The sequence below is a fragment of the Nyctibius grandis genome, chromosome 5, assembly GCF_013368605.1.
Source record: "Nyctibius grandis isolate bNycGra1 chromosome 5, bNycGra1.pri, whole genome shotgun sequence".
Classification (NCBI taxonomy): domain Eukaryota; kingdom Metazoa; phylum Chordata; class Aves; order Nyctibiiformes; family Nyctibiidae; genus Nyctibius; species Nyctibius grandis.
The window spans coordinates 52,711,437-52,783,525 of NC_090662.1; the positions used below are offsets into that span (position 1 = coordinate 52,711,437).

Sequence of the window (72,089 nt, forward strand, 5' to 3'; positions counted from 1 at the left end):
GACTTATTTGTCACAGTTTTCATCCTTGTGTCTGTTAATGTGTACTTGCAGGCAGCACCCAGAAGTAGAGGCTGGTTCCCAGACTGGTATAAAGGAGGGTCTGCTCAGTTAGCACAGACCCAGGGCATCCCCACTCAGTATATTAGTCTTCTTCCACTTCTCCTTGAAGCAAAAACACCAGAAAATTTTAGGCTTATGAACTCAACAGGATTGCCAGCTGGTACAGGAACAGTAGCTTCCAGGTCACAGGGTGTATGGTGAGATCCTGGGGAGTTGGCGGCTTCTGTTTGTGCATGCAGCTGCAGTGGGCAGCAGCTGCTGAGACAGTGTGCCCTACGAGACCTCAGAGGGAGTGGGAACTGCTGCCTCCTGCAAAGCTAGTTTATTGCATCATGCTTCTCCACGAGACACTGTCTCCCAGTGAGTTCCTATCACTGCAACCCTTTGCCTAAAGTAATACAGCAGTACAGTGCTATATGGTTTAGTTTCATGTAGTCCTGCTAGGAGCAGGGAGTTGGACTCCGTGATCCTTATGGATCCCTTCCAACTCGAAATATTCTATAATTCTATGATTCTATGTAGAAAGCAGCGGTCTGGTGTTCAGTCACATGCCCCTTAGCTTTGAACACGATGTCCAGGCAACCAGCACATAGTATTTGGCTTTCTTGATGCGACTCTTTACTGGAACATTTCCACTTGGTGATAAATTGTCTTTGCCATGAAGATGGGACAGTTTGGGAGCCACTTGATGTGCAGTTTTTTAAAGTACTGCTCACTTTCATTTTTAGAATGAAACACCTTGGAAAAATCTACTGCTACTACAGAAGACCCTGTTATCCACCAAGTTTACAACCTCATGAGCAAGTAAAGGCTTACTAAATAATATCTATTATATAGTCAGTTCTCTATTAGTATATATTCTGACATTAGTTGACACTTGATTCATTACCAACTGAATGCTGTATCAGATTTTTACATTATTTTTCCTGGGACTGATGGCAGGTTAATAGCCTTGAGGTATAGTATGTACCTATTTGTAGTCCATGAACAGTAACAACACATTGGTGTTCTGGTATTCCCAGGCTCATGAAAATGGACTGTAAATGAACCAAAGATCTCTTACATGGCTTCTTAAGACACTGAAGTTCCAATTATTATGACAACCCAATTTAAAACTATTTGTCACTAACAAATATTATTTAGTTTTTTCCCTTTAGAAAGACCATGGTAGTCCTCATACAATAAAAGTACATCAGTCTGATGAAAGTACATCAGTCTACTCCTCTCCAAATGCAGAGAAACAATGTTTACTGATTTTTTTTTTACATATTTAGTTTCTACCCATTGTCTTGTGTCTGTTTAGTTGTGGTTCTATAAAATTACTAGAATTTATTTTCCTCGTCATAAACTTCAGCTTCTTCCAACTATCTTCAGCCATACTATCTGTGGATCTGTCAGTAATATCTTCAGTGCAACTCAGTTTTATTTTTGCCTTATTACTAATATGTACAGAAACATTATTATATATATTTTATATTTCCTTATTCTTTGTGTCTCATACTTTTTTTTTCACTTCTAATTGCATTTCACTTTTCGTCTGAAACAAGCAAGCTTGTGGCTAAAATTGGCCTTCTTTGGTTGTAAAATCAGGGGAGAAAAGGTATTTAAGGACAATCTCCTAAATTCTTTTTAAGTATTTTTCTTCTAATTTTTCCTCCCAGACAGATTTGCTCATCCTTTTCCTGTTTGGGGACATTGAGCTCCTCTGAAATACTGGCTGGAAATATGCTTTTTGACCAGACTAAATGGTCAGCTTTGGCAACCACCAGATTCCAATCTAGTGATGAACTTGTCTTTATTCATCATAAGGACGTCCAGAGTGGATTTACCTCATGTTGTATGCAGTACCTTTTGTCTTAGGAATTGTGCAGTGTTGAGAAAATCTGCTAATGATTTATTATGGGCTGCCTGGCACTGCTAGCATCATCTCACAAAACAAAATTTCCCATTGGAAAAGCTATTTATTTCATAAGTTACTCCATCTTATATCTCGTTAAGATTACCTCCACTTCTCTGTGAGATGCAGGACCGCTTTTTTTTATAATGGTCTCACATACTGTATCTCACACTTTGGTCCTGAGAGACAGCAAACATAGGTGTCTACATGTGTGCTAGCAGCCCAAGCACTCCTCATGGTCAATGGGGATCTAGTAAACAGAGTCATGGACCCTAGGGAGTGATTCAGCTCTCTAACACAGATACCATAACAGTATTCAGTTACATAAATGTAGGCATCTAGTATCATTTTAGATGCTCTAAGGTATCCAGCTTATCTGTATAGGTTATGAGAAAGGACTTAAAGGCCTGTCCACTTTTCAAGTGGCAGCTGGTGTCAAAGCACAGTACTCCACAGTGCCTAATAACAAGGCATCTGCATTTAGGCAACTGCTTGTTGCCAAGGGGCTTCAGTCAGCTGGTGATGCAAATGCATCTACTGCTGTCTGACATGCCCTGGACTGTACAGTACATCCAAGTGGGGCTGGATGCTACAACTCAGGCTCTCAAGGAGACCTCTCCTGTCCTGAAGCAGTGGCAGGAGGCCAGGCACATCTAAGCAATCTAGAATTACATTAGACACTTATGTTTTGGTACCTGAATTGTGCCCTTGGAGCTCCAGTCTCCTAAGTAGGCAATATCCTCACTTTGTGTAAAATGTCTGAACGATATTTTCTCCAACAATTTTCTCTGTAGACTTCTCTTAGCCGAGTGTTCAGCACAATGTCTGCAAAGAAATGTCACAGAAATAGAGCCAAGCAAAATGAGGTGTACAAGCCTGGAGACAGTAATGATCTATTCCCCCACAGGTATTTTTCGTTTTCTTACCACCTCTAAAAACATAATAATAAAAAAGCAAAATAGGGAATTTTTTGAAAGGTCAAATAGAAATTTAGAAGACAGTTCTCTGCTTCCATTAGATCATCACCTGAGTCCTCAGTGAACAGTTTTCTTCTATTTTAGTCAAGCAAAGCTTTTCAATAGATTTCATACCTAATTGTATAAGTTATAGATATTGGAAAGGATAGAAACAATTTAACAGAGTTTGCATCACAAGCTTTCATAGGCTTATTTTGAATTAACACAGGAGTGCTTAAGGTCTAATTTGCTCACCATCCAACCGAAGAAGGGACAAGCTGCACCAACATTTCCCTCATCCTGTGTTGATTAAGGAGAATACACCACTTACCAAGTATTCCTGTTCTCCTTACATAGATTTTAGACCTCTGTCTACTTAGTCTGACTCTTTTTTCTTTACCTCTGTATTTTTTGGACCTCAGTAAGCACTTACCGATTGTATTTGGATAATTATGTATCTCTGTATACACATGTACGTCTGTTTGCTAAACAGCAAACTGATTTGGACCAAAAACTGGAATCAACATCTATCCCTTTAGCTTCCCAGTAGTCTTTTTCATGTTTTCTTAATACATAAAATTACTTTTGCTTATATAGATATGTTATACTACAAAACAGAATATAATTTTCAAAGATGCTGCACCTTTTTGGAATAGCGATATGAAGCCTAGAGGGAATTTCTTTCCTTCTCTCTTCAAATGCTGGGCTGTAATTTCTTTTGGATTGTAGGTATGGAAAGTAAAACATTGCAATCAAATATTGTAATGCCTCCAAACTCTCAGTCGGATCAGAACTCCATGTTATCAGCCGTTCAAACATATAAAAAGACAGACATAAATTTCTCCATGAAGGGCTGAAGAAAGTGTTACAACTGACTGAGAAGAAAAAATAGGAAAACATTCAGAGAGCAAGCAGGTAAAAGCATTGCCAATATTTGGGTAGATCAATGCAAAATATTAATGTCACCACACTTAAAATTATTGTATATAAGCAAATGGATGACTTACTTCCCCTTTAGGCTCTACCTATGCTAGTAAATCACATAGTGGCTTTTGGCACTGGAAAGTCATTTTTTATCATATTAATTTGTTAGAATAGGCTTTTCCATGACTCTAGCCTGAGTTGAACAATTCCTAGTCATGGTTTGGGACATACCACTCTCAACAGAGATTTTAAATGAAGCCACCCTGTTTCATGGTGTAAGATAGCCTTACAGTAGGGATGGGGCTAAGTCATGCTAGTTGGTCCAGAGCTGGAAAATGTCCTGATTTCACTTAATGGTATAGATGCAGATTTAGAATCTGGAATATAACCTGGGCCATCAATAAGAAAAGAGACATTCAGATCCTAAGTTCTGCTGATGTTAGCTGATCAACAATGTGATTTTTATCAAATTATAATATCATTATTTTCACCATTTTCTCAAAATGTGTGTGTGTTTGCATGTGTGTGTGTGTGCATATGTCACTCTTGCTTTACACTGAAGTTTTGAAGAAGATACATGGATTATTTTTAGTTTTCAAAAGAGAAACATATATGTTTCAGAAATAAGATCTGATTCCAAGCTTTAGCAGAGTAATAATTTTTAAGTGGAAAAGCTTGTCTCACATAGAACTGCTGACACAAACTTAGCTACAGCAGTACCAGTGAGCCACACTATAATTTAGGTCATGTTCCTATCCTTTAGATAACTTCGATAATATGGCTAGCCACTTGCGGTATAGCAAAATCCATTGCTCCTATGCCGATCTCATGAAAGCAGAATGAGACTTTCTTGTTTCCAGAGCTGAGCGTCACACATTTGTAATAACTTTGCTCATGAATGGAAGAGTTCTATACTGTGTTTTAGCGGTTTAATTGTGTGTATTATGGAACTTTTAGCACAACAATAATTGAATAACCCTGAGAGTACCTGGTGTCAGAAAACAATATAAACAGGGTAATCACATTAGAAAGACCCACACCTTCTGTATAAGAGTTTTGGTGAGGCTTTCCTGCTTTTCTTCTATCCTGCTGAGGTTTACTCTTCTCACTTTCTGGGACTTAGTAAAAGGGTTTTGTGAGGCATGCAAGTGTTGATGGATAAGCAAGGCTGGTTCTGAGCACATGTGTGAGCCTGCATCCTCGTGTCCCCTGTGTCCAGACCCATCAGAGATTTGTGTTGTCTGACTGGTGACTTTTCTAGGGAACCACCCACGTGACAGTGATTCTTTCAAGCAAGTGGGAAATAGATATGCAGGTAATAGCCCCCAACATTTTGATTCAAAGCACGGTGAAGGGAAGAAGGTGTTTTCATTACCAATAAGCATGATATCCTTCTCCTGAAAGCCACTACTAATGACTTCTCACATATTCACATATCAAAACATTTTCAGAAATGTGCCTTCCAAGGTCTTGGAAAAGTGTTTGGGCTCCTAATTCACTCAGGTGATGCTGACCACTTTACTCCATGCCTATGTGTCTGTCTAGTAAAGGTCATCTTGTCTATATCTGAATTGCCTGTTAAGCTTGGAGTCGGGAGTGTCTTCAGAAAAGAACTCATTTATTTCCTGCCTTTCAAGCTTGCAAACAAGGCTGTTGGAATGACTGGGGACTTGCAAGCTCTATACGCGACAACACACCGCGTTCCAGGCCCTGAGCACACCAGAAGGCTCAGATTGCCCTGACCAGCCTCATCCAGGTTCTCGAGCCATACTGCCTCTACCCATTGGGCCAGCAACTGTATTTAAGCTGAAGCCCCAGCCCTAGCTGTGTTGCAGGTATGCTGTGCCTAGTTTTATACCTGGCGTTATCTTATTGACTTGATATCTGAGCTTTACCTTGGACCTGCCTCCTCAATAGAGATCTGTCGCTGGGTGGTTGGGCAGCTGTGGTGACAGCTACCAAACCAGCTCTACTCTTTTTCATTAGGTGCTGTGGGACTGTGCACCTTGCTCATGAGGTTGCTGCCCTACCTTGTGTAACCGCTGGCTCCCAGCTTGCCTTCCTTTGCACAGCTGCCCTCTCTTGTCGAACCCCGACAATAAGCTCAGGGACAGGCCAAGGACCTGAACTTAAATGTAACTAACTCCTAGGACAATGAATGGTAGATGTCTAGGTAGGCAGAGGCTCTAGAAGAGTACAGTCATGGCAACAAGAGCATTCTGGTGTACTCAGGACTCTGGTACTGCATATGGAATCACAGAATGGTTTTTGTTGGAAGAGACCTTTAAAGATCATCTAGTCCAATTCCCCTGCCATAAGCAGAGACATATTTCACTAGATGAGGTTACTCAGAGTCCCATCCAGCCTAGTCTTGAACATTTCCAATGGTGGGGAATCTGCAACTTCTCTGATCAACCTGTTCCAGTGTCTCACCACCCTTAACGTAACAAATGCCTTCCTTATATCCAACCTAAATCTACCCTCTTTCAGTTTAAAACTGTTGCCCCTTGTCCTGCCACTACAGGCCCTGGTAAAAAGTGTCTTTCTGTCTTTCTTATAAGCCTCCTTTATATATTGAAAGGCCAGAATAAGGTGTCCCCAGAGCCCGTTCTTCTCCAGATTGAACAACCCCAATTCTCAGCCTTTCTTCATAGGAGAGGTGTCCCAGCCCTCTGACCATTCTCGTGGCTCTCCTCTGGACCTGCTCTAACAGGTCCATGTCTTTCTTGTGCTGGGGACCCCAGAACTGGATGCATAACTCCAGGTGGGGGTCTCATGAGAGCCCAGTAGAGGGGAAGAATCACTGCCCTTGACCTGCTGGCCATGCTTCTTTTTATGCAGCCCAGGATATGATTGACTTTCTGGGCTGCAAGCACACATTGCCAGCTCATACACAATTTTTTATCCACCAGTATCCCCAAGTCCTTCTCTGCAGGGCTGCTCTCAATCCATTCATCACCTAGTCTGTACTGTTACTGAGATTGCCTCGACCTTCGTGAGGTTCAGATATGTTCATGTACTACACACATGCTCTCATACCAGTCCAGAAGGTGTCCATGAGGTAGCCAAGTGGTTAGAAAGCTCTTTTATCTCCTGTCTCTCACTTGAACCAGAAGGTGGGGTGGAGGGGTGTGGGAGGCATCCTGATCTTTCTCCTCTGTAGGGTAGAGCTTTGGTAAATGGGACATGTCTTCTCCAATCCCTATTCCTGCTGTCTTGTTCCTTTTCAGCTCTGCAGAATAATCTAAAATCATTGTGCAGTTGTATTTTTCCACAGTGTGAGCACATTCCCGCTGCCTAAGATGTAGGGAACACAACAATCCTGTGGGTCAGAATTCTGACAAGGAAGTTCAAAGGAAGTATTACCATTTCACGGTAATTTAGTCCTTTGACAGCAGTAAGGAGCCTAACTACTTAACTTTTTCCATAACAATCCAATTACCTGCATCTCTTGAACAGAAATTCACACAATATCTTCTCTATCTCCCCTTAACCTACATATGCAGTGGCTCCTACTATATATCAAAAATTATTGGCATGTCTTTAAAGAACTTGGTGTTGGAAATGAGCAGCAAGGGACAGAAGAGAAAAAAAAATACCCAAAAGGTTAATCTTTTTGTTTAATTTTGGTGATGGCTTGATGAAATACTAAACCACCTGGGGTTTAGGATCTCTCAATCGCTCTCCATTAGCCGACATTTCAAAGACAGTACTTTGTTTCAAGACTTCATTGCGATATATTCACTTTCTCCTTCCACATGAGAATGATATGTATGGACAAACCTCTGAAGGATTGTTCTCAGAAGTGAATAAGTCTTTTGAAGCATTTCAGTTGTCTAGAGTTTCTAACATAGCCAAGCAATATTTAGAGTGATTCTTTCATGACAAGATTATTTTATGCATTTTTAAATTCCTTTTTTTTCTGCACTCTGGAATTTGGTTTATTCTTTATAATCTTTTGATTCCTGCAAAGATTCAATACCTTGAAATTAAAAGATGAAAGGATTAATCAGCAGAATACTACAATATTAGCTTAATTGGTTCTGAGTTTTCCTGTTGAAAGGATTTTCTAACATGCATTTAGTAGCAGACACATGGTCTCTATTTTCCATGCCTTTATATTGGGATTTGAACACTTTCAAAAAGTTGCTCTGTGGAAAAGCACTAGCCTAATTCATCTCAATTAAAGTCTTCATCTGGAAGCAATAATGTAACTTGTCCAAACCTGAAGTTTGCAAAAATAGTAGCAAAATCCTTAAGGCTTTTTCATTCAAATATAATATGTAGTTTAATATATTATTTTAAAATGAATAAAAGGTGTTAGCACGATTTATCATAAATTATATACTTCAATGCTCTTGAGTCAATAACACAAAGAGCTTGGAAAAAAACCTGGAATTTTGCTTGACTTCACGTTAGATATGAAAATAGAAAGTTTTGTATATTGTAACCATTTATACAGAACAGAGCAGTACATATTCTACTGTCAATTCTGCCAAATGCTAAAAGCAATAAAAACTACTGATTACTATTTATATATATAAGCAATATATCATGCAATGGCAATATATCACCAGAAATTATTATCTGCAAGTATTCATCTTCTCTTCATTTGGGTGTGAGTCAAAGACAGTACCTGGGACAATTCTTTGGATGAAACTTTTCTGGATGGAAGTGGTTTAGATAGATAGTTTATTGTTTGTTTGCTTAAAAACTGCCTTTTGTATTTAGACAGTGGATGGCATCTTTTGTTTAATTTCCCTTCAAAATTGAGTGCCCATCATCTATAACGTTCAGTTCCTCTGACTGAAAACATTGGAGCTATTCATGTGGGTAAATGTTTGCAGATGCAAGGCCTACAATGTTTATTATTTTCCAAAAACTTCACTGTGTTGCTTGTTGCAGTCATACATGTGGATTCAGAAACATGACTATCACTGCTTCTCATCACACTGCAGATTCTCTGATTTTGTTATTAGTTCCCTTTATTTCTGATTTTTTTAATATTATTTTACAATCTAAAAAATGTGTGCATATATATATACGATTAAAGCAATACCATTTTTTCATAGTTTTGTCCATTCTTTCTCACACAAATGTAAGTTAATTTAAGCCCCAGTTTAAGCAGGCAGTAACAGAGCATTAACATTCTTCTGGTCTGCTGACTTAAAACACCCACATAGAGGTAATCTCTCAAGCTTTCAAGCCGCGTAATGTACACACTGAGTGAGAGAACAGCCTGACAAAGCAGTTTTGAAGAAACCACAGCTTTGTATTTCAGAAAGGAAAGCATGGAGTTTAACAGGCAGGGTAAGCATCCAGACTGATCCTCAGGCTACACTAACAGCCCTGAACTTCCAGAGCAGGAAGGAGGGCAGGAGACCAAAGGCTGGTTTATGTCACGTTAAATGTATCCATTGATGAGTCTAGCTGATTGAGTATTTGTGTTGAGTTTAATTCAAACACTAAAACAGCTTTTGTGCCTTTTCAGGAGATGCACAGATACTTTGATCTATTGCAGCTGGAGCTGCTGGAGCACTGTTAGGGTAATGTTTTATGCTAAAATTTATCAACTATTTTTAGTTCCACAATTTCAGTTCGAAGTCGATGCACTTACTATCGAACATCTCACAGCTCATGTTTCCCCTTCGGTGCTGTGCAAACTTGTCACTAACATGATCCTTAATTTCTTTTTCTTTTTATTGAATAAACTGCTTCCAACGAAATCAGCACTGGTTAAAGACCTTTTGTGATTCAGAATTTGGGATGGAAAAAACCCAACCACCTAGCAATAGCTTGGTAATGACTGTGGAAAATAAGGCCACTTCTTTTGAAAAAAAATACGGAGACTTAGGCAAAACTGACTTCAGAGCAACGTGTACATTCAGAGAGGATGAGCAAAAACACATCCATGTTCAAAGTAAGAATATTTGACCGTGGACATACAAAAAGGCTATTGATTCCACAGCTATGCACTCCGATTTTTTTAGAAAAAGGCAAAACAGCGAAGTATATGAATTTGTGTAGCCTCTTTGCATAAAGCCTCATGAAGATCTTTCCACCTGGTTTTCACGATTAGTGAACAGTAACTTTGTTACTGTCCCTCAGTGACACTAGATGGCACTTCAGAGTAGTGGTGGGATCAGAAAGTCTTTTGTAATCTTTTTTAGTTATTTTGCATATGATATTACAGAGGCATGAAAATAATGGCAGCATTGAACAAAAGTAATTTCTCAACTTTCTGCTAATTTGACTAATTTGGCTAATATGGCTAATTTGACTAATTTGACTAATTTGGCTAATATGACTCTGAAGTAGATAATACTGCCTATTTAAAAGAAGTTGCAAACATATACACAAAGAAATTATAACAAAGTGGTTCACTGGTAAGTCAAAAAAGCCAGATCATGGGCCAAAGAACTGTTTTTAGAAGATTTGAGAAGCAGTCTGAAGAGGGAACTGAAAAAAATCTATAAGCTTGGAAATCAGAGTAACACATTGTTGCCAGAGACTTAAGAGATGATCCTTTCCTGGAAATGAAATTAGATTTGATGTCATTTATATATCACCAATCAGGTATATGATGACTGTTTTGCTAACAAAAAAGTGTGTATGTACTTTTGGAAAGCCTAAACTTGAGGGATATCACATTAATAAAAAAAAAATAAAAATGGGAAGGATACTAGAAAAACAAAAGAATAAGTTTACAGTATTGCCATCAAACTGCAGTAAGAACTTAAAGAAGCATCACTTCTCCAAGACATCATTTTCATTTCCAACTTATTTATTCAATTCAGCAGAAGAGAGAAGGGACTATTTTCTTTACCTAAAAACCTCTTACAGGGATTTCAGTTAACACTCTAATAAGATTCATGAATAGGGGAAAAATGATACATTTAGATATCAAAAAAACAGCAGAAAATATTGGCCATAATTCTGAAAAGGTCTTTAAATAAGAAAAAGGGAAGTACAAACATTTACTCCGGCATGTTCCTAAGTAGTGTGAATCATAGGCATTATTAATTTAAGATGGCAGAAAATACATTGTTGTATCTAATTTTATTATTCTGTCTTTACCACAAAAAGATAGAATTTTAAAAATATTAGAAAATTGGTTTTAAAAGCAAAGGCAAGCAAGTGCTATTATTTTAGTTCAGATTTTTTATAATTTTATATTCGATGGAAGAAATAAGAAACTTCTGTATGTCAGTTAAATTCTTCCATCATTCTTGCAGCTGAGGATCTGTCACTACACCTTTTTATTCTCATATCTCTTGTTTCCACCAGCTTGAATTTCCCAATTATTGGGATATGTTTTGTTTCAGGCTCCCTAGGAGGGTCTAGCTCCATGCAGCTCTACAGGCTGGGGGAAGAGTTGTTAGAAAGCGGCCCGGTGGAAAGAGACCTGGGGGTGCTGATCGACAGCCGGCTAAACATGAGCCAGAAGTGTGCCCAGGTGGCCAAGAAGGCCAATGGCATCCTGGCCTCTATTAGGAATAGTGTAGCCAGCCGGTCTAGGGAAGTCATCGTCCCTCTGTACTCGGCACTGGTGAGGCCGCACCTTGAATACTGTGTCCAGTTCTGGGCCCCACACTTCAAGAAAGATGTTGAGGTGTTGGAGCGAGTCCAGAGGAGGGTGACCAAGCTGGTGAAGGGTCTGTAGGGTCTGACCTACGAGGAACGGCTGAGGGAGCTGGGGTTGTTTAGCCTGGAGAAGAGGAGGCTCAGAGGTGACCTTATTGCAGTCTACAACTACCTGAAGGGAGGTTGTAGTGAAGTGGGAGTTGGCCTCTTCTCCCGGGCAACTAGCGATAGGACAAGAGGACACAGCCTCAAGCTTCGCCAGCGGAGGTTCAGATTGGACATTAGGAAGAATTTCTTTACAGAAAGGGTTATTAGACATTGGAATGGGCTGCCCAGGGAGGTGGTGGAGTCACCATCTCTAGATGTGTTTAAGAAAAGACTGGACATGGCACTTAGTGCCATGGTCTAGTTGACAGGGTGGTGTCAGGGCAACGGTTGGACTCGATGATCCCTGAGGTCTCTTCCAACCTGGTTGATTCTGTGATTCTGTGATTCTGTGATTCTGTGTCTATTCTCACACCCAAGAGATGGTCACACCCTTGCCTGCAGTGACGCCTCTGTGGCCCAGGGATGGAGGAAGGGATAAGATGACTTAGGCTGCACCAGGAAACAAGGTTTTATTCCTTTATGTGATTGAGTCCTACAGGTTATTTTGTGACTGTTTACCATCTTCATACCTTAAGGAGGGATCGGAGATGCACTGTTGGGCCTAATGGCTTTCTACTTTAGCTCTATTATTTCTTTCCGCCCAACTGTTTATAGTTTGTTTGGGTTTGTTCTTTTTTTTCTCTCTTTCCTTTCTTTGTTTTGTTTTTAAGTGGAAGAGTCATCTGTTCTGTATTTATATGAAAAGCCATTTTAAAAGTATTGGGCTTCCCGCTGCTTTAAAGTCTTTGCAGATGCTGTGCGTGGATAGGGTCCCGTCAGTCAGACACTGTAGGTATGGCTGCACAATTTATGGAAAACCAAAAGCGTGTTCAACTTCTGAATTTGTCATGATCTTGCTGAGGTCTTGTGTTATAGGATTTGCTTATTCTGTTTTATTATGCAGGACTGGGAATCAGGAAAGTCCTGTTATCTTTGCAGCTCTTGGTTGTTAGTGGGGAATGTATTTTATGAGGAATAGCTTGTGCTTTAGCACAGAGGGCAGCAAGCTTGGTATGGGACATACCATGGTATTACAGAGGAGGACCAGGCTCAGATATTTTCTTCAGGACTTAAAATTGCCTCTGGTTTGAAAGAAAAGCCTTAGTATGAAGCTATTTTAAAACCACGGAGCGAGAAATTGGAAGTTTGTCTATATGTTTATATGAATTTTTTATGTAATAGAATCATAGAATGGTTTCGGTTGGAAGGGACCTTAAAGATCATCTAGTTCCAACCCCCCTGCCAGGGGCACGGACACCTTCCACTAGACCAGGTTGCTCAAAGACGCATCCAACCTGGCCTTAAACACTGCCAGGGAGGGGACATCCACAACTTCTCTGTGCAACCTGTTCCAGTGTCTCACCAACCTCACAGTAAAGAATTTCTTCCTAATATCTAATTTAAATCTACCCTCTTTCGGTTTAAAACCATTCCTCCTCGTCCTGTCACTACATGCACTTGTAAAAAGCCCCTCTCCTGCTTTCCTGTAGGCCCCCTTCAGGTACTGGAAGGCTGCTAGAAGGTCTCCCCGGAGCCTTCTCTTCTCCAGGCTGAACAGCCCTAATTCTCTCAGCCTATCTTCATAGGAGAGGTGCTCCAGCCCTCTGATCATCTTTGTGGCCCTCCTCTGGACTCTTTCCAACAGCTCCATGTTATTATTTATTGTGTGAATCTCTTCCTGTAAGTGGTATCTGTATCTGCTAATATGCACCATGTACATACAAACCCTGTGGAGTTGCTCAAGCTAAGACAATGCCTTTATCCTCTATTGAAATGCCAGTGCTTAGCGTTCTGCAGGAAGTCTCTCTCTGAATAATAGCAGATATCCAACCAAGAACCAAAATGAAAAAATCTAACTGCTGATTTTCTGGAGCATTTTCCCTCCAGTGACAGAAGGATACCATGTACTGTTAGTTTTATTTATAAATAACACTCAGAAATTGTGAAACCCAGAAGAAAAAACAGATGCAAATGGGGGAAATCATCGGCTACTATATGAAGAAAATAGCTAACAAGTGCAAATACACTTTTTCTCTGTAACGGTTTTAGTGATTCATAATAGTTTCCAATTATTTACTACCTGAATAAATGACAGCTATAAAGAGAATATATTCATTTTCTAGAAAAAATACCTATGAGTGTTAGGCATGAAAAAGTTGTTTGAGGCAAGAAAATTGCACACAACTTGCTCTTACTTCAGCTATCACCATGCCAAAGATGTTCGGTTTTCAAGACTTTTAATCAAAATTAAAGTTCTGACACACTATGGTATGCTATCAAAACAGAAAATAAAGACAAACACTTTGGAGTTTGCCTGTATTACATTATTCTTTAATATAAATGACATATAAGTTTTACAAATTAGAGAGATCGACCTTGGAGTATTAAGAGGCTGCAGAAGATTCTTTTAAGGTGACATTTTTATTGAGTATATGTTTAACTTTGTAGATTGACAGTAGAAATGTGCAGCCTACCTTTGATGTGCTTGCTACCCACTGGTATGGGTTGAAGAATCCCAGTTTGCAGAGGGCTTCAAATCACTCTAAGAAGACATACTTCTACAAATGATGTCCCAGCAATGTCCAGCTAGGCCTTGAAGTTATTTCACTTCATATTTTACTATATTTATGATTTTGCTTATAACCTAAATTCCACATATTCATCGGATGAGGAACCTGCATATCTCTACTTGACAATTAAAAACATTGTTTAAAAAACAAAAACAGTAAAGGATGCTGACAAACGTACAATGCAGAACAAGTGAACAGCGAACTGTATTATTTTTGGTTTAGATACATACATGGATTTATACCAATGACTGAACCCTAATACCATACTCTGCAAGGCAGTCTCACTGAAGTCATTAAAACTGCTCTTGTAACTAAGGTGAAAGGAATTTGCCCTAGAGAAATTTAGTCATTAAGCTCCAGACATAGATTACAGGTTTTGTACTGCAGACTACTCATTATTTTGTTCAATAGGATTATGTTAGGCTAATCCAGAATAGCATTGCTCTAGACGAATGGCAAACTTTAAAGAACTATGTGTACAATATGAATTTATTATATTTTTCCCAAAATAACGACATTAGCAACAACTTTATTTGCCTCTGCTAAATAGATACATTCAGAATTAGCTTAGTGTTATAGTGGATATTTTTAAACCTCCAGGGCTTGAAATAAATTTAAAGGACGTAACTCTCACCTTCTAAAGTCTCAGGATGATTCGAGAGTCTTTTTTCCCCTCTACTATTTTTTTTTTTGTGTGGCTATAAAAATAACCTCAATCACTATCTTTTTTTTTTTGTTTTTTATATCATAGTTTGACAAATATTTACTCTGAATCTCATATACAGTGGAATCTGAAAACCTGTAGCATTCAGCAAACTGAAAAATACCACAGAAAGCATGCTGGAAAAGAAGGCTGAAATAAGTCAGTTTAAAGCACAGTTGGCAATTCTTTTTGATGGTATGCTTGATCTTGTACACCTGTAATGATTCATTTATTCTACATCAATGGATCATCTCCACTTTAAAGTGAAGTTTCTGGTATTTGGCATTGTTAGCAACAATTTTTTGAACAGGCCTATTACAACAGGTACTTTAGCTGAAACACAACCGAACCCCATCTTCAGACATCTATTTGTAATTTCCAATCTGTACTGCAGAGCGTTCATGGATACATCGGAAAGCAGAGGGCTGGATTTCCCAGTACTGCACGGGGTTGCTGAAGAGACTCACACCAGAATAGCTAGCCTTTTTGGTGTTGTAGCCAAGAGGGCAAAAGTCGTTGATACCAATTGAAGCAATTTTGTTGTTATGAAGATAGACAACCTGGAAAGAATAGAAGTACAGAAGTGAGAAACAGAGCTACCGTGGCAAATAAGGTAAATGATTTGATGTCAAATACTTGGTATGTATTGTGCAATGTTATATGGAGTAACAATATATCCTTTTTTCCAAACAAGTGCTTGATTCTGCTTACCTTTTGAAATATCTAGAGTATACCCATTTAGAAATAATTTCTACAGAAAGAGCAGAAACTTTGCAAGTCAATCTAATAAAATTACTGTCATTTGATTGTAGTGTAACCAAAAAAGGAGTCAAAGATGTGGAATTATTAATACAGTGCTGTGGTTCAGAAGCATGTGCTGTATATAAAGAATGTATTTGGTGCTAACTGGTTTCTCTCCAGCTCTAATGCTTTCACTCTCAGGACTGCAACTGTACAGGACTCAGAGCCAAAGTAATAATTAATGATGATTTAAAACAGCTGATGAATATTACTTTGCTCCAGAGTCACTATTTCTGATTAACTTTCCCAAGCTACATGCAAGTGGTGATTTACATTTGGGAGTCTTCATTCTTTTGGAGCTTTATTTCCTGTAAAAACTTAGCCCAAGTGAAGGTAGATTTTAACTGGTTCCAAGAAGCCATATTTCTAGCTCTCCAGACACACAGACCTCAAAAATACTGCTGATGTGAAATGCATATTATGTTTCTTTACCTTCCTGAAGGTATAGCTTTGTGAGATATCAAAGGGAAAATGTCACTGAATAGAACTGAAAAAAAATCAATAGAAGAAATGTTCTTTGAAAGCATTTTTTGAGTAAAGAGGAAATCAAAGTACACAAATAATCCCATATTTGTTGCATCCCCTCAGACACACAGAGATATGAATGCACACCTCCAGATCTATACACCTCCATAGCCACACCCACACAAAAATCAGAATGAACCTTCCTGTTGTTTGCAACTTTTCCATGCCTATTCAACAGTTTAAGAAACTTACATCAAGTTACCTTTTGCACAAATACTGTGTATGTTTCTGTTCAAAACTGAATAACCACACAAATACCACTCAGAATCTTTCAACTATTGCTCTCTGAGGTAGTATGATAAACTTTACCTGGATATATTTGTGTTCACCCAGCCCACCAGGTACTCTGGGAAGTTCATTGTTGTTCAAATGGAGCTCTCTCAGGTGAGGTACATTGTTAAGAGAACCATTTTCAACTGAAGAAATAGTGTTGAAGCTGAGACCCAATCTGAAAACAAACAAACAAACAAACAAACAAAAATATGTTAAACTTGCTCACTTAACCATCTTTCTTGAGTTGATTACTTCTATACACTACAGTTGTAGAACAGACCAGCCTAATTTTCAGAATTATGCATGAGGTACAGAGTCACCATGGAGAACAGGTTTAGATAAACATATTTAAGTAAGTTTGACATCTGATGTGAACTATCATAATTATCATGATATCATTCAACTTGTGCCCATGGTACTGCATACTTTCATGAGCTATATGACTAATCGCACTGTAAATACATACTGTGTACCTCCATAGGCACCAACCTCTGTTTGAAAGCTGAGTAAGAGTTTCTTGCGTGACTTTAGGAGCACCGTCTGTAACATTCTTTGTCAAACTACGTAACCCAGGGTGACCAGAACTGTTTAGTTTAAATCTTCACCACATCCTTCTAATGTACTTATGTAGTTAGAGCCATGTTACAGACTGGAAACAGGACCTGAGTCATACGTAATGACCTGCTCAGCAGGACACAGAAATGGGACATACACATTTTTCCTAAGTTCCAGTCCAGAGCTTTCACCACTAAACCATGCTTCCTGCTTTATACATCCATATTCTTGGTTTACTAGCACAATTTATGTCCAATTTAGAAAATCTGGTCCTATCTGTGTATTTCTGTGTTAATACTATTTCAGTTTGCAATTACCAAACTACAGAATTTTTTCAAGAGACTCTCATAAGTTACAATGCTCTGTGTTGCAGTAAGGAATTCAGTGGTAATTCTGCAGGAGTTGTCATCATCAGGAGTGTTGTCCTTGAAGAAAATTATTTCTATAAAGGCTAAATTTACTTCATCTAGTTTGCTTTATCTATTCTCTTTAAGTATTTTTTTTAATTTTGAGGGAAAAATGCTCCAAGAGTTATTAACAACTGAATCAATTAAAGAATTTTCTATAGGTAACCAGAATCCTTGTGATAAAATAATTTGCTGTGGATGGGTACTTGTAAAGAAAGTCCGATTCACAGTAATCTACTACCTGTAATTCTTTGTGGCTTGTGCCAGCTTCAAGAGCCAGCATCTGGACCTAGTATAAAATCACAGAACTAAAAATTCTTGTTTGATTTTTATGGCAGAGATGGTTCCAGAAATAATGCTGTCAAAGAATGGAAATGCATTTTATAATTTTCCTTTTAAAAATAAGCAGTCAAAGAAAGATCTTGCTAACTAGTATTATCTATAATACAAATAGTCACAATCATACCAATTTAAACATTGCGATGTTGTCAAACTATGAAATGACAAAGGAGAGCTTAATGAGATCTCCCACTGACATCAGTAGGGATTTATTTCATTCAGAAATCAGTTCACTATATCCCATATCTTTGCTAGAATTTTGTCAGGAAGAATTTTCATTTAAAAGTTATTAGAACAAAATTCCTTTTGAGTAGAGTACATCAAGATTTAGTAAATCTTGGGGGATTTGATCCTACAGAGCAATTAGGTCTGAAGTTCTACAGAATGTCTACTAAGGACTTCAGTAATGGGTCCTTATAGTGAATGCCTTTAAAAGGATTGGGAAAAGAAATAAAAACATTTTGGCAGAAGGCTATAAACTCTTGGTTGACACATATCTAAATACATGCACGTTATATAAGCAGATGTGTCACACCTAGGGAGACCAGCATGAATAAAGCAGGTCTGACTTTCATATTGTCTGTTCAAGCAAAAGTAACCCCTTTATGCACCATAAGGATGGACAAGATCCAACTCAGGATTAGCTCATGAAGGGAAACTCTTTTAGGGAAAGAGCAAATTTAGAGGAGTCTGTAGAAAAGTGGATCTAACTCCCACAAGCAGTGAAATTATAGGTAATTACATCTCATCTAAATGTGTTACAAACTCTCAGTCACTTGAGGCTGTGTTTATAAATAAAATAAGAAAATATTAGTGTGTAAAATACAGGGTGATTAAGAGTGTTAGGAAACAATAAGGTCTTCATCTCCTTTTTCCTAGGGGAACAAAAAGGGAAGAATTTGAAAAATCACTCTTGTTTACTATATTGGCATACTATTTCCTTCAATATTAGTGAGTAGGTAACATATTTCAGTGTTTTAGCTGATCTAGTCACAGTGTTCTAAATCATTGAAGAGCATCATCAAAAACATATCTAAAAACTTAAGAAATTCTCAAATGTTTTTTCACCTTCTTTTGCCTCCAACATCTCTGCTTGCCCATTCGCACTTTTTTTGTTATATGCGCTTAGCAAACTTCATGCTGCTCAACATCATCGTTACTCAGGGCTCAATGCAACCTCCACTGTATGGGGATAGACCTTTTCAGTAAGCTTTAATAGGCTCTAGACTTTAGTAACATCAGCTGTGTAATATGTATATCCTCCGTGGAGCTCATTCCTGCACAAACCCAGTAAAGTCTTTGTTGGGTTTACATTAATGAGATTTTTTTTTCCACTGCAGCACTATATGAAGACTTTGGAAGACTTAAGAGTAATTTTTCAAGGAAAATAAACAAACAAAAAGGACAAATATTGGCAGTCTGCTAGAACTCAAGAATTTAAAAGAGAATGAGCAGTAGGTCTACACTGAGCTCTTTTACAATTCGAAACACCTTAACACAGTCAGAAAAACTACCTGTTTCTTAAAGCCTAACTGTGCTCTAGGGCAACTATTAGACTGTTGAGCATGTGTTGACATGATCCAGGAGGAGAGTGGTTTGACCTCATACTGATGTTCCTGAAGTCTTAGATGTGTAAATAAAAGCTACTTTTCAGTGGCTTGTTTCTGTGGCATAAGGGGTATGCTGCCCCTTAGATTTATCCCATATGCCATCCTGGAGCTCTCCTGTAGCTCCCTCCTTTCTTCATGTTTGCTCTGTTATGTTCAATGCCTTCCTTTTTCACCAAATATGTATTCTGCCTTATTTTTCAACTTTGCAAAAGAGGATTTCTGACTATGCTTGGGTTGCCTGCTTAAGTATGGGCCAGAGAGCAGTTTAAAACTTGGTGCCTGCCCTGAGCAGCTCCGCATTTCCACACCACCATCAACAGAGTATCTTGTTTCTCCATACAGTACAGCCACAATGGAAGCAGCCCAAGGTTAGATATTTTTAGTATTCCATCAGCATTTGCTGTATAAAACTTTATGACTTAAGAAGGACTTCCAACAATATTGTCCATGTGATGTTGCCCATATTCTCCAAGTGTGAATGCGAAAAAGCAGAAAAATTGGGTCATCTGCAGTACAACTGACTCACCCACACTTTTCTCTTCCAGTAAAGTAAATTACTCTCTACCTGAGTAGTTATGATCTTATTTTGGTTTTGGAAGTTTCCTTTATCATTTCTGTGGAGGATGTTACATTTTATACTAAGCCTCTATCATTAACAATAACATTAACTGCTTCATAGTCCCCTAACCCATAATTATGGTATTTATATTTTTTCACTAAAATCCAGGAGCAGGATTTTATTGAGCAGGGATAAATCTGTGATCAACTATGAACATCAGATGTGAGTTGAAATGCCTTATTTTACAAGCTCTAGAAAGCTGTTCTAAGCCTTATCACCTGGAATTGCCAGATTCGAAATACGTGTTAAGTTACTATAAACTTAATTGCAGTGAATTGCTGTCCAAGCTACTATAAACAGTGGTAAATTTAACTCCTGTTGCTCAGTAATCTTTCTTTGATTTCTGTTGTCTGCCTTCCTTATGACAAGCAGAATGATTAAGATGAAGATCCAGGAATTAGATCCAGTAATCTGACTAACAGTCTTTTAGATCAATTACACTTCTATTTTCACAAAAAAGTCTTAAAGTATCATAGTATGAAAATACCTTGTATTAAAGGTCCATTTTATTATTTTAGCATGTTATCTAATGTGAACTACTTCACAAAGGATTCTGTATATCTATAACTGCTCTTTGGGCATTCTCCTTACTTTTTCCTACAGTTAGAGAAACTTAACAATATATTCACAGATTAGCAAGGTACAATCACCATGAAAAAATGACACTTTTTCCTTTATGTTGTATGATTTTTTTTTTTGTCACTTTCTTGGACTCACTGCAGACTTGCCCTTCTTGAGAAACAGAGGAAACACTGTAACAAGCAGTTTTGGTTCCCATGTGCTTTTTTCTTCAGGTTCCAGAGGAAATTGCATAAGTAATGCAGTGTCCCAAGAAAACTGCATAAACCAAAGATGGAAATACAAGGAAAGCAACATGACAGTACTAAAAAATCTAATTATTGCTCTCTTTATCTTGAGTCCTTTTTTTTTTTTTTTTTAATCAAAGAAAGAGTTGTCCTGGGCATACATCACTCATAATTAAAAGCAGCTGGAAAGTGGTGTTAGGAAAAAAAAGTGTTTTGTTCTCTTAAATCAGTACACAAGTCCTTAGAAGTTTTCCTGCTAAGTTATGTGCTGATTCAATGATGATAACACTCATGAAGACCAGAATAATGTTTTCTAATTGTGTGTGTGGTGGTTACAATTTCAATTAATATTTTATACAAAAAGAAGAAATGAATTCTTACTTTGCCAAGTTGGTGAGTCCAGACAGACCTTCAGCATCAATTTTGCTGATTTTGTTGCCATCAAGGTGAAGTTCAGTAAGGGATGGGGGAAGGCCTGAAAGAGAGAACTCAAATTACTTTTGATAAAACTGTATTTTTCTTTTAAAAGGACTTGTGTTATACTGAGGCTCTTTGACAGTAACAAAAAGATTTTTACTAGACATAGACAAGAAAAATTAATTGAATGAAACAAGTAAGTTTCACAATCAGGGAAACTGAAAACAGCTAGTAACAATTTATTTGACATGAAATAAGACAAAGCTCCTAAGGTCATCAAAGAACAGCTAATTCTTAAAAAACAGCTGAATGAAATTCTTCCCAGATATGAATTCTAGCCTTCATGATTATGTAAATGAGGTATATATAATAGTAAAGAGAAAGAACCTTCATTTTAGCCAGACTATTCACATACATAAAGCTACAAACATGTGGCACCTAGATATTTAACAAATAACAGTAGCAGAAAATGAGATTATAAAGATGAGGTAAAATAATTTTAATATTATTTTAGGTAGCGCACATACTAGTTTGCAAATTGTGTTTATCAGGAAAAAATAATTGGAACCAAATATTTTAACTATCTGAGGTCCTTCAAAGGAACATCCAAAACAGGAAATGTGGGAAGAAAGAAATAACAACTAGTATTAACTTTCAAAAACTTTTCAGCTATTTCAAAACAATCTGCTGGCTGAAGTATGAATAAATTGAATATAATTTCCTCTGGATTTGAACCATTCTAGTTTGTTTTGTTTTGGGTTTTTTTAATAGGTTATATTGAAGCTGTTCTTATTTTATAGCAATTTGCAATGAAGTACTTTTAAAAATAGCAAATGTTTCTCTTTTGTATAGGAACAGTATTTTTGGCTTCAAACCCACAGACTTGTGGAGGGATGATTTTATGCTTGAATAACTTCAGTTAATTCTACATGAGTTTACATCTGTATAAGGTTGATCAGGCTCACAAACCATGGTTGGAGGATGAAAACATTCTTTATATTCCAGCTATGAGACAAGAAAAGCAAAATAACAAAAAATGGTTTGTTTTTGACAGTGCACTTCTTGTGGAGCCTCTCATAATAGAAAAACAAAATTTTCCAAACCAATAAAATTCAACAGACCAAAAAATGAAGTAGTCAAGTAATGGATACTCTAAAGACTGACTCAAAAGTGTTCCATAATACTTTTTTTCCATCTGACTAGAAGTCACTATATTATACTTGTGCAAATCTCTGAAATACTCATTGAATTTCTTACCTTTTGGAATGCTAGTAATGTTGGTGTCTGCAATACGGATGTAGGAGAGCCTCTTCATCCCCTGAAAAGCTCCATTTTCAATGCCTGAACTCTTGATTGGATTGGTGCCTAGTTCTGCCAACAAAACATGGTCATGAGCTGTGCTGCAGTGTAGGTACCTATATTCTTCAGGTCAAAGCTAGTTTGAGATACAATTTATTAGAGCATTTCTTGGCTTTCTACATAAAATCACTGATTGAACTAAAAACAACATCTTGAAAAAACATTAAGTTGATTTTGTTATAATTTCTCGTGCTCGTACCTAAGACAATCACTTGATTCAGTCCGTTAAAGACAGCTTTCCTCAACTTGGTGATCTCGTTCTCATGAGCCCGTATCTCCTGAAGAGACTTTGGCATGTTTTCTGGGAGCTCCTTCAGGTTATTCTTGGACAGGTAAAGTCTTTCCAGTTTCTTCAGAGGAGCAAAAGCTAACGGGCTTATTTTGCTGATTTTGTTGTTAACAAGGATCAATGCCTGTGGAGTAATAATGAAGGAGATCTCAGGTGACCACTAGAGCAATTATTTTAGGAATTAAACATGCAAAAAATATTATTCTTTTCTAGTGTCTTTTGGTGTCTTCTGATGGCCAATGTGGTGAGCTGAAGAAAATGAAATGCAGTACTAAAACAAATAGATTAAGAGCTTCTGAAAGCAATAGAAGATAAACAAGGCCTACATTACAAATAAAAGTGTTATTTCATTGCAGAGGTATATGCAGTTTCTGTTAACATCCATAATTTATATCCAAGAATAAGTACAACCTTTCCACTTGCAAGCTGTGAAGAACAAGTCATTCACATAAAACCAACATTATCAATTTTATTTGCTTTTTTTCCTAATTTTCTTTATTCTGAGGATACTTTTATACCTTTCTCATTACCACACAACCGTCCTAACCAGTTTTTCCTGAACAGAAAATTCCATGACTGAATACAGTGAAGGCACCGTATGTATATCATGTATGTATATCATCACCTCTTTGCTTTTAGTCTTATAGACTGCACTTATTAGATTTCTGTCTGTTAATATCCTCATTTTTGCAGAGATATAAGCTATTTTTTTTTGGTAAGCATAACTTGGTACGGACAGGGAGCAATTTGAAGCATCATACTCTAAGTTCTACAGTTAGGGATCATGGACCATATTCATTCTGCCTACTATGTATGTGCCTGATCTAGTCCTCATGATTGTGATATCTAGACTCAGGATAACCCTAAGCAAATTAGCTCCCTATAGTGTCAGCAGAGAAATCCCTGTTACATGTAATAGGTGGTCTCCGTATTCCTCTGAAATTTTACATTATTGCTAGTTCTCTTTTTCATTAGCCAACCATGACGTAAAAAGAAAGAAGAAAATCCCATTACCATCAGAACAGTAATGCAGCTAGTGGAAAATATTTCAGATATGATACGTATGAGAATGAATCTTATCGTTCCATCTGTTTGCTATCTACTTATCAGACTTAGATAAGTTTGTGCAGTGAATTAGGTAAAATAGGCTGTATAAATACAGATATGAATATCTATTTATATTTATAGCTAGAGAATAGCTATAGAACGTGGTTTTTCGCTAACTCCATTATGCTATTTTAAGAAACAGAAGACAACAGTTCCTGTTAAAACACAGTCTGTTTCTTGGAGGAAAATTGAGCATTCAGCTCTTTCCACAATCAGTGCAGTATTAAAACAGTGCCAAGAATAGTATCAGCATCTATAACAGCACCTCTCTATCATGAAAACTGAAAGAGAGGTGAGAAAATGACAGTTTAAAATGGTACTGGATGTGTGTTTTTTTCCATAATGGACTCCCCTTGCAGATCATCGTGAGCAAAGCAAGCAGTGTGTTCTGTATACAGTTTCACTGAGTATGCATAAAGCTGAGCATATCTGGTTTTAATTTAGTATGCTAGCTAGCAATAACACATTTGCAAGATGAGGTAGAAAAGGTCACTCACAGTTCAGCAGAGTACTTCCCTAAAAACAAGCTTCTCCTAAAACAAATATATTGGTCAGTGGAAGCCATGGCCCCAGATCTCTTTTATTTGAACCTGAGCTATAGGAAGTGCCATGAAAAAACACAGGGTACACACAGAGTGTACTTTTCTGAGAGTCACCATTGCCAGAATGGTAATACAGATGTAGATTCTGCCCATAGCATAATACAGCTACCCATACAATACTAGGACATGGGAAACAATCCAGTTATTATGAGGGGTACAGCTTGAATTATGCAGATGAGTCTCTTTCATTGTTTTCATCATAACAACTAAATAACTGAATGTGCTACTGTTAATTACTTTTTTTTAATTTTTAATTTTTACTATGGATTTCTTTTCCATAGATATCTAAGTCAACATTCAATGAGTTTAGACCCATCTTATCAGCACTTGAAAGTTTTATCCTGATTCCTGCTTTGTACTACTCGGTCATTTATTTCAGCTAAAATCCTGCCTTACATTTTTTCTTTTTCATTTGATTTGATTTAACTTTGTTGCTTTTTAGATAAAAAATGTTTGGGCTATGATTATCACAACTGATGATCTGATGTGAAACATTTCTTGATAGAAATAGGTATGTATACATTCAATGTAAATACATGCAATGTAAATATTCTCTGAGTAGTTGATGTTAAGAGCATTGTTAGAACTCTTCAGAGCAGAACTGTTAGTCCTGTTCAAAATCAGAAATTATCTATGTATCTAGCTTTGCCAATGCTTTCTCCTGAATATGATCATGTTTTCTTGGGTAAGCACATAGAAATGCTGTTTTACTCAAACATTCAGAAAGTCTCTCGCTTAGAAATGATGGTATCTATGAAAGGTATGTTTAAAAATACTGATTTCACAATGGGAATGAATGTATGGTGGTGTAAAGTGGGAAGGTATCATAAGCCTGTAGTTTCCAACTTTTTGTACTAGAATATCATTTCGCACTTAAATCCCACTATGCAAGTCCCTGCTCTCGGTATTTTAAACATGCATGATTTTTCCAGTGTTGTGCAGCTGTAAAGAAGAAAAAAATAAACCCACACATCAGAATTTGCAAGATTTTTGCTGTCTCCCAGAGCAACAGCAGATGATGAGGATAACACACCAGCATAGCACCTGGCAAGCCATACCCCTGGGCTCCTTTTCCACTTCACAATAACTCTATTGTATGCAAGACTTAAAGAACTAAGTTATTAGCCTTGGAGAAATGCTGTTTACTTTCCTCAGAATGTGCCCCGTATGGTTTGCATGTAACAAAAGTTAAAACAAAACAAAATAAAATTAAATTAAAAACTCAGGGGAATTTAGAGGTCAGTGAAAACAGGAACTAGAGGAGAAAAACCTAGGGAAAACATCTGCAGGCAGTCCTATAGAGGCAGGGATGCTAGGCAAAAACATGCCACATGGACTAGCTATCCTGAATAAAGCCCAGATGGCATGAAGGGGCATTATATTCTTCTTGTTAAAGGACATATAAAAACTTTGTACAGGGCAGGACATACTCAGAGGGAAAAATAAGGGTCAACGTGAAAGTGCTGAAAGTGATAGAGTCCTTACCCACAGATAGCACTTGCAATGCTGCTAGTATGAAACGATCTGGCAGAAAACTGACAGCCTAGAACCAAGCTACAAGAACTGATACTTTTATTCAAAAATCTATCTTCTTCCACACTTCCATTTTTAGCGGAGGGAAAAAGATATTTCTTTTAAAATAAATGTACTCCCCCCCCCCCAAAAAAAAGGGTCGAAGCATATCACCAATTCACAATACAAAAGGCTGAGCACACAAAAGTACAGCTTTCAGCATGACCTGGTATGGGTGTGAAGATTTAGCCATAGATAAGAAAAGAGGCAAGAAAGAAAGAGAAAATAAAGAGGCCCAAATACATCAAGTATTAAAGACATCACTTAGTCAGTCTTAGAAGGTTCATAGCAATTTCCTACGGGTAAGAGAAAAATGAGCTTACATCCTCATTTTCGTGAGATAAAGCCTTTTTCCCTTGTCATATATAGCATGTAAACATTACAAGGTAAACATTGACTCTGTTATAATACCTATGGACTTCCTTATCATCACCAGCAGTTTAAGTGGTGCTCAGAGAGGAAAAAAAGTCCAAGCTTTGCTCCAAAGATGGCTTACTTTTTACTGAAACACCTCTGGTATTAGTGTAGTCAGAAAAAAAAATATCACTGTATGACAGGAATAGATGCTGGCTCCGTTGAAGTCAGTGGGAGTCTAGCCATTTAGTTCCCTCTGGCCTGGTTTCTACCTCAAATATTTATTCCCAAAACAAAAAGGAGGATTCACAATTCAGGAAATTTTTGGAACACTTCTTGGCAGACTTTTGTCAAAATACACCCTGACAAACTACAGAGGGAGCGCGTAGAAATCATGTAGGAACTAGCACAGGATTTTCTTCCGGGGGTTACGAAAACGTATAATTTTTGCCCTGTCTGGGAGTGGGGAGCAGGGGATTGTATTTTTTTGATGTAATTTTATTATGTGAGAATCTCAGGGGATTGTTCTGAGGGTTTTTCATCCCTACTTCTGTTCATAGTTTAGAATATCTTGAAGTGAGAGCCTTGCCAAAATCAGAAGTGAACTGTAAAATGATCAGCAAATTGTTATCAACCATAATATGTGGTGAGACATCTGTTTTGCCAGCTGGGGATGGTACTCTTACCTAACATCAAATCGTTAATGATGCATGCGTCCTTCAGGGTTTAAACAGAAAACTCAACCCGCTGACCCAATGGAATTTCTTTAATTTCCTGGGTTATGTATTACATTATTACATGTTTTTTATTACAGTTCTTCAAGGAACAGTAATGCCTTAAGAATTGTAAGCTCAGGAGTCAGGCATCCAAATAAAAATAATAATAAAATTCATCCTTTTTGTTTGCCTTACATTTTCAGTTGTTAAGTTGTACTCATAACCTGGACATACAGCCAAGCTTTTCTGCCAAATTATTAGGAGTGGATGTACACTTAGGGGAAAAAAAAAAAAAACAAACCTAAAACCAACAAAGAACACAAAAAATATAAAATGGAACTTGACTTTCTTCTCTAATAGTGTTATACCAGGAGACAGAATTCTACAAAATAAGTCTTCATTTTAAAATTCATTTAAAAAATCATAAACATTGGTAAACTTCAAGGAACCAAGAGCCCCTGAATCCAAGGAGGTCTCTGAACAGAATTCCAGATGTTATGTCTCCTGAAGGGCTCATGATCTACAGTTAAGGCAGGAAAAAGAAAAAGGTATAAAAAACCATGATGGTGCAATTATTCTTTATATGTTGTTATTTAAATTATTTGGTAGGGTTTGGTAGTAGGATCAAGGGGACGTATCTGAGAAAGGCAAGGAAAAGGGGATGACATAGGAACAAGAAGGAAGAGATGAATGAACTGTGATGGGAGATGGCAAGGCATTGAAACAACAGCCTGTCAGAATAAATGAAAGATGACTGTGGAAAGCAGTTTGATCACATCCACAGTACCTTGTTGAATAATCTCGCAAAGCCAAGGAGCCTGCTGCAGATCTAGTCTGCGTGGCGTTTGAGCTCTCACTGATAAGTCTTGTGTAACATGACTTGCACAGATGACCAGGGAGCAGCTAGCTCTACATTTCTGTGCTCCAACAAAACAAAAACCTAATGATCTGGAGTTTTAGAGAATCTTTCAACCCTGTCCTTGTCTACTGAGGCAAGCAGTTTGGTCATTCATCTTATCACAATTTATTTGTTTATTTTTTTGTTGTATTCTATAAAATTTCCTTTTTTCATTAGCTTCTTACGCTGACTCTCTCCAGAATTTTAAGGACCTCAAAGTATTTTCTTCTGTTGTTTTCCTCACACAGACAGATTTTTACCCTCTGCACATTAAAAATGTTTTGCATGCACGTGGTGTGTTGCATGCTTGTTTCAGTGGAAAATCTCATTGTGTTTTAAGCACGATGCAAAGGAGAGTCTGAGGAAATGACAACTCTCTAAGGGAGTGATGCATTTCAGAAAGATTAATTTTTTTTCCTCAGAATATTTGTTAGAAACCTACAGCTACACCAAGTGAAAAAAAATATTTAAAAAAGGTATCTCTCAGTCCTGTTAAGAATGTCTGCCATTGATGATAGTGGGATTTGAGTTCAGAGGTAGAAACCAGACAGAGATATCTGTCTAGTTTTTTACAGTATGCCGGTGGTTACTGTTTCTTCATTTTAAGATTTGCAGAGCATCCTGTTTACTTAACTTCTCTTTTAATTATGCCTGGGAAAAGGGGACTGAAGCTGTAATGAGTCATCAGAAGACTGTTCTTTCATTAAATTTTTTTGATCTGTTAGGAGCTTTTCTGTATCCCTGGAAGATGTTCTTAGACTTTTCTTCAGTTAATCTGGGCTCTTGTCCTTCCATAGGGAGCCTTCTTTTGATCAAAAAAAAAAAAAAGAGTGCATGAAACATTCCTAATGCAATACATTATTTTTCCATTTGATATTACTACAAAGAGTGTTTCAGTTTATTTGCCCACACATTTAGTGTTGATAACCCCTTAGTGTGTATATGGTCATAACCTTAAGTCCCAAGTTTAAATCTTTTATCTCTTTTGTGCAGGTCTCTTCTTTAGGTATAAATACAACTGGTTTTAGCACTGTTTTATGCTCAACCATAGCTTTGCATAGTTCTGCCAGCTTGAATTAAGCAACGTTGCATTTGATTTCAGGCCAATGGCACATTCATCTTCTTTTTGCGGTGCTAACACTGTGTCATTGACAAAATCCTGTTGGAAAAGCATGCAGTCACTATTCTGTTGTTTGTTCTGTTCTTACAGTGATCTAATACACAGTAGTTTCTTTTACCTCTTTTTCCAAGTGCCAGGTGTTATGCTGGTTTGCTTTGGCTTTGCCACACAGCATGCCACTCCATGTGCTGTTTTTGGAGTCTCCTCCTTCACTCTGCATGAGGGCTTACTCATGTAGTATTTTGGATTCTTTATTGTGTCCATGGGGTCAAAGTACTGTACTCTATCCAGAAGTGTCAGTCTGCCTGGAAAATTCTGACAGTTTCATAGAAGATTTTTTTCCTGGCTTTTCCAATAGTGCTTCGCTGATTGTTTTGCCACAGGTCTAAATCATAAGCAAATTTTTTACATAATATCAGACAGTTTTCTGAAACCGCAGGACTCAGTCCTTGGCCCTAAAAAAAAGACTGTCTTCAATTCTTTCCCTATTCTCCCAAGTCCTCTGGTAAGAAATATATCTTATCTTTTATTTTTAAATAGTGTGAACTCTCACTGAGCTTTTATAGTTCGACGTTAATAGTTTAGCCACTTTTTCCTGGATAAATTTAAAACTATAAAAATACCAAGTGCACCGAAACTGTTGACTCTGATGTTTTCTGGCAGTCATCTATTATTTGCAAATAAATACTCCCTTAGTTGCATCCTTTTCTAATTGCTTGCCATATTTCCAGAACTGCAAATTTTAGCTGCTCTTTTACCTACTCAGGAAAATTTTCTGATACAAAGAATATTTTTGTAGGTACTAATTTCTCTTTCATTTCTGTTTCTGTGTATTGTGCACTCAGAGCATAAGCAGTTACATTTGTGCTGAAAGAGAAGCCATGGGAAAGTTATAGGTAGATCTTTTCTCCTTACTGCATCTGGTTTTTAGTACAAGTTGAACTTTAGGTTCAACCCAACTTGATCATGAAAATCTCTTCTAAAACTATTATAGCTATGTTTGGTGATGTCTATAGGAACTAGGAAGGAATTTAAAAGGAATATTCATAAGGAATAAACTGAATATACTGTTCATTTTTTTCTACATCTATGAATCAAGATCTATGTGTCAGCAGTTTAGATTGGCTATTAGGAAAAATTTCATCACCGAAAGGGTTATCAAGCATTGGAACAGGCTGCCCAGGGAAGTGGTGGAGTCACCATCCCTGGAGGTATTTAAAAGATGTGTAGATGTGGTGCTTGGGGACACGGTCTAGTGGTGGACTTGGCTGTGCTAGGTTAACGGTTGGACTTGATGAGCTTAAAGGTCCTTTCCAACCAAAACAATTCTATAATTCTATGAAAACTGGGATTTAAGTAAACACTAACACAAGCCATGTTTATCAGGGAATATAATTAAAAAGCATATACATGAGAGATATATATATATATATATCACACACACACATATATCTCCTTAAAACAGAAGTGACAATGTAGCTCTGTCAACAGCAAAGCTTTTGAGTTATATTTATCTAAAACCAACATTCTCCTTTCACTATGACTCTGAAGAATATTTAACTGCAAGGTGGGGAATGGGAATCATTCCCAGATATTACACAAGAAGAAGAATGATGCCTGCTGAGAGTAAAGATTGTGCCTAGTTACATAAATGTACTGCATGACTAAATTATTATTTTGGGGAGAAGATGAGAGGATCGGTTTTTATTCTTGAGTAAATCCAGGAAAACTGAATTGTTTTGAAGGTTACTCATTAAAACTTATTTTACTGTTGTCACTCTTCTTTATGATTTCCACTGGTCCATAAGCATGTACTGAGTACTTCTGGGAGTAAGACAAATAAATAATCTCTTCCCTGAAGAGTTATCTATTTAATTCACTATTAAATTTTATCTGCTGTAATAAAAGAAAGAAAAAAAATCCATACAGTTAACCTCAATGAGATGACATAGTTCACAACAGCTTAACTCACAGCAGGAAGTATAAGAGAGACCTGAGCTGAGTGCCAAGTAGGCAGAAGTTACTGAGGGCAGTGCTTTTCATCTGCAATAGCATGCTCTAACGCATTTCATGCAGTGTCATGAAGAAGGATTACGAAAAGATTAATTTCACTGACATGACTTTTCTTTTCTCTTAGCACCTTGCAGATGATATTCACTGAAAACACAGGACTTATCTCCAAAATGGAAGAAAACCAAAACAAATAGGCAGGAATTAGGGTGTCAAATCTGTTCAGTAGCCAAGCAGAGGAACTGAAAAAAATTTTGGTGCAGAAGTCATCTCATTCTAAAACCAAGTCAGATGAAATGTGATGTAGAAGCACCTACTTCTTTTTGTTGACTGTAGAAGTTATCTATGTAATTAGCTCAAATATAGACACCTATGCTAAAATTAGGTAAACATGAACCTCATCATGATTTAGTCATGCTGCTCCCTCCACTATGGACAGACTGGCATTGTGCCTGTTCCTAGAAATTTTTTAAAACTTTTCTTCTTGATGTTACATTAAAACAAAAAAAAAGGAATTTGGAAGTATTTAAGGAGATAAATGTTTATAGGATTTTTTTTTCCAAGTATGAGTGGCTGAGTGTAGATTCTTGTTTGAAACAGTTCTTGTTTGGTTGGCATCATGAACGGATAAAAAGTGGGAGTTGGCTTTTGGGTTGTGAATGAAAACAATAGAATAGAATAGAATAGAATAGAATAGAATAGAATAGAATAGAATAGAATAGAATAGAATAGAATAGAATAGAATAGAAAGAGGCTGTGAAGAGCCAGGAAAGCAAAGCCAAGTATTTTATATTGGTTATAATCAAAAAGGATCAAGTGGAATAATATACAGAATAAACTGAGTTGGTGAAAGGCTAGAAAAATAATATTTTCAGAAATATGCCTGAGTTGGGGTATTACTTTCAAAGACAGAGAAGTAATAGCCTTTTTCTGATCTGGAAAGAAAGAGATATTTCAAAACAATTGAGGCAAGACTATGAGGTATGAATTTTAAGATGTTGATTAAAAGTATAGAAATAAAGGAGGAGGACCTCAGACAGAGAAAGAAAAATTTTGAAACAGAGGAAGGTAGTTGTCTGATGGAAACTTGGAAAAGAAGAGGTGAACCAGAAAAAATGGCAGTCACAGAAACCAGGGAAGGAAAATATTTCAGCAAAGAGGAAAACAGACAGCAGTGTTGGAAGAAACTGGCAGGTAAAGGAGGATGAAGATGGAGTTTTGCTAGAAGGTTATTGCAAAAACACAATTTCTTTGTAGTGCAAGGGGCAGAAGATTGATTTGAAAAAATTATTGAACTAAAATTAGTACAGAAAAACTGCAGACAAACATGGTATATACAAATCTCCGGGAGCTCAGAGGTGGGAGGTGAGGGAATACAGTAATGAGTGAGTGACGTGGCAGGGTTGAGATGTATCTGCTTTTTAAATAGAAATATCAAAGTCACTGTGCCAAAGGGATTGAAAACGTAAATAAATAGGTGAGAGAAGTTATGATGGAGACAGGAGACTGAATGGATAGGAGACAGGTATGAAGAGCTGAAAACAGGTGAGAAACTTCTGTGGTATGAGAAGAGAGTTTGGAAGAGAGGAATGGGAAAGGAAATAAATGGGCTGGGCTGGTGGAGGAAGATCACAGAGCATTTCACCAGTTTTCCTTAAAAACCTGAGTACTAGGCCAAAACCACATTTTCTCCCCATTTTTTTTGGCAAATGCTACTTCATTTATACACTTACATGAAGATTCTTCAAGTTCTTGAAATCTCCTTCTTTAATTTCAGTGATTTTGTTGTTCTGTAAGTCCAGCAGAGTTGTGTCGGGAGGAAGGTCTTTTGGCACTTTTTCCAGACCTAGGGACAGTGAAAAGAATAAACAACTAACTTTGAAAGAAACTTTGAACAGGGGTCAGTACTTTTCTTAGCAGCATTTACCCTTCAGTAAACACCATTTCTAGAACTCATTTCCTGAAGAAGCTTATGAAGACTTATCGGAAAGTATTTCTGTCTCCAGCCAGTCAAAGGGAGTTTTATTTTGCTATGGCAAATCAAAATTTATTTATTCACATTTCCATTATGCCCTTTTCTGAAACAATATCTGAGTTATAGTTTGAAGTAAAGGATTGAGTTTGGGAAAATTATTTCTAACACGTTTAATTCCACTGAATTGTGTGAATAAAAATTGCTTTCAGAAAGAGGTATGGTATTTATTAATTTCACTGTGCCTTAGCTTTTGTGGACAGAGAACATTTCCTGCTGTTTAAAAAGTAGTAGGCTTTTTTGAAAGAAGTACAATAGTTAATTATAATCATTTCCAGAAAAAATACTGTTTGTTTGACAGTAACTGAATAACGTGCAGTAAAGTCCACCTTTAAAAAACTCCATCTACCTCCCCCCTTTTCTTTCATCTGAAACTATGTCCAAGTTTTCTGGAGAACAAATCTCTTGGTTTCACTACAACTGCCAAAAGAACATCAGACAGTTTAAATTAAAGACTCTCTTTGGGACTATTTTCTGAATAGCTGATATGTAAGTCCGATGAAGTCATGGAAATGAAATCTTTTAGTGTTAAATAACACTTGCTTTACCCAGCTTTCCTTTCATACTGTGACTTGGAATAGAGCAAATCTTTTATAGTCATTCTGATTTACCACAAAATTAAAATGTTCTTTCCTAACTAGTCTTTTTTTTTTTTTTTTTTAACAGAATGTGAAATGCTAAATGACTGGTTGTTAGGAAAATTTATAGACACTAATAAAGTCTCTATGTGGGCACCTAACAGAAGTGGATTTCTCTGGATAGAACAGTGTTTTTACCAGTAAAGGTTTTAACAAATATTTCTGAAGCTATATTTGAACTCTCCTGGGAAAGATATCTCTGCAAGTATCACCAGTATCTCCCCAGCATGATGGTGGACTGCATGATATTGTTCTCAGATTAAAGATATGTACCTATATATATTATATTTTTAAACCCATATATTTTAATCTCAAGCATGGCATTGCATACACAGTGAGATATGCTTGCCCAGAGATATGATATGCTTTGCCTACAAAGGTTGTGGAGTCTCTCCATCATTGGAGATACTCAAAGGTTGACTGGACACGGCCCTAAGTAACCTGATCTAGCTGACCTTGCTTTAGCAGGGGGGCGGAATAGACAATCTCAAGAGGTGACCTCCAAACTCAACAATTCTGTGATTCTGTGATGTTTAACGTCCACCACAACTGTAAATGTTTTCACACCTGGAACATAGGTTTCTCTGTCAAAATCCAATGTTAAGCAAAACCCCTTCTCTTTCAATCCTTTTTAGAATATATATATACAAGTAGAGTAAAAAAATGGTTGGTTCTTATTTGGAAGGATTACAGCAAACCAGGAAAAGAAGTATGTGTTTGGTACTGTATTTAATCCTGTTAACCTACATAAAGAACCCTATTCTATAGTCACTACTATAAAACTTTACCATAAATTCTAGAGAGGCCACAGTGATGTGTACTGCAGCTTTTTACTACAACTAGTAATGCACTAAGAATTCATTATGGATTTGGCCATATTCTTAAAAATATCTGCATGCAGATGAGGCCTTCAATTCATCTTTAGATGCCTGGTCCAAATATTCCAAAGTGTTGAGCATCTCACAGATCCCATTAGTGTCTATTATTGCTGTTCAGTGCTTAGCAAACTCTGGAAACAAGTTTGCTTTTTTAGTTATCTGTATATGGGTGCAGGAGACCTAAACTTCTGAAAAGTGTTTGCTTCTTTTAATCTTACTTTTGAATTGATAATATTAGTCTGCACAGAACATCCTCTGTTGTTCTACCGTTACAAAAGTTTGGTTTCTGAATTTAAAAAACATCCTAGCCACTCTTTCAAATTTATTTTCCCACCCGTAAGTTCTCTAATGTTAGCTTAAAAATACTAAAATATTTGGATCTGATATTCATTAAAACTGAGTACAACATAGATTAATCTGCCTGAGTTTTTATCACACCAGCATTCAGAATTTTTAAAAAGCATAATCATCCAGCCTGGGATGAATTGGTAAAAGCTTCTACCATACATAAAATTACAAGAGCCAAAGCTCACATCTCATCCTGTTTACCTTACTGATATTCAGTGCATGAATGTATAATACAGATTAAGATTCTTCATATTACTAAAATAACCTTTCCTCATTCAGGCGTGGACTTCATTTTTACTGAAAGCGGTTGCAAAACCCTCATTACTTTCAGAAGTGTAGGACTAGAGTTCCAAATATATAAAAATGTGATACCGTATTATTTGTATGTTGGTTGTCTTTGGACAGTTTCTGTCCTCAGCGGATAGGAATGATGTCAGCAACTAAAACTTCTTTCCCAAAAAGCACTACTTTTTCAAGATCGTAATTTTGTTATAAGAAGTTCTTACAGTCTAGCAACTTTTATAGCATTTTTCACATATAAATTAAATAAAGGATTTCTTATTTGTATTCAAAGTAATATTACTATGTTATGGTTGTCAGTACATTCATATAGTAGACTGGTACCTGTAAATAAGTGCTTATGGCAGAAACTAGGGCACATGAGATCTGTACAGCTGTCCTTTATGTGATGCTCTTGGAACATACTTTATAAGAACACTTGGATTGCCACTGAAGGGATAACTTGCCAGAGACTAAACTTCAGACTAAATTTGCAACTAAACTTTCAAGCTTCACATGTCAGTTTCTAAAAGCTCGTGTCATCCCTGAATAAGGTAGAACTGATAATTTCTCAGAGCCATGAAGTTAAACTTTAAATGTTTCATATTATAATGGTAAACCAAATTTAATAATCAGATATCCATTTGTGAAAAGTTATAAAAGCTTCCTGTCTTGTACTGGAAACTATCAGGATGTACAATACCATAATTAGCTTTGCATGCAAAGAATGTAATTGCCATCACTTAAAGTGTTATTACCTATCATCTCGTGTATATTCTATTATGCATTTCCTGAAGCTGTTTTTAAAAATGTTTCAGAAAACAGCTACAGAAATTATATTTGATTTTTTTCTTGACTTGTCTGAGTTTTGAAGAGCAAAGCACAGAGGAGTACAGGATGCACCCCAGGTGCTGGAGAGACATTGCATTATCATTAAGCAGTTCAGTTCATCCTCCAGCTGAAAGCTACACCAACTGGAGCTCTCCAGTGGAGGAAGAGTTTATAATGGGTGAATCTGGACACTGCCTTGTAATATCAGCAGCTAAATAATTCAAGACTAAACTGTGCTTGAGATGTGGACTGGAACCAAGTGTTTCACCACTTGTCACATCTACATTGGCTTCAAGAGCTGTGCTTCAGCTTGCAGGTCCAGGTCTCTATATAGGTAGATGTATCTCCAGATAGATACATGTAGGAGGAGCATTGGTGTAGTGCAAAGTAGTCCCTGTGCTGAAGATTCACTGCCTGCAGAGCAAACCTTCAAACCTTTCTGGTGAGGACAGGTCAATAGACAGCCAGTTCAGATGAATGGGGGAGCCTGAACTAACATGACAGTGTGACAGAATGTGAACAGAATTGAGAAAATTGTCATCCCATTAGAAGCTGAAATGGCTCTTGGCTCCTGGGATATAATTACTATTTCCCAGGAGGATTTTTTCATTCCTCTGTATGGGAGACTGAGAAGTTTAGAAGGGGAACTGTGGGCTGTCCTTACTACTCGTTTCTGAGAAACTCAAGTGATGCCCATATAATTCTGAAGCCATGTTGTACAGTATGACTGCATGTCCACCTATAAATGCCTTGCAGTGAAATTTCTGTAATACCAACTGAAAGGGGAGGTGTTGGAAAATATCAACTGAGTCACCTTTTAATCATTTTAAGAACAGTTGACACAACTATTCCAGCTATTGGCTGTGATTTTTTATGTATTAAAGCTTACTTCTTAGAAAGCCATATGAAAATCTCTCATAGCAGTCTGAATTTTTATGTGAATAATCAGTGCTACACAGTTTGGCATTCAGTTCGCTGGAAATATTTCAGGTGTCTGGTTCCTAAGACTAACTTATAACTGATTATTAATTTAGATTCTTCTGCCTTTCCCACTGTATGTTAAACTGAAAATACATATGTCCCTATTTATTTTGGTTGAATTAAACTAAAACAGTTATTATTTAAGTTGGTGAATACATTTTAAAAAATTCTTATTCACAAATAAGTAGAAATGGTATAGCTCCACTCTTCCAAAATTCTTGCTTACACTGAAATTAAGAGCCTAAAGATTCTGGAAACGTAAGGGATTTAATAAACCAGTTCATGTATCCTTAGTCATAAAGACCATTTCAATTTGCACCGAAATATTTCTTTGGTAGAAATTGTGACTTCCTTATAGAAGCTGAACAACCACCAGTTCCTGCAGCATGGGTCAGATCTGTATTACTCACTGCAGATTTCTATAAGTAGAAATTTTCTTCTGTTCTACATTATCAACCTGTAGCACTCAACTATTCCCACCAGTCTACATGTATGTGTGCAAAAATGCATGCATATGAAAACACATAAAGAACAGAATATGCCATAGAACTACAAAACAGAAAAAAAAAATGTGTGTAAGCAAGTTTGAAATATTTTCTTTTGTTAGTCAGGATCAGATGAACTTTTATTATCTCTGGCAGAAGTTTTCCTAACTTTTTCTTACACTAGTCGCTACACAACAGATTTTTGGAATAACAAACACAATCAAAATTTATTCATCAAAATCCAGCAGAGCTGTATCATCAACAGCTTTCTCTCATGCAGACAACAAGGGCCCACACTCACTTTTGGAAGCACTGAAGGGCTCCTCTACCTTCACCTAGAAGATGTTTGGTGGGGAGACATTAACAGGACCAGGAATTTCTCCTTAGTGGAAGGATGAAGAAGGAGGTAATTGTCAAAATCAGGCTTGTCTCTGTGGGATCCTGTCTATGTGGGGTGTAGTTTCCTCTCATGATTTCTTAAGCAAATTACAGGGTCTGGCTGTTTAGCTGTGATTGCCTCACCTCCTGGAGAGGACAGCAGGCTGATGGGTCTGGAGATTTTATGAGACCAGAAATTAAGGCAGAGAAGAGCCAAGGCCTGGTATAATTCAGCCCTTTTCGAGTCCCTGAAGAGAGCAAGCAATCAGTGGCTAGCCATGTCCCGTGTAGCACTGCACCAGCCCAACTAGCATACGCTGCCATTTAGCCAGCCAAACACGTGTAGAAGATGTAGAAAGGATTTGGGAACAGTGTGAGGACTAAAGGAGGTTAGGGGTTTTGGTATACAAGACAGGTTTTATTACTTTTGCAACTGAGGGAACAACATGCTCAGCTACAGGAGCTGTGATCGAGCTGCCGTGGAATTGTTTATCCCACAAAAGGAGAAGGGTGGTTTTTGAACCCTCCTCGCTGTGAAGGGGTTTCAGTCCGCTGCTGCAGTTTCTCAGAAGTGAGAGTCACAAGTTAGTCTGCAATTTGGCACAGAGCCACGTTTCTGCTGAAGCCATACGACTATGCAGAAAAGGAATGCAAGATTTATGAGGCCAGCGAGGGAGACTAAGCAAATGGGAGTCTGAGTCTGCAGCCCAGAGATGAGGACACTTCCCTGAGAACTGCATCCTTGCAACACTGAGACCACATAGTCGAAATAACAAATATGTGAACAGTGCCATTTATAAACAACTTTAACAAGGCAAAAGAGTTGTGGTTTGATTTTTTTGTTTGTTTTTGGGTGTTTTGGGTTTTTTTTTACCTCCACCTATCCATTTTACAACAAGCAGGGATGGGGCTTATTCCTCCGAATAAACCTTCCCTTCCCCAGATGGAGAGAAGGGGCCAAAAGGCAGAGAGACATCTGAACACTGTAGCTCAGATACACGTGTGTACTACATTGCACATCCACAATTATTATCACAGGGCCCATAAAATGGGGATCTTTCAAGACTCCTTCAGTTTCCACAAACAGCTGCTGCCAGCTGAGGAATTTGGGCTGAGCTACTTGTAATTCCCAACAGTGATCATCAGCGGCTGCTCTCCCCGGGCGGAGGGCCGCCTCTCCAGCAGCTGCCCCGCGCTGCCTGTGCACGCTGCTGTGTGCTCTCCCCTGCTCCAAGTACGGCTCTGCTGCATCCCACTGACGGGCAGCAACCTTCCCAGGGGTGAATGCCCTTAGTAACACCATGACTGAACTCTGGGGTGAATGAGGCGAATAGTAAGCTTACAGGGTCAGAATACTTAGCCATGGAAAATAACAGGACTCAAGGACTGCTTTCTGGAAGGATGGCAAGTTGCTTGAACACAGGCGTTGAATGCTTTGGCTTAGAAAAGTTCACTGACACTTTCTCAGGCTATGTACTTCAATATTTACTGGAAATGTGTTCTCTATTGTGTGGGGTTTGCAAATAGGAGTATTTTCATTATTTGTGTCCTACCATCCATAAAATAAGAAGCAATTGTCTTTCTTTAGAGAGAAGTATCTACAGCCTCCTTCTCTCTTCCACTTTCAAAGTAAAAGTTTGTTCTCAACCTTCCCCTCACTTTCTATGAAATCAGCAGTAATAATTTTTTAAAAAAAAAATAAAATCCTGAAAAATTAGAGAATTCTGTATCTCAAGTGATTTTTCTAAGAGATAAAAAAGCAGCGTCCATTGGAATGCAACAGACTGTTAATATGCATCTTTTAAAGGTTATTCACACGTATTTTTCAAGACTTGTTTCCTGCTCTACAATCTATAAGAGTCATGTTCCATTAAGATCCATTTTGGACTTACTTTTATCACATTATTATTTTTGCATACCTCTGTCCCTTCCCATAGGAAAAAACAAGAAACTGAACTCTATCCCCTGCTGAGGTGGCCTCTCACAAAGGCAGACCTACTGACATGTTACTACACTTGGTTTTCTTCCAAACATTTACAGCGTTGCTTCCCAGAACAGAGTGAGGAACACAGAAAAATAGAAACAAATTCACACAATATGATCACATGCATAATTCTCCATTATGATAATACTAAGAATTATAAAGACCCTAGCAAAAATTTAAAAATTAGTGCATTGCTATAACTGCTCTTTTCCATTTCCACCCACTCTCTGTAGTGAACACATACTTCAAAGTATAACAGATATTGCAAGCTACAGATGGTATGAATTATTTTTCAGTACTAGTCACATTTTTGGTACAGAAAGATTCAGCCTTCTGGCTCCAAAAGCTAATACCTAAGAATAATGGTATATTCTTGAAACTAAAAATCAAGCAACTTCCATTTATGTATTCTTTTTAACTGACTTTTAATTTCAAAGGTCTGGAAGGTATATGCCTCCTCAAGAAGCACAAAAGTATTTTAGAAAGGCAGAAAAATATTCTGAAATAATCATGAGACTTCAGTTATTAAGACATTAAGCAAAAAAATCAAATACGAGTTTTCTGAACTCCTAGAATTGCCAGCTTTACATTTCCCACTGTCGTGGTTACAGACATAAAACATCCTATCAGAGAACAGCAACTGTCCTGTGTGATTCATGCAGTCTGCCAGCACCGTGTGCGTAATGGCTTTAGTCAAAGTGGATGCAATGCAGATGTACTATCCATGAGTACTCATGCATTAAGGTGAAACATTTATTTCTTACGAGTATTTACAGTAGTCAGAAGAGAGCATTTCAATGACTCAGAAAAGTGAGTATTATCTAACAAATTATATTTTGAACTATCCTTTGGAGTAATATAATTTGATGTTTGCCTGGTTCGCAGTTTAAGCAGCAGGCAACAGATACCAATTTGAGGATAGCTCACTCAATCTTTACTTTGGGATTTACCAGAATTAGCACTAAGATAATGGAGTAGCCATAAACAGTCATTTAGAGGGGGAATCTTCTCTGGTTTCAAGTAAACTTACCCCTTCCTGTTCTGACCACAGAGTCATTGCACAGCCCTAGTTTTATTATGACCTGAGGGCAGAATATGTTCCTGGTTATTTCGGCTACTTCTAAACATAACATGGTCATTTTTCATAAATGTTGTAGGATTGTTTTCAACCTACTTTCATGCAAGCAAACAATGGAAGGAGCTGCTGTGACTATGTCTGAACACAATGAATAACATTTAAATAAAAGTTAAGAATTTTCTGACTGCATCAGGGAATCTGCAGACCTGCTAGTTCCCTCGTCCTACTATATGATGTTTTATATATCCTTGTAACTCTAAGATATTTTGGCTTTGTTATTTGTTTATTTTGTTAGTCATTTAGTGATAGACCTTCCTCAGGTCAGCTGTCACTGTAACAGTCATCTCCTCCAGTCCAGAGGATGTAACCTCTCTGCCATAGAGTGATAGAATAAAGAAGAGAAAATAAATTTTGCCCCCTAACACTGAAAATAGTAAGATTTCCATTCAATTATTATTTTAAGTTCCTCCTGTATCCAAAACTTTCTGTACCTCTCCTTTTCTAATAATTTCTGTTATATATTCACTTGAAAAAGCAAGTTTTTCCCTTCCATGTTCATACTATTCTTTCTTTTCTCAAAAGTGTTTCTCTCGTGTCTATCTTCCTGGTTTTCTTCCACCAGCTTTCTCCTCTTTCATTTTTATTCTAGTATCTGCTCAGTATCTGCTATCTGCCTTTTTCTGTTTTCTGGACTGCTGCTACTATACAAACTTTATTATCACATTTTGCCTTTCCTTTTCCATTCTTACTTCCCAGTGCTAAAGAATTAGTACCATCTTCCCAATTTGAAGGTGTGGAAATCAAAGCTGAAGACCTGATCGAACTTATGGAAAGAAATGGCATGAGAGCTGAATGAGAACAGCTTCTTAGTCCTGTTTGTCTAACTCACTTATGCCTTCGCTCTTACACCTCTTGGGTAGAGGTATTCAGCAAAGAGTTTGGTTACTGCACCACTGCAAACAACCTTCTTCCATGTCACCCTAAAATAGGAATTCATTGAGACCCTATTTAGTTTCTGAGGCCCACAGTGGAGCAGTAGAAGGGAAAACTTGCACTCCAGCATGATAGGCTTTCACATCTTAGATGGTGCAGGAGGTGCAGGCAGAAACTGTTTCTGGGATGACCTATTGCACATTTCTATTGTGTTGATGATGTATTACAGAACCAGACTGTAGCCCCATTTACACTTGCACATGTTTTAAATGCTTTAGCATTTCTATAAATAAGCTGTCTATTTGTTGTTTTGCCATTAAACCCCTAAAGTTGCCATGAAATTAGGTGGGCAGAAAAGGTTTCTTATTTTCACTGCTTTTTAAAATATGAGTATTTATTGCATTCCTTTTCTTATTGAAATTAAAACTGCAAGCATCCTCTCCTTAACAGATTTTTGTAGCAACTCAAAGCACTCCAAATAGATCCCAGGAAACAAACACAAAGCTGGTATGGGATGCTCTCCTGGGTGCCCTCTCAGTTAAGAACATGCATGCAGAGCGCACACGAATTCTTTAAATACTGCTTTTCACCTTTTTCATTCCCTAATGACTGCCTAAGACGCTTGTAGTAGAGTTGCCTACACAGCAAACGTAACCTGCTAACAACAGGGTCATTTGTACAGAGCTGTTCAAGTCACATAATTGGTCCCATAAATTGAAAACTACAACTTAATCCCCTAACCTCCACCTCCCCCCAAAAAAAAAAAAAAGGTGCAGGCATGGTCCTTGGTCTTAAGGTCCCTTTGTGTCTGTGTTCATTGTTTCCATCTCTTTGCTTGCAGAGAAGCCAATGAGCAAGTTCTACTCCATCTATCTACTTTGCTTTCATAGTGGACATAGTAGGACAATAATGCTTTGCATGAATGAGCCCTTTAATATAATACAACTGAAGAGACCTAGAATTCCACTATTTGTCAGTATTGTTTGTCAGGGCAGGCATGTAAAGAAGGAGAAGTAAGTTTAAAAAGAGATTGCAATGTATTTTGAAGGATATGTTCTTAGATTTGAAATTTAGGAAAAGATAAAAGTATACTCAGTAAAACACTCTTTTTTTTTCTGTAATTAGATTATCTTCTTTTGGCCCACTACCTTTTAATCACATGACAGATACAAGACATAAGTAAAGCAAAATACAGACCAGTGAGTCCTAAGTTGATAAGGAGGGGACACTCTCAAATCTGGGTTAGAGAGAGGTTTTTTGAAAATCTGCTTAAAACTAGAATATTTTTTAAATACCATGGTAACTGGACTCCAAGAGCAGAGTTTTCCTGAGTAGCTGGAGGCTGGTATTGGCAGTTCCTTGTTGTTATCATTGGTGGCTTCACATAGAACCCAGATTCCTAGGTCTCCTCCCTGTTGGCAGTGAACACTGGGAAGGAGCCTTCAGACGCTTTAACTCTTCCTAAGACATGTCTGGGAACCTTTCGCAGTTGAATAGCACAGGTTTTATGTTGTGAAAACATGGGTAGTTTTTAAATAGTTATATGTCTTACCAAGTAATACATCCTATAAAGGTACTAAGAACATAGTACACATACTATAGACGTCCATAGCACTAGTAGGTGTCAGCAGTGATTATTTATTATGTTTTAAGCACTGTAATCACCTACTAGGACTTATAATAATTGACTCCCATTTTACTATCTATTTATTAGCTATTTATTTGTGCATTGGGAAATTTTAGAAATGAACCCTTGTCACAGCGCAAACCAGAAAACAGTCACTCCTTGTATCACTTGGACATGGCAGTCAGCATTTCCATTCCTGCCACTAGGCTTTCTTAACTGGCATTTCCTAGTCTAAAGCAAGCAAACAAATCAAAAAAAAAAAAAAAAGAAGAAAACACACAGAGTTGGTAACTGTTATCTTGGAATAAGCAGCTAATAAAGAAGGGATGTATTTAGAGTAGATTAATTTTCACCAAGAATCATGTTTATCAACTAGAATTGGAACATCAGCAATTCAGGTTGCGATGCAACAAGACCTGTCTTTTACTGTTACACTGGCAAAAACTAATGACTCTTTGTTAACATAAAGCAGTCTACATCCAGGCCAATATATATTTTTTCTTGACAACTTTTAAAGAGTGTTTTCTAATTATTGGGTTCTTGACTTAAGAATTTTTCAGGATGTACTGAGTACAGGGCTTTAATTCATGCTTTCTTTAACTTCCAAGGCATCCCAAAAAACTGTATCTAAGCAGAATATATACAAAAATTTTAATAATTCATGGCAAGTTTATTACAAAATAATGCTATTACAAAATAAACCCCAGTTTATTTTTTCCATCCTTTAATTTTATCACACATAACTTCATTAATCTGAAAGTAAGTTGTATAGCCTCAAGTGGTCATTGAGGCCCTATGCTGGCAGTTTAACTCTCCAAGAGTGATGTATGTCTTCTGTCACTGACATCCACCTTAGACAGGAAGAACCAGCCCATGGGGTGGCTACCTAACTCTCCCCGTGGTTGCGAAAGGAGCCCAGATGACTCTTAGATAGCTAATATCACCTGAGATCACTCCTATATTACAGATAATACCCGTAATACTTCATATAGATCCTCCAGTCTGATCTCCAACATGTCAGAGTATTACAATTCACCCAGTTAGCATGTGGAAAGCCCAATGACTTGTGTTTGGTGATAGCATAAGTTATGTTTGGATAAAGAATGTTGTCCAAAAAGGCATTTAGTCTTCAGTTTTAAGGCCATGGTATTGTTATGCAGAGGCTACTCTCAGTATAAGTGACAATATACTTTCTCAGATTCCATGGTACCATTTTTATTGATAATATTTTTGTTAAATGATCCATTTCCATGAAGTCAGGGGTTTCACGAGAGTCAGCTTCTATTAAACATAAAAGGAATAATTCTCTAGTCCTTATTATAAGAAGGAAAAAATGCATAAAACATGGAATAACTTGTCCTAAGGTCTCAGCAGTTACAATGTAAATTAACAAAACTTTTTATTTAAAAATTATTTTTGTTAACGTTTGGCCATTTAAAGATCCATGCTTTCTCTTATTACGTCTTTAGAAACCTGCAAGATTTTGAGCTAAACATTCAGCTTTAAAAATTATGTTTTTGAAAGTTTGCTAAACATTCAAATAATGGCAGGGATTCGAAAGTTAAGTACACAATAGCAAGTAATCCTATCTGTTTTCTTGAGGTCATAAAATGACTGAGACTGATCACGAATGAGGTATGTATTATTTTTCTTTAAAAAGATTTTATGTTGACAACAGAAGTTCAAATCAACGTATATCCCAAAGGAGATAATTTCTTTTATAATGAGAGATGAGGTTCTCAAATGGCGTCATGATCAGAAAATGGGTGTTCAGATGTTTCTTGAAGATTTTATACAATGAGATAAATCACCTTTTGTCAACAAATAAATTAGCTGTTGTCCTGTTACCATGGTTCAGGTGTTGAAGAGCCATCAGTTAATACAGTTTAGACACTGTATGTGTTCAGACAAACTGCCTTATGTTACCAGATCCCTGGAATAATGCTTCACATATCTGTGAGGTCTTCACCCACTGATCTCAAAGTGCTTTTCAAACACACAGTCCAACATCCATGCTGAGCTTTAGTATAGCTTTCTTTACTTTACAGCTGGAGAAACCTTGCATTTCTGAGCTGTGAGTAAAATTCCAATTTAAGCTGTAATACTGCCTGAACTTTGATTACTGACATCCCTCTCTTGCACACCTTTTGGAGACCAGAAAACCTCCATGGTTGCTTATGGCAAGAGGGCTGGAGGGACCCCCCTACATCCTGTGAAGTCTCCAAGGAAGGTGATCTCATTACATCTTGCAGAACACAGACACTGCTCAATTTGTAAGGGGCTGCCAGACTTATCTGAAGGTGAAATAAAGCTCTGACCACTGCCTCCAAATGCGCTCATGGAGCACTCTGCATGCACTGCAGGGCTGAGTAATCATACATGCGTCCTCCTGCCTACCAGAGTGCTTTGGAAGGAACCTTTTCTTGAAACTCCCTTTGGGAGGATGAGACTTTAAATGAAATGGTTAATCCCTTCCAGGGCTTTTACAAGGTATGTTTGCACGACCAACTGAATGCATGTCTTCCTTGTATTTACTCTTTTAAAACATGAAGAGCTGCCTCTGACCAGCTATATCAGCTACCCCCCACCTGTAGTATGTGTTAATAAGGAAGATATTTGTGATTTCTGTGTAAAGTCTGGCTATAGCATAGTGATGTCTTATACTGAGGCATGATTAAAAAGTGAATCTGTGTCTCTCTTTTAGCAACAGGAGGCAGATTCAGAAACGGCAGCACTTTTATAAAGATACCCCGACGGCCTTCCTTGATGAGATCCTTGAACTTGTTGCACAAAGGTAATACATTTCATATAAGGTAGGCACATGGGGCTCTGCTCTCAATCTGTCAGTAAACACAGCTCAGAGAGAATTCTTCTTTGGGGTGTGAGAAGACGGCATTCTCCTTCCTGCTAACACAGCTCTTGGCTTGGAGGCAAAATAAATTTATTTGGAGGTATATGCTTAGGAAGATATGACTGTGGCTTAAAAGTACAGGCATGCAAAAATTCAGCTGAGAAGAGTGTAGTTGGAACACTGGGCATTTTTTTCACTGTTTTTATTGAATTTGGATTTTTTTTATTATTATTCCCATCCAGTGTTCATGAGACAATGGGCAAACCTGATCTCTGGACTCTGGATGTGATAGATCTCCTATGGTATACCCACATAACTCTGTGTCAGATAGTTGGCTTCTTCCTTATGAAGCAAGAATACAAATAGCAAATGCCCCTTTGGGCACAAAAAGAAGCATGCTAAGGAAGAAGAGATCTCTCCATAAGTAACCCACGTTAGGGTCCTCCAGCTGCCTTGGTCCGACATGACCTCTGTGCGCAGGGGCTCATGACTGCAAAAAGCCCTCCTTCCATGCCAGAGAGTGAGTGGAAGAAAGGATCCTGATCCAGAGTTCAACTTGCCTTTGTGGGACTTAATTTGGTAAGCTCTTAACATATCCCTGGGAGGAGTCTTGTTACTGCCTGCAGTTTTTCTTCAATTAGTGCCCATGGGACTAGATGACTAAATTTGATAATTTTGGGGGAGGGAGGTAGCTAATTTGGTTGAGTTGGAAACGCATGGAGCTGAAGGGAGAGACAGGCCAGGAGTAGTGGTTAGCAGGGAGGTGGAACTGTCATTGCTGGTTTCATGGCTCCCGTGTGCACATTGCCTTCCTGATCGCTGCACCCCAAACACCCTTCATCCCACAGCCCAGGAGCATGCTACGTCATCCTGGCAGGACCTCCACAGTTTGCAACAAAATTTTGAGCTCTTGAGGCCAGCTCCTGGCTTTCCTTAAGCCAATAGGTAAATCTGACCTTGTCTGAGTCTGAGTCACACAGAAACAGATTCAAGGCTGGGAGAGAGAAAAGCAAAGGGCAGATTTGCCTGCGAGCAGGCAGCACACACAGCTGTCCTGTCCCTGGCTCACAGGGGCGGCCATCAGACCTGTGCCCTGGTGAGGCTCCTGCTTGGGCCATGATCCATCAGGGGCTGTCATGGCCACAGTGACAAGGATGGATTAAACCTAATGCCAAGGCTGGGGAATTCTGAATTATTATTACTTCCTTGAGCTCTGACAGGGAAATACTATTTATTTCTCAGGGCTGCATATTTTAAGCCCAGGGAGATCTCTCTTCCTTTGTGCCCAGAAGCTGGATGTTATCAGCCCACCACTTCAAAAGCACAATCTTCTCATTGCAGTATCTGCAGCATGTGGGTTTAAACCAAGCTCAAAATATATCTCTTTCTTATCACCCCTCTCAAAATTATCTGGGAAACACAGACTTGGGGCCTTAATTGCTGTATTTCTGAGTCTCCTTGTCAGTATGGGACTCTATTAACCCAGAAGCATCTGTAGGCAGTGGACTATAGTGCAACCCTTTGGAAACCATGTGTGTGTGAAGGAGACCTGGACGAACACGGGAGCAAGTACAGCAACAAAAAGTCACTGTGTGAATATCTCTACTTCTTTACCAAATGAAAGCTCCTTACGTTCTGCAGAATTGAAGCAGACAGGGGACACGTTCCCAAAATAACTTAAATTCCACCAGCATTAGCCAGTGTAACAACACTAAAACCTAAGACCTTCATGGTATGTGGAGCAACCTGCTTCCCACTCCCCATTCCATGTTTGCTATTATCTGGCACCTAAATGGTAAAAAAAAGAAAATATCTTTCAACAGGGACAGTACTGTGAAAGCTTTATGAATGTATGGTTCGGTTAGTCCATGTTCATTTGTGCAACTTGGCTTGCATTGTTCACTGAGTCTTTGCCAAACATATCTATTGCGTAATTGTGTGGCTTGCTTTAATAAATTCACAGAAGTTTCTAGGGATGTAACTAAAGTTTTCCCCTCCTTTCTGTAATTATTTGACAACCACAATGAGACCCAGGTCCTAATTGGTGGACCTGTGCCATAATTTACAGCAATTATCAAAACCAATGCTATAATATAGGAAAATAGAAACACCCAGCTATACATTTAAATTGCTGAGAGAAGACTTTAAAAAAACAGCTCTATAAAATCATAAGAGAAGTTATTTGTCTGTCCATTGAATAAGTTGCCTAACTTCCTTGAGCAAAAACAATTTTAATTGATTTTCTCCACTGCACACTGACTTAGACTGAATCATACCGGCTTAAACCAAGAGCAGTCTCACTGAAGTCAACTTCACTACTTGAGATTTCTGCATGGGAAAGTCAAATACAGTGATGGCAGACATGGCTTCTCATCCTGCTGGTCTGACTGTGCAGACAAGCCCTTGTACGTGAGGGAGTAAAGGGAGTTTGTGAGAAAGGTTCTCATGGTTTCAGCTTGAACAGTGTCTAAGAAAGATATTTAATAAGGAGCTCCAAAATGTGTTAATTGTTTTGGAGTGTTTCCAAGCTCTTTCCTGCAAAGAGCTGGTTCCATCATATATGATTCAGAGTTGGTTATTCCATGCTCATGTATTCCAATGGAAATGGGATGATTTCTATGCTGAGGTACTAGACAGTATGATTAAGGGTGTTGGAGCTTGGACCATGCAATTTAGAACTTTAAAAATGTTTCCATCCCCACATCTGACCTCACTGAATTTATTTAATATGCATTTGAAGGAATAGCCTTGAAAAGTCACTTTCTCTACAACAGAAATCTGTAGTCTTTCAAAGAACAAATGAAATGTACATACATAAAATGTACATTAAAAAGCCAGACGTTCTTCATGGTCATAACAAATGTCCATCTTGTCAGGGCTTTATGGCCTACTTCATATAGTATATTCTAGTTAACAGTAGCTGTAACATATTTCTTTGACAAAAAGCCAGTTACGGAGTGGCAGTGCGTAGCAGCCTCACCGTCTCAGCTGCAAACACATGGCTAGAATGTAAGTATAGACTCTATGAAGATACTCTTGGGCTTACCTAGGTCAGAGCACTGCACCACACGAAGATGGCATTGGCAGCGGAAGGGGCACACTGGTCCAAATCCAGATGTGATGGGATCGTCTGTTGGAGGCATATCAGCAGACCCTTCATCTTCCAGCATAAAGTCAAAGAGGCCCTGCTGGTGGAACGGCTTGGCCAAGCATGCTGGCAGCAGTAGGACGAAGAGAAGAGCCAGCCTCATGGCTTAGTTCATCGACTTCAGGCAGAACCTAGGGATCAAAGCAGCAGATTTACAACAAAAGCAGCAGTTTCCCATAGCTGCACAGTTCCTGCTGAAGTAGGTCCAGCATATCCACCAATTGCATAACTGTTCCTTTTAATAAATGAAAACTGAATAGTGAAAATAGGACAGTTATGTGATAGGAGTCTGGTAACTGCTTGTCAATAGGCTTTTTTTTTACAGAGCAGTTTAAAGGCAACTCTAAACACATCTGTTTGCATATTTAGAGTAATATTTATTAGGAACAGGCAGCGCTGTCAACTTTGTTATGCAAAACAGTCAAAACAATAAGCCACATTTTCCATGTATCTGTTTTCTGCCAACGTAACAGTCTATTTGATTTCATTAGCATTTGTTTCATAGCACTGAGTTTGTCCCCTGGGGCTGTATAGATCAGCTAATTTTCTGAAAATTATTTTCTTTTACTATTTATTTTATATAAGAAAGCTTATCTTTTACAAACCTTCATGGGTCTAAAAACAACCCACAAAAAAAATATGAAGAAGCCTGCCTTCAAGTTGCCAAGTGACAGAAAGGCAAACTTGTCATTTGTTTAGGAGCCTTTTCTTAAAATGGATGGCATAGTCCTGAATATAGATGTTGCTCTTTGTAATGAAAGCAAAAATGTCCACTTGCTTCTTCAGATCAATAACTTCTGAAATGCCTTGTCTGGGTGCTAGCTGGGATTATTTTTTTTCTAGTAGAAGTTATCTAATAGTTAGGGGCGTGTTATAGCATTTCTCAGCTCCATATTGACTAACGGAAAGATTAAAAAAATGGGGAAGAGGCAGAGGAGGAGGACTGTCTCCCTCTTTACATGGACATATGGAACTTACCAGGTAGATGATTACCATGGGCAGCTGATGTTAGATGAGACTGATATACAGGCCTCTCTTTGTAGAATACCACATCCAGGTACTCTACAGGAGTGGTTAGTATAAAAAAAGCTAAATAAATAAAAAACACAGGCCTGGAATTAGATACAATCTATATTGTGACTGGGTTCAATTTCCCTTATTAATTTCTACCTACAGATGCCAATAATGCAATCATGCAGAAACCTTTAGGGCTCAGTCTTGAGAGGATGGTAAGGTTAACCTTATAAAACATGTTAGTGCTTTAAAATCATAGCTTACATTTCTGTCATCTACCTAACATGAAGACAGTTATCTAACATCTTCAGATGTCCCAAAGACTTCAAAGAGACTTCACATGGAGTAAAACACCGTTCTTTTGCCTCTTTAAGAGACATAGTTGATTTCTTAGTTGGACCTGAAAGTATTTTCTGTTCCTGGAGCAGACATATTACCTACTGCGTGCACTGAGGGGTTTTGCAGACCCCAATGTCAACTAGAGGGTCAGAGCATTTTAGCATGTCCTGTTAGCCCAACTCAGTGCTGTGCAAACTCGTGCCATGTAGTAGGGGCAGGCTGTGTCCCCGTGTGGGCCTTCCTCCTGCACTCCCTCCTGCCCTGACCCCCCACCGACACTGGGGCTGTGGCCCTTCTCCAGTAACACCCCCATGATGCATGCAGAGTACACACGGACAAGTAAGGATGTCACAGCAAAGTGGTGTTAATACAAGGTGGTGAGTTCTTACCACGGTTTAATCTAAAAGAAGATTTTTGAAATCATCATTATTATGTACAAATTATTGTAAACTAACAATGCAATTTATTAATAGTCTGAAATGGGAAGACAAATTTGCTAAATCATCACCATAATAAGCTGCCTTGTGAAAAAGATCACTAAAGCATTACCCCAGTACAAATTATTTTTCAGAATGTACATCAACATCATAAACATTGGGAATGCTGCACACAAACCCTGGCATGGCACTGGCAGTCAGTGCTTTTTAAAGAACTTCCTCAGCTCTTTTTTACATATTCGTATATTTTTAAAATATTTTTAAGCATTTAAAACTGCTTGTATTCCCCCCCAGGGTCACTGCTGAAGCACCGTCCATCCCAAGAACACACAATCAGGATCTTATCCTGGAGTTAAATTACTACCCCTCAAAAAAAAACCCAAAACAATGCAAAGGCACTTTGGAAGTGTCTTCACACTTTACTTCTTGTTCACATTAATATTGATGACTTCACTTATCTCATTTAAACCTTGTAGTAGGCCTTTTCCTTTGGTCCCTGTTTTGTCAAAACTACAATAAAATCAGTAAGAGCTGTGTATAAAGGAAAACTGAGGACAACAAAGGATATCAGGGATCTAATCTGAGGACACCGCAGAGAAAATAGCAGACACAAGCTACATATTAATCAGGAAACAGGAATAGATATGTGTCTGCATATCTTTATTCGTATACGTATTCATACTGCAGGCACACGTATCTGTTCCTATTGTTTGCATTTGTAAATGAACATAAAAAGTTAGAGAAAAAAATATATACAAAACTGTACTAGTAAGAAATGATTACATTTCAGTTACAAAAAAAAATAGAGGAGGGAAAAAATCTGAATTCCTAAAGGTCTGTGACACAATATTTACGTCTGCAGGACATAACTGTTTAAATTTACTTTAATTATCTGTTTACAATAAGGAAGACTTTCCACAAACAGAGGAAACTATACCATAGACTTGGCCACATTTCAGTTTAAAATACCACTGGAAATATGCTTCATCAGTTCACGTCACCACTGTATTGGTGGTCTTCTTGTCAGTTTACCTTAATATTAAATTTTAAATATTAGTTCACCTACTGTCAGAAATCTCTCAAAATGCCACAAAAGACAAGTTAAACAATACATGCAGTTTCAAAAAAAATCCCCTACATTATATGCTTTACCCATTTTGTGTAATAAAGCCTAGATGTGAAAACATAGGAGTTGGAAGTTTTAAAGAGATTAAAACATTGTTAACAGGAGTTTCAACTCCAGGAATTTTCTTTTCTACTATTTAATTCATAGGAACCTTCTTTAAATGTGAGTCCCTGGTTTGTACATTGTAACACAGCACTTTCTAACATTACAAAGGCATACACTGAGCCCATTTAACTAACTACTACGTATTTTTTTCTCTGAAATTGAAATTATATTCATTAATGTTTGGAATATATGTGAAGAAATAAGAATGAAAAAGAAATCACAGAGTGCAGTTTAAAACAGAAATGTAAGAACTCATGCATTTTTTACACTCACTACATCACCGATTCTAAACACTGGATTGCAAACAGAGAATATACCGCTGCAAAAGTTTACAGTAAGGAAAAAGAAAGGAGTATAGCAGTGCTTATACAAATCAAAACAAGAGACAGAACAGTCAAATAAACAGTAGAAAATCTGCACAGTCCTTGAGAATGCATTCTCATGTTCCCAAGAAACAAAAGTACTGGATACAAAGCTTAACATTGCTAAACATTTAGTAGGATTTTTAACTTGCTTCTCTTAAAATTCAACTAGTTCTTGCCAGAGACTTGCCTGAAGTTTTATTAGTGCAGTATAGTTCATGAGAATTACTGAAAACCGTACCTTTTAATCCAGGGATTTGCAAGAGGAGCTCTCAAAGCTGAGATGTAATTAAACTAAATATTCAACCCAGGCAAAAGGCTTTGCAGGTGTGGAAAGGAGGAGGGTGTAAGTTCAGCTCAGTGACTGTCACTTGGTGGAAAACCCTCCTGCTTCTATTCCATAGCACAGTCAAAAAATAAGGTTTCTCTCAATGAACACAATCCAGGCTGACACCCACATTAGATCATATGGTAATGATATGTCTCCTGTATTGTAGCCAGAAACTTTATCAGCTCTTTTGCTTTCTTTTCCTCCTTTTTCTTTTTCATTTGCTTTCTTTCTTTTTCATCTGTTTAGAATCCTAAACTACTTGTACACTATAAGACAGATGCTTAGCTGTAATTCATCTTACTTATTTTATTTATGTCCCTACAACATATATTTAGGAAAGTTTTCTTGGTTTTAACTATGTTTTCTTTTCTGACTCATTACTGAGAAAAATGTTTGGCTGTTCCTCTTGTTTATAGTATTTGTAATTCAAGGAAATGATATAAAATTAATCTTGGAGTTAGTCAAAGTGAAGATTAATATCTGAAAAAAGGGGTAGCTTTAAGTAAAACTATTTAAACGGATATCAACCTGCCTTTGCTTATGCTATAATCATTGTCAAACCAAGCAGTATATAGTGTAATACACTATTATCCTGTCTAATAATAGAGTTTTTACGTATTTCTTCAAATTACAACATGTTTTTGATATATATGAAAATCATGTTTTCATTAGTAGAACGATTCTAACATTTGTGGTTAGAACTGCTTTATACAAACTTTGCTTTTTTTTACTGCTTTCTCACCAGGACAGCAAAGCAGAGGGGAAATTAGCTTTAACTGTTTTTTTGGGGGTGGATTTTTTTTTGTTTTTGTTTTATTTTAAGAGACAGTGGAGATTTTTTAAAGCATGAAAGGAAAAATATATCTGACTCATTGTTCAGATTTATATTTTATTTTAGTAATTTCTGTTTTGCTGCAAATATCAATGGAAGCTAAAATGCAGTTTCTCTATTCCTGTGTAATTTTAGAAGTCTTAACAAACTGAAAGGAGAGCAAATACAATAATTACTATTTATTTAGTAATCCAAACACATTGTGAACATGTGTAGCTTCCCTGTGCTGTTAGCTGTCCTATCTAAATACTGGAGGCTTGTGTCTCTGTGTTTTGACTTGTATCCTTTTATTTCTGCCCCTAGGCTAAGACCAGGTGCAAATCTGAAATTAAAGCCTGTAAAATGTGAAATGACATCTAAAAGAAGTCTGAATTTTTAGAAACACGATAAAGTCTTGAATTTTTAGCTATTCTCTTCATTTAGTTTCAAGAAGAGCTGTTAAAACAGCTTTTGTAATTATTATTCTTTGGTGGAAGAAAACATGGTGGAATAATTGACTGCTAGTTTTGGTCAGTGTAGCACAAAGGTGTAATCAGGAATCTTACATTACAACTTCTCTATATAGTTCACTCTAAAAGTTAAGGATCTTCTATTCACCCCTAGTCCTTGAGCTAACTTCTTTCCCCTGCCTCTCCACTGGATTCGAGACTGCTAATGATTTTTGTTGTGCCATTTTTTCTGCATATGATTAGTGGTGTTCCAAGCTTTCATACTTACAACAAAGCCTTATCTCTGTCCAGAAGTGTCGCCATGAGGCTTGCTGAAATCTTGGCTACATCTTAGTAATGTCAGCTTTTTGAACCTTGGTCACCAGCTGCATCTGGTGTTCAAAAACATTTCAAAGTAAGATTTTGATGAGGAACAGGTCAGGGTTAACTTCTTGTCAGTTTGCTTCACAAAACTCATTCATATCCTTTCCCAGTAAAATCGTAATACATTTGTTCTGATATCTGTTATGAGGTTGAAATTTGTTATAATTTAATAGCTTAGTCATCTCTTCGGAGGCACAGGAAGGGATGGACAACCAACTCTCCTTTTTTGTGTGAGGCATTAGGGAGAGTCAAACGAAAACATGGAGATCAAGGTGGGAACAGGTGGAGCACAGGATTCCTGCTGGGTGGACTGCGGACTCCCAGTCTGCCTGCAGAGGAACTGCTGCACACAGAGGGAGAATTTCAAGGAGGTGATTGGTGACAGCCAACACAACTTCACTAAGAGCAAATCGTGCCTGACAAATTTGGTGGCCTTCTATGACAGGGTTACAGCACTGGTGGATAGGGGAAGAGCGACTGATGTCATCTACCTGGACTTGTGCAAAGCATTTGACACTGTCCCACACAACATCCTTGTCTCTAAATTAGAGAGACACGGACTTGACGGATGGACCACTCAGTGGATAAGGAATTGACTGGATGGTCGCGCTCAAAGAGTTATGGTCAACGGCTCGATGTCCAAGTGGAGACCAGTGACGAGTGGCGTATTGGGACCGGTCCTGTTTAACATCTTTGTTGGCGACATGGACAGTGGGATGAGTGTGCCCTCAGCAAGTTTGCCGATGACACCAAGCTGTGCGGTGTAGTCGACACGCTGGAGGGAAGGGATGCCATCCACAGGGACCCTGACAGGCTTGAGAGGTGGGCCTGTGCGAACCCCATGAAGTTCAACAAGGCCAAGTGCAAGGTCCTGCACATCAGTCGGGGCAATCCCAAGCACAAATACAGGCTGGGTGGAGAATGGATTGAGAGCAGCCCTGAGGAGAAGGACTTGGGGGTGATGGTTGATGAGAAGCTCAACATGAGCCGGCAATGTACGCTTGAAACCCAGAAGGCCAACCGTATCCTGGGCTGCATCAAAAGCAGCGTGGCCAGCAGGTCAAGGGAGGTGATTAACCCCCTCTACTCTGCTCTCGTGAGACCCCACCTGGAGTACTGTGTCCAGCTCTGGGGCCCCCAACTTAAGAAGGACATGGAGCTGTTGGAGCGAGTCCAGAGAAGGCCCACGAAGATGATGAGAGGGCTGGAGCACCTCTCCTATGAAGAAAGGCTGAGAGAGCTGGGGCTGTTGAGCCTGAAGAAAAGAAGGCTCCAGGGAGAGCTCATAGCAGCCTTCCAGTACCTGAAGGGGGCCTACAGGAAAGCTGGAGAGGGACTTTTTACAAGGGCATGTAGTGACAGGACGAGGGGTAACGGTTTTAAACTGAAAAAGGGTAGATCTAGATTAGATATTAGGAAGAAATTCTTTCCTGTGAGGGTGGTGAGACACTGGAACAGGTTGACCAGAGCAGTTGTGGATGTCCCCTCCCTGGCAGTGTTTAAGGCCAGACTGGATGGGGCTCTGAGCAATCTGGTCTAGTAGAAAGGTGTCCCTGCCCATGGCAGGGGGCTTGGAACTAGATGATCTTTAAGGTTCCTTCCAACCCAAACCATTCTATGACTCTATGATTCTATGAATTTTCCTACTTTTCCTGTAATAAAGTCCATCCCAAGAAGTTCAGAGGGGAAAAGATGTTACCACCTTTAGGAATTATAACACTTATACTGCCTTTCAATACTCAGAGGTAGAATGGGTATGTGTTAGGCATCCAAGCCCTCCTGAAATGCAAAGTGGAGTATGTGGAGGGCTGAGCAACTGAATGTGAGAGGACTTACGACATTGAATACCGGTGCAGTACACTGTCAATTGTTTTGTGTCATTTGTGTGCTTTTATGGGAATGTGGGATCCTTTCTGATACAAGTATTCCTTTAACCCCACTCTTTGCCCCCTGATAGGTCACTCAGAAGATAAACAACTTAAAAAAAAAAAACCTCAACAACAATTTTAAGTTTTTATGTAATTTTAAGGCCCACGACCATACACAGGGCCTAGAATTGATAAGCTCTCCTTCCCAGTCTGACCCACTTTGAGTATAGCTTAGTAAATATAAAAAAATCATTATTAGAACAATATTGGTTTCTATATGATTTTATTACTCCATTTTAACAAACTTATAGGGCTACATGCTGCTCCAAATACCAATTCCCAGAAAGTTACAGGCAACTGCATGTTGATGTTGTTTATATAACAGTCTTTTTATTAAATTTTGATGGATAGCATCTGCTTCATTTGCTCACAGCTTATTTTGCGGACCTTTCAAAGGGCAGTTGTAGGAGGAAAGAAGACAGGAAGCATGCCTGCCTGCCTGTTGTTGACTGCTCTGCCTGGGTCCAGTGGAAGTCTCTGCAGGAAGGAGATGAGCAGCTGCCCTGTAAGGAGCAAACATAGCCTAGGGGAAGAGCTCCTGGAGCGTGGGGCTAGGCTGGGAAAGAGGCACGTCCAGCAGGCGCCCAGAGCTGCCAGCACAGGTTGCAGACTCCTCAGAAGAACAGGAGCTGACATAATCTGCCCCTGGGGTTTGAAAGAAAGACTTTATTTTAGGGAGCCTGGGATTAAAGGGTAGCATTTATTTCAATACAGAATGTTACTGGAATAAAACCAAAGCAGGAGGACAGGATCTGTCCTGCAGGAACATGGTGGCCCAGAGATTCAGGTTCTTCCTCATTCTAAGTTTCCACTACAGCAAAAGGCATTTTTCTTGGGCTGCTTTCTAATAGATCCCAGCTTTGATGATCAAAGACTGGTTAGCATTGTTGTGGTTGTTGTGGTAAGGAAGAGAGGCAGGCAAATCTGCCTCAAAGTCTGTATGAACTGGCTAGGTAAGTGCCAGTCCCCATCAGGAAGGGATGAAACCAGATCCCCTGTTTGACTGCTTCTCAGGGGCCCTCTCCACCTCCTCTATCTTCATAGCTCAAGCCTGGGCTTTATTAGCTCCCAGCATGGCATCCTCCACATTCTCTAATATACGACTGCCTGTCTCTGCTTTCCTTTCTACACTATGTATAATAATTTCTTCCAATCACCTGTAGTAAACTGTTCTTTACCATAGCAATGGAGTTCCTCTACTAGAAATGCGAGTAAATATTGACCCAAGCTTAGTAAACATTAATACAGGTAAATATTGACCCAGGCACAGCCTGACAAAGTAGCTAAAGAGACAGAAATGTAATTTTTGGATATTCTGACTACCAAAGTTTCCTTCAGTGCTCTCTGACCTCAAAAATGATAGTCCTGAATTTCTTGACACTTCTACAGATGAAAAGGACCAATGTATCAGATTTTGGATGTGTGCTACCAGTAGCATTATTTTTCTGCGACTGTGAAAGTGCTTCTTGTATAACTGTTTGAACAAAATGCAACAAAACTTCAAAAGAGAGAGCCCTGTCTTTGGAGGAAAAGTCTCTTCCATCACCAACTGTCTTCCCTTCTCTCCCTTTCCCACTCTGCAAGAGCACGTACTGTGTACCCCTCATGGTCATCTCCCTGCTCTCTTCCAAAGAGAGTCTGCGGGATCTACAGGTCACTCTAGGAAACAAATTCAAATTGTGCTCAGCTGAAATATCTGTTGTGTGATCATGTCTTTTACTTTGATCTCTTTTCTTTGGAAAGGCCAATCTGTTCCTGTCCTCAACACTGGCTTTCCTTTCCGCTGGCATTTCTATTCTCTCCTAAATCAAGTCATTTTGTCCAGGCATATCCAGCAGCTGCAGGAGCTAATCACACTTAGTACTCACTATGATTTCAAATGCTCTGAACTTAACTTCCGCCCCTGAGGAGGAAACCTGTTCTAACAATTCCTCACACTTTTGTAATGTAGACGTACATTTTGAGATCACTGTTACCTCTCTCCCTCAAAAATGCAGCAAATAGGTAAAACTAGACTTTGTATGAGTCCTCCCAGATCCTAACCATCCTAGAAACAAAGAGTGAAAGAAAAGTAAAAGTGATCATGGACCAAAGACCCCAAAACCTCACTTTGACTTTACCTCTTCACCTTTAATGAATGGTGAAGAAAACATTTTCTGTCATAGACACTGATATACCTCTGTATTAGTACTCGGGTGCTCCATTTGCTGTGTTTCAGTGATAGACAGCATTACATTTTGTTCCTTCCTGGCTTCTTTGCAAGTATCAACAGTCTCCTGCCCTCTGGAAAATCTCTTACATGAAGGAAAGAGTGTGCTGGCAGATGCTTGTCGCCAAAGGTACCAGGAGGCTATGACTCCCTGTAGAAGAGACCTTCCCAGGAAAGAGTGTCACTATGGGAGTGTGGGCCATGAAAGAGGGAGTGATGACTGGAGAGGAGAGAGGATTAATTTAGATAAGAGGAGATGAAATTTCAGTGAGCAGCTGTTTCATCAGATTTTGGCATTTCTTTATATTTTGCAGTATCTTGAATTCGAGTCCAACCATTTTCAAGTTTCAGATGAAAAATCCAAATCTAAATCCTCATTTTGATGGCCCTTAGATCATACTCTGGACAAGCATCATCATCCCAGCTGGATTACACAATGCCCTAGAAAAGGATGACCACAATTCATGCAAATGTTGGAACTATACTCCTTGCATGTCCTCTGTTAGTCAGGAGTTATGAACCAGCATTCAAAATGAGACACATCCTGTGCAGCTCTGAACAGCCTATTCCCAGATTATGAAAAACATGTGAATAGCCAGGTCATCCTTGATTTCCAAATTAGTCATCACAGAGAGTAAACTTTTTCAGGGGGAGCTACTGACTCTTACTGAGGGAAGTCCTAGAAAAAAGGACCAAAATAGAAAAAAAAGGACCGTTACAGTAGGGATTGTGTCTATGTCACTGTATTAAAATACTCATTTTTGTATGCTGGCAATCTGCTGAGGAAATAAATAATTTCTAACTTCATCTAAACATACGAAACGGTGACTTTGAAGATATAAACAATGACATCATAAAACTTACCAGTTTTATTTGAATTGTGTGACCTCACTATAGAGAGGAACTGTTGAGAATCTTAAGGTGAATGGTGATGAGTTACAGGAGAACCAGCCCTGTCTAAACAGGGTGTGCCCTGTGAGGTTCAATTGCAAAGGATGTGCTTTTCATAACTCTTGAACCTTTGAAGTAACTCACTCATTTAAAGTCAATTTAAAAACATAATAAAGAAAAATAATTATGTGGGAGCAGAGTCCAAATAGCACAGACGATATCTAGCATTCAGGATGGAGAAGTGATCATGAGAATACTATACACTGTACTGAAATTTTACCTGATTTGAAACATAGAAGAGTAGAATACAAGACTCTTCAAGAAGGGTGAAATGGAAGTTTTAAAATTCATTTTTATGCTATCATGCCTCAGACTTAAAAAAAAAAAGTCTTTAACATTTTTTAAATCTTTTTCTATCAATATAGGATCAGAGTTCTTTCACTTCCAAGATCACTTGGAATTAGGGTCATCAGCCATTAAATATGTCCAGGTTACAGCATTGTTCAGGGAACAGTATTCAAAATATCCATCACATTTCATTAAGCATTTGAAGAGTTATTCACTTTAACTTGCCATTAATCAGATATGAGTTTTCTTTTGACTACTATTTAAAGGATATTCTACTTTTATTCTTATAAATAAGGTCTTCAAAGGATTGCTCTGACCAAGTAATTGCACTGATGTTCCTCAACAGTAATTTTCCGTAGTTATCCTGGATAAAACATAGCGAGGTTTTCTAAACAAACCAGCGTTTAATTCTACATGTAAAAACTTTTAATGTGAGGGCAATTCCTTCAGCTATTGAATTATAGTGCAATGTTCACTGTATTGGTAATCAGAAAAAAATGAAGCCTATCCTTTTTCTACATTATTCATTGTTTTATTTCCTTCTTTACAACACGTTTTTCAGTTACTTCTTTGTCCCATACAGTGTTTCTGGCGTAACCTGTTGTTTCAAAAAGAGCAGCTACATTTTAATTTAGAGGATAACACACATGCCCATTGTGTTTCAACTGAATAAAAGTTAAACTATACTTTGATTATTAATTTCTTGGTTTGCATTTATCTGTCTCACTCTTGTTTTTTTGATTGTTTTTTCTTTTAGATCTGCGTACATAATAGATGAATTTATGAGCATGCTGACACACACTCCCAGGAGATGTAAATCACACCACCTCATTGAAATTGCAGCATCCTGTGATTTATGCCATTTTAAAATTTAGCGACTGAATTTCTTGACTCATCTTCATATATCATAATACACCAGGAACCCAAACCCTCAGAGATCTAAGTCAAGATTTGGAAAAGTGACTAACAGTTTTCCAAAATATCGCTAATAGATCCGATTTTCAAGAGCAGTTTTTGAAAATCAGGTATTGCATAATGCACTGGAGGATGGACACAGAAAACAGCCAGGCACCCATACCAACTAATCACTTTTGAAAATCTCAGTATATTGAACTAGTTTGACTCTATCAACTAAATTTAAGGATGGAGTTACTTTGCCTTACATGTAAAAATTAAACAGGATGTTTCAAAATGAATGTATCAGCTTTTTATAACAAGATGGAAAGCTTGCCTCTGAAGAAGCCACACATATGCTTGCAAGCAAAAATCTATTAAGAGACTGTTCTTCATTTATAAAACCAAAACCACTGCTGATTGGATCTTGAGACTTGGACAGGTTGGAACAGTCATTTGTCATGTTGTTAAAGGTCTTCCACTGTGTTCCTGCACCCTGTGTCTCCTCCAAATTGTTTGAATCAGCTCCACAAGAGGCATTACCTATCTTTCAGACACAATTAGAAAATTCAGCTCTCTGAGGAGGAGTTCACACTGTATGTAACCTGTTCATAGCCTGCAATGCCATTTTTGTGTCAATTTAAAATGAGAAACATTTGGCAAAAAAGCAATGGAATTAAGTCACAAAAACATACAATCATTTTTCAAATTATAGGACAGAAGAGAGAAAAAACGGTTTAAAAATACATTGAAGAAAATTCTAACCTTTTAGAGGACTCTGTAGAATCTTTCAGGCCTCACAAATGCCTTACTATTGTGGCTTTATTGTTTTGTTTTTTTTTTTTCACCTATCCAACTATGGCTATAATTTAGGTTATATTTTAGCCTAAAGGACACCTGCTATTTAGTCTGAAGTGCCTATCTAATAATCATATCATATTTGTCAATTGCACGTCCAGGATGGAAACCTATATGGTTTACAAAGAGTCCATTTTGCAACCTCACTTCTCCTTCTGGGTCCCAAAGACATTGCATTCCCCCAGCTCCAACAAAATAAACTTCTGGATTATGGATTACAGCAGTTTTTCAGGGGCAAGTTAGGGTTACTTAAGGTTAAGATTACTTTAATACATTTTAATTTGTTCTGTGGCCTCGAAGCGCTAAACTTCAAGTCACCTGAAACCACTGGGATCTCTTATACCCTTCATTATAAGCGTTACCAGGATATGCAGGAGATGGCATTGCCAGGCCAACAGGCTCAATGGCCTGACCAGTCTGATGAGCTCAAGTATTCAACTATAATGACAACAAAATGGTCGCTCTAGGGGTAGATCTCTATTTCATCCCTTGCCACCACTTTACATAGCCTCATTTCTCAGTGTGTCCTGACTCCTCTCCACAAACATTGCTGGCCAGCCATTTTATATTAATTTAGTACAGAGTTATGGAGTTCCCACCATCTACTGAAATTCCCCCTCCTTTCCTGCAAGTCTCCCCACAACCTCTCAGATTTTGTGTTCATTGATATAGTTTGGTGCTATTTTCCAAAGCAAGCAGCTTCTTCATATAGTTTCTTTTTCAAATAGTGAATTGATAATTTATTACAGTATGTTTCAGATTAAAGGAGAACAAAATTGGTGGCACTAAAAAAGTACAAAATGTATGAAATGTGACTGCTAAATATGCTGGAGACAGAAAAATGGTTTTTGTAGTTTTTAAAAGTATTCTTTGAATCTTGAAAGAAGGTTCAGCCTGTCTGAGGGTATTATTTTTTTATAGCTTCTCTTATAAGATTATATCTCAGGATATTTTATTTTTTAAAAATGAAACCATAATATGACCTTCTGTTTATAATAAAAGATCGGGGGCCGTAGAAGATGAAAATTCACATTCTTGTATTTCAGGTCCGAAGCTTTTAAAAATAATATCAGATATCTTCCATCAAGAAAAAACAGAGTCAAATGACTGCTTTCTAATGAAAGTTTATACAATATTTATTGTAGCTTGAATTAGTTTCCTTACCAGTCTGAGAATTGCTTGGCTTGTCTGAAAGAAATATGAATTTTACCTTTTATGTATTCCTGTTTTTCACCAAGTTTAAGTCTGTATTTTTATCTTGTCCAGTTAAAAAGTGTGATGTGCCATTTTGTACTCCAAAGGAGAAGAAATTGCCATTTGATACTGAGGAGAGATAAGGCCTATGCTGGGTGCTAAGTGGGGCTATAAAAAATATTGTGATGACCCTATGATTCTTATGACTATAAACTCTTGAGTCAGGGCACCTGGCAATCACACAGCAAATTAGTACAAAATGTGACTTAATTAAATATGACATTTCTAGACATCTGGAGTACTTTACCCTCTTTTTTTTCCTAGTTTCATTTTGTTTGTATTAAGCTGGTGGACAGAAGTGAATGATGTGACATATGCAACAGCTTTACCAATCTCTGACATAGAGTGTGCCCTTTGCCCAGACTTTCGAGGCTTATCTTAAGTGTAAAAGCTTGATTTTGGTTTAGCTCTACTGCTTACTGAATTTTGTATTTCTATGTTAGCTTTTCTGAAGTCCAAGAGGTAGGCCAACACCCATCAACTCATGAGTACATAAGGCACAGAAAACTGTGCATCAGTTTCTTAATTCTTCCAGTCTCTTTACTTTTGGACAACAGTGTACTCAATACAGGCAGTAAGTGTACACAAGGATATTCCCTGTCACCATGAGCAATGGCTTTATATCCACATGTATATTTATTTAGAAGTTTAAGAACTAAATAATTTTATCAGAATATCCTTTTGCTTGTCTTTATAATCATCCAGCTCTTTGAAGAGAAAAAGACTCAAAATCATCAGATCGGAAATCTGATTGTCTGAATTGTGTGTATGAAACTGTTCAAAAGTACTTAACAGGAAACAAAATTGGGTTTGTATAGTATTTTTAAAACAGCCAACACAATCAAATGGAAACCTAATGGAAAATTTATTCTTACTGTAGAGCTCTGTTCTACATCCTGTTCCATACAAAAATTCTGTTGAAAGAATCTCATTCATTATTTCGTTCTCTTGGGTTTTGAGTCATTTCTATAAAAGCACATTTATTTTATTCCTATTTAACTCAATAAGATTTTTCAATAAGAGTGACTGTAAGCCGGAGTCCCACATCTCTTTTATTTAAATGTACATTAGTCATTAACCAGCTATATATTACATAGCAAATTGACATAGTGTTTACAGGGTTGCCAAGCATAATGGAGTGGTTTCCTTCAGTGTTCATTAATTTCCAGAAAAAATGCGTATTCTATCTAAGGTAAGCAAACACAATTAATTTGACATGGGTGTCATGGGTTGTGGGTCTGTAAAAACTGTAGACACAAGTGTAACAAACACTCTTTTGATGCTGATATGCTTTTGAGCTGATAACCCAGCAGCACTTTATAGTATATAAACTGCAAGCTATGTCTGTGAAGCAGAAGCTCCAGCACACATTTCCTCAGTAGTGGTATTCCACTGTAAGCTTGTGACAAAGTGCAGCATGAAAATCACACTACTAATAGCAATGTAAGAGAGAGAACAAAGGATACCATTTAGTCTACCTTCCTGCTGTGGGGCGACATCAAGTAAAACACCTCTGAGAGATGCTGATTCTCCCCCTGTGGCTGTTTCCGCTTCCTGTGCCCAGGCAGACCCAGAAGGGCTCCATTCCCCAGCACTGGATCCTGTTACTCATCTCTACTGATGGTTATTAATGCTTTCCCAATATCAAACATGAGCCTCTGCTGCAAATTAAGCCAATTACTCTTTGTTCTGCTTGTTGTGAGACAACTCATCACAGTCTTCTTCATAGCAACCTTTTGCATGTTTGAAGGGTGTTGCCATTTCCCTCCTAAGACTTCTCTAAACAACTGCTGATCCTTTATTTCTCATTACACTTTTTTTCCCAGTCCTCTGATGATTCATTTAATCTTAAAATGGAGTACCTAACACTTTATGAGTTTCACCAGAGCCTAGAAGAGTGGAGCAATCATCCTCTGTGCCTTGTCTGCTGCCCTAGAAAGTCTTGTGCTTTTATCTCTGTGGAGATATTTATTGACAGAAAAGAATTTTCAAAAGGATTGACTCTCGGTTTAGTTACATTTTCCTTGAAAGTGATTCAATCTCTTTTAATTTTTAGCCTTAACAAATTGAAAGGAAAACCTGGTTTTGGACAAACAGCCCTTTTCTTGAATGAATCTTTGTCACTGTGTTATGTTCTCTTACATATCTTCAAAATATATGAAAAAGAGGAAATCTCCACCTTTATATCTGACACAAAGGCACCATACCACCTACCATGTGAAAATTACAAATTATCTCAGATTGCTTTATCACATCTTGTAGCTTGGTTTCCCCTTTTGTGGAAGAATGATGACACTGACTTTCTATAAAAAGTATTCTTGAGCTTGCCAAGGATTTCTACATCTTGGTGGCATTATAATCACATTTTAAAGAATTGAGAGGTGGATTATTTGAATGCCTGTCATTTCCTCAGTCTTTAACTACCTGGTTTACAGTAATGAAACAAGATCTACATCCAGTGGATAATTCTCTTACTTCAGAATCCAACAAAATAGTTCACAAATCAAAAGGAACGGCTTCTTGAAAAACAAAGGTGACTACATATTCTGAAATGAGAAGGAAGAATTGACACATCATCTTCTGGTTAAAACAGTGTAAAAAGAGACCATCTTGAATTCCTGGCTTTTCTGTAGACTTCAAAATTTGCTGAATCAACAAACGAGTTCAGCCGTCAAAAGGCTAATTTCTAAATACCCTCTTCAGGGTTGACAGTGAATAACAGTGCCAAAGCTCTGAAAAGTATCCTAAAATTAAGGGTAGTAAACATTTTATTTATTTCAGTTGCTTTTGTCTATTTTTATGTACTGAATGTGTGGGCACATTAATTAATGCAGGCAGAACCCAGCAAAAGCAGCTCTGATCAGATTAGAGCCAAACTCCATTGTGTCTTGGAGGCAGAATAAGAGATCAGCAACAAATATATACTTATAATCTGGATGTTATTTCTGAACACTGTTCTGTGTTTAACAGAATGAATGAAACAACAACTACTTCAAATGTCTGGAGTAGCAGATGTTTCTGAGACTGCACAAAAATTGCACAAAAATTGCTGTTTTCTTTGACGGATTGCAGACTTAGATTTCTTCAGTTTGTCTGGTGTAAATATTGCAGACTAAAATTTAATATAAGGCTATGTTCAACCTACTATAACCGGGTTTACATCAGTCATTTAAATTGGACTGATTTAGTTCCTTTTACCCTTGCAGATATCATTTGTAAATATTTCATGGGAAGTACATATTATTTCAGACAACTCTTGTGGTTTGTTTAATTTGGTCCAAACAAAAGATTCTTATCTTTTAACTTGTCTGAATTAAGAAATTATGGAGTAAATTTGCAATGCCATTGAGCCTGGGTTTTCCTCTTTACTGGTACAATAAAAATGTGAATGCAAATTTTATAGCAACCCATTTCACATGAACCAGTTACTGAGGGAACATATTAACACTGGGACACACAATGATGTGATTTGTAGACATGAAAGAATAGCCAGGCAACTTTAAAATTGCAGTTCAACGGGACTGTAGAGTCATATAGAGACAGCAGAGTTTTTTCTGGCACTGAAAAGACTGTTTGCAATCCAGATATTTTCTTGTGAAAGCCATTCTTGGAGGGTGGATATGGAAAAAGCAAAGTAGTTATATTCATTATATTTTATATTAAATGCTACTAAATGTAAGACATTCCAGTATGCAAAAATGTGTATCCCTTGAATATCTGAAAAATTTTATGCTCTAGTACATAGTGCTATAAATAATAAGTGATATCTGGGAATGAGCATCTCTTGTGAAAAAATACATCACTCATATAAAACTGAATGTGAATAAATAAAAGTATTAAATAAATTAAAGGGGAAAATCAAAAACATAAGACAGAAAAAGGGGGAAGGAGAGTGCTACATGGAGAAAGATTAAACTTCAAGCTATGCCTATTGCTCGCCAGACTGAATCACTTAAAGTTTTCCTCCCCTAGCACATATATTTTTCTGACATCTTTTCCCATTATTCACCACCGAGACTTAAGAAATATGTATGCTTGAACACTCCCACAGGGTTATACTTCTTTCTACTTTCTCTCATGCTAGGAAATTTCTTCAGTTGCTTCTAGAAAAAGGAATCTTCTTTGTTACAAGGCAAATTCTACGTTCAAAGTTTCTTCATTTAAAAAATGGGCTTTTTAAAAATTTCTAAATGAGAGGTAGAGTGGATTGAACACTGGAATAGTATCATTAAGCACTAGACTCCTTTCAAGCTTGTGTGTTGCACAGAAGCCACTGAAAGTAATCTGGCTGCTCACTGACCACTGCCAGACAGGGCTTTACTTGAATACTTCAGCTGTGCTGCCCTGGTGTAGTTCTAGGGTTACGCAGAGTACGACAAGGGCAGAAGAGTAAAGCTGTCACAGGCATGTCGGAAAGCTTGTGTAGCTTGTCTAGGATGGGCCCAGAGGGAAGTACAAGGGCTATGAGCATTCATAAATTAGCAGGCAATTTTGTTAACTAGATACACACTGCGTGAGTTTTTTATAAGGTTTGTTACTCAAATATTTATTTCCTTTATTAAAAAAAAATTATTTCCTTTATTTAACAAATAACGCTGCTCTTTGGAGCAAGTTATTCAATAAGTGAGTTTTTTTCCCTCCAAATTCATTCAGCTTTGAACATAATTTAAAAGAAAACTTCTTTTTTTCACAAGAAGCAGGAAGTTCGAAATGCTTATTTAAAAGAGGGCAATGCACGCTTCCCAGTATGATGTAAAAGTAAAATAAATACCATTCTCAGTCACATATTGTTCAGACAGACACAGTATAAATAGATTATACGAGAGGCCGTGAGAAAACTGCCTGCATTAATAGGCTGAGATACAAAAATAGTTTGAATAGTGTTGTTATAGTGCATTTACTCAAGGACATTTTCATTATTCTCCAGATACACCTCTTTTCCTTGTGGTAGAACACTGAAAAATAAGAAATTTTTTTCTCCTGAATAGTTTTGAAGGAAAATTCTGTGTGATATTCTGAATAAGAAATATTGTAATATAGAGACTTTTTTTGCCAATGTTCTTTATCAACAACCATTATGGTAGAAAAGACTTAGAAACACATTTTCCAAAATAAGTGTCAATGATCAGAAATAACCGTTTTCTTCCAAAACCAAACTTTTTAACCAAATTCTGCTTTTTTTTGTATTTTAAAGATTCTTTTGACAAACTTTTGTTTGAGTGGGTGCCTAAAGGTAAAGGACTTAGCAAACTCCTTCATCTTACTGCACACAAGGGAATTCTTTTTTTCTTTAATTTCAGGAGCTGTTGCATATGACCATAAGTAAATAGGTCAGTTTTGTGCATCAACTCAGTTGTGTTTTGCTCAGTGGAGATGTGGGAATTCAGCACTTCTAAAATGAGATCACATATCTGGATACAAGTACGATTTTCGGAATTGTATTAAAAAAATTTAAGCTACTGTGAAATCATGTATGAATAAAACATTACGGTGAAGGAGTAACCAGATATTTCACATACTGAAAAAGAAAAGTGTTGGCTCACATACACTTTAATAAAGATTTGTATTTTACTTCTGCAGAACACATTTAGAAGGACCACTAATTTCACTAATATGGGCTTTGCCCAGACTGCATTATTCTCCACTAACAGTAAGAAACCATTAGTATTTCCCAGCTCCAGTATCTAATACTGTATCTTTCGTTGGCATGGGATTGGTCTGACATTCTTCATGTACAGAATATTTGGGAAATATCATGTAATATACTACTCTGTGTTAGTTGCTGTTGAGTTTTATTTTATTACCATACATGCAGAGTATCAGAGTAGGCAGAGTACCAGGCATCGCTAGTGAATTAACATTCTGTATATTAGCCAGACAGAATGCACAGGCTTCTTGGCAGCATTCCTCTTTACTAATAATATGACTTATAGCTTTTTAATGTACTTGGAGTACTTCTAAGAATCAAGTAGAATAGTTTTATATGACAGAAAACATATTTCTGCCATCAGAAAGGTTGAAATAATGGAAAGCTTAAGGTTGCCAAAACTTTTGATTCTTTGACTAGAAGTGTTTTCTTATCAGGTATTTATCTAGTAACAAGAAAATAAGGCTTATCTGTCATTTCAGGTCTCCTGGGAGCTATGGTATAAATCTTAATACTTTAAAATGACATGTATTTAAGTGACATTTGAAAGACTGATTTTTATGTCCCATCCATGTAATCTTTTTGAAAGATGGCATTAGTTTGCACTTACCAGCACTCATAAAAATACAGGGATGTTGACAAAAGCAGCAACTAGAAAACAACAAAAATCACTGAACTCGAGTAACTTATTCTTGACAAATATGTTTAAAAAATGGATCATTTCTGCCTTTGAATTGTTCACTGTCAGTGATTTTAAAATATACTGACATTTGTTGTAATTTCTTTTGAGTAAAGGGCTGAGAAATTCTTGGAGGTAACATTCAGATATTCATTTGTGAAACAACCTTCCAATGTGCACATAAGTTCAGTAAAAATAAATACAGAAACCAAAATGAATGTTTACAACTTGTTTGAATACTTGAAAATATTTTGCCCTCATACACACCAAAACGTAATGATAACTCAGAACTCATCCCAGTTTAAATACTCTTTACTTCCAGTAGGTGTATGAAATTTCCAACTCGCATGTTTTCATATAAAGATTTCCATAGACAGGTGCTGACTCTTTTCTTAGGGAGAATATTTGCTGAATATTCTTACAGCTGTTTGAGATTTTGGATATGATTCATGGAGACAAGCAATCTCTAGGACCCTACAGATAACTCATTGCTTGCATTATTCTGGGTTACAGTTATACCTTATAAGATGGTCATAAATATTAGTCAACCCACTAACTGTAAATATTAGGTAACATACTGGTCTTGACATGCACATTCATATTTCTTGATATACCTTGTAGTGTATCCAAGTGTACTAAAGAAGTGTAGATGTAATATGGAATCAAAATTGTTAGCAGGGAATCATTTTCTTCTCCAATAAAAGAAACAGCTAAAACATAAACCACCTATTATTAGATACATTATCTGAATTCTTAACTCAATACTGGTTTGCTCATTACTAAACAAACTTGCTGGACTAAACTCTTGAAGTCTGCTTCTTGAGCGCAATAGCCAACAGTAAATAATGAGAAGGGGCCAAGAAGTTACAGGGCCTGTAAAAACCTCATAAAACCTTTCTGTTCCAGGCATCTAAATGCATCCCAGAACTCCCAACTATGAAAAAAAAAATAGGAAAATATTCTTTATACCTGGCTCTCTGATGTTATTTCCTAAACAAAGAAGCATCATCCCTTACTAACCATGCATGTCTTTTGTGTAATGATTCCTGGCTTATGGGTAAGAACCGCAGTTTCTCTTCTATGAAGAAACCTGCAGCTGGGAGGGATGCAAAGACACCCATTCCCACCTGGAGCTGAAGGACAAGGCGAGCTGTAGCTGTGTCCCTCCCAAGACGCCCTTGCCAAGCCCAGGGCACCTAGGGCCGTCAGCAACAGAGGCCCTACAGCTCTCCAGGCAGCTGCCTCCAGCAGCAGTAAGGTGACTTTTCCTGGAAGCTGGAAAGGATTTTTTCCCACAGTCTACCCCAAAACTTTCTTGCTGCAGTGAAACCCTTCACTTGCTCTTCTACCACCACCGAAAAGGAGACGAGATAGTCCATTTTGTAAACTCAGTAGTTTGTAGACCTTTTCCTGTGCAGCTCTTTCTTTTGTAGTCACCAGTTCTGTCAGTGTTTTCTCACAGACCATAATTTCTTGTCCTCTGATCTTTCTCAGGTCTTCTGGCTTTTTCCATGGCTCCACATCTTTACTAAAATGCAGTGCCCAAAACTGGACTCCAGCTGATGTTCTCTCAGTGCTGAATATATCTGTAGGTTATAAAAATTATTTTGTATATCTCACAGGCAGTATTCCTGTATACATACCACAGACTGTTTTTTCTTTTTTTTTTTTCCTTTTCTCCTATAGCATGACATAGCTGACTCATGCCAAGATTCTTTTCTGCAGAATTAGTACAGAGCCATTTGCTCTCTATACTGCGTTTGTGCTGTTGTTAGTCCTGTGTAAGTCTGGACTGTTTCACACAATGGAAACCTGTTCGAATCTGATAATTAGGGAATTTTCCTGGGGTTTACTGATGACTTCCTAGCAGCTTTGTACACCATTGAATGGATGGTTTCTCTTTATTTTACTTAAGAGCTGTTGAATCATTCTTCAAACTACTGTGACCACACCAGTGTTCGTTTAAAAAAGGTGCTCTGAGGGAAGAATTGAATGTACATCCAGGTCTTTAACAAATAAATACTCCAGCTGTGTACTGTTGGTACAGATATGAACTGTCAAGGTGTATCTTACTACTAGAGGCATTTTATTTATGACAAAATTTGGCCAGTCACAATTTTTTTCCCTGTTTCTTTCAAAGTCTTGGGAAAATTATTAAAGTTGAAAAGGTAAGAGCCAGGGGTCTCCCAAAAAAATGGATTTCCTGGCTGTGCAAAGAGTGAATGAAGAAGTCTGTCCCGAGGCTCAGCTGGGGGTTGCTACTAGGAGCAGTGCCGATGCCCTGTGCCGGGGCACCCCTTGGCAGCACATGCAGGGGGTGCATTCACCTGCG

At 37.8% G+C, this 72,089-nt stretch overlaps 1 protein-coding gene across 2 annotated transcripts; it reads right to left on the reverse strand.

Annotated features, from left to right (window-relative positions):
- Nucleotides 1–13,877: 13,877 nt before the first annotated feature.
- DCN (decorin) lies at nucleotides 13,878–53,487 on the reverse strand. Of its 2 annotated transcripts, none has more exons than XM_068402055.1 (8): nucleotides 53,316–53,487; nucleotides 49,590–49,822; nucleotides 32,954–33,066; nucleotides 22,752–22,965; nucleotides 22,451–22,564; nucleotides 21,158–21,251; nucleotides 16,477–16,615; nucleotides 13,878–15,401 (listed from the first exon to the last, which is right to left on the reverse strand). In XM_068402055.1, the coding sequence occupies exons 2-8, from the start codon at nucleotides 49,792–49,794 to the stop codon at nucleotides 15,207–15,209; spliced, it is 1,074 nt and encodes a 357-aa protein (XP_068258156.1). In that variant the 5' UTR covers nucleotides 49,795–49,822; nucleotides 53,316–53,487; the 3' UTR covers nucleotides 13,878–15,206. The 2 variants fall into 2 exon arrangements, with proteins under 2 accessions (XP_068258156.1, XP_068258157.1); XM_068402056.1 differs by lacking the exon at nucleotides 53,316–53,487 and adding an exon at nucleotides 50,670–50,751.
- Nucleotides 53,488–72,089: the final 18,602 nt, after the last annotated feature.

What these genes read in the sequence shown, in the direction of transcription:
- DCN (XM_068402055.1), bottom strand. Translation starts at nt 49,794, where the DNA reads ATGAGGCTGGCTCTTCTCTTCGTCCTACTGCTGCCAGCATGCTTGGCC. An exon ending in CATTACTAGCATTCCAAAAG is followed by an intron (nt 21,252 to 22,450) that starts GTAAGAAATTCA and finishes TCTCTCTTTCAG; the next exon opens with GCCTTCCCCCATCCCTTACT. An exon ending in GTGAACACAAATATATCCAG is followed by an intron (nt 15,402 to 16,476) that starts GTAAAGTTTATC and finishes TATTCTTTCCAG; the next exon opens with GTTGTCTATCTTCATAACAA.